Genomic DNA, 70,441 nt, shown 5'->3' on the forward strand with positions numbered 1-70,441 from the left:
AAATCAACCTATGTCTTTGCTTAAGACCTTCAGTAGCTTCCTCTAGCTAAGTCAAGTCCACACTGGAAACGAGTCAAGATTCGTTCTGATCTGGTCTCTGCCCACCTTGCTAGGTTCCCTTCCAACCACTCTCCACCCGAACCCCCGGGCTCTAGCTGCCTCTGACTTCCAAAGACCCTCTTCTTCAGCAGCTTCTCTGACCATGTCTCCTCTGAGGTTGAATCACTTGCTCTGTATTAGGGCTCTGGGGTTCCTTAACACACTTCACATTTCAGAATGATAGAAATTGTGTAATACTTTTTTTGTGTTTGTGCCCACGTGCCTCCCCATTTGCGAGCCTTTGGGGAGCAGGAACCCAGTGTCCCCAGCTCAGGGTCTGGCTCAAGGCTCCATAAACACTTGCTGCACAAATGGAACTGGATCCTAAAGACACCGGCGACGGAACTGGACCAGGGAGCTGCCTCTGCGGGTTCTTCAGGTGCACAGGCCGATCTGCCCTGGTGCTGAATGGCCCCACATGGCATCACTACAGCGCCTTCTCTCTCCCTGCCCTTCTCGATGTATCGCTTTCAGCTCTCCTCCTCCCTCTCCCATTTGATACTCCAAAGCTTCACAGAAGGACTGTAGGTTTCTTGAGCGAACAATCTCCATGACTGCTAAATAAATAAGCTAGATTCACAGACAATTCAGGAAAACCAGGTTGGGTGAGCGTGACTGCATTCTTAGCAGGAGGCTGATGGCTGCACACAAGTCCTTTGGAAGGCAAAACAAAGCACACTTTTTATTGTAAGATACTTTCAGACCTATAAAAAATATTGCAAAAATGGAGTTCCTGTGCATCCTTCATCCAGCTTCCCCTAATGATAACAACTTCCAAAACCATAGTCCAGGGATCAAAACCAGGAAATGAACAGTGGTACGATACGATTGTTGTACTTTAGGTGAATTTCACCAGTTTTCCTCAAATGTTCTTCTGTTTCAGGATCTGCTCCAGAATCCCACATTGCTCATGGTGGTTGTGTGTCCTCAGACTCTTCCAGTCTGTAAGAATTTCTCCTTCTTTCCTTACTTACATGACCTTGACATTTCTGATGAGTACTGATCAGTTACAGGGAAGCTTTCTATTTGCCTCTGGTTCCCGGTTGGTTTCCAGATGATTGAAGTTCCTGGAGGTCTGCCTTTAGGATGAGTTCTGGATAAGTGCTGATTCTTCTTCCACCCCTCTTCTTCTCCTTGGTTCCCTTGGGATCCTCTGGAGCAAAGGTCAGAGGAGGGAAAGCATTATGTGGAGGTGATTAGCGTTTCTTGACCTTGGGTGTTCACTGTCATATTCCAAGTTCCCGATCACATCTGCGTCAATTACACAATTAGCCATGCATGTTGACTTTGGAATGGATGCAGATTCCCTCTTGCTCCTCCTTTTCTGCAAATCTTTCTCCATTCCTCCCCTCTGCCATTTGTCACCTGTTAGTGACAGATTAGAGGAGGCTCCAGGGCTGACCTGGCGCACACACTTCCCTGGAGTCATGCTCTGGGACACCTCTGCCAGCTCGCTGCGGGGGTTGGGGAGGCCGGATGTCAGTGGTGGATTGGGAAGTGGGACGGTGTGGTGATCCTTATAGTGTCCTGCACTCACTGATGGGGTCATGTGGCCCATGAGGTTGGGGACAGGAGCAGGGCCCTGGGAGAGCAGTCAGCTGGGGTAACAAAGCATCAGCCAGCTCAGCCCCCATCACATTTGGAGAGTTCTCCTCTAGTGATGAGCCTGGGCTTTCTGAGGGACAATGGAAGAACATTCTAGAACCCATTCAGATTAATTCATTCATTCACTCAATGTTCATTCATCTGTTTATCTAACCAGAGCATACCCTGGTTGGTTATCTTTATTATTGTCTTGTTGTTGCTGTCATTGTGATTAAGTCTTAGGTATGGGGACATAAGGATGAATCAGACTCGGGGCCTGCCCTCGCAATGCTCACAGAGTCAGAGAGACCATAGACGATCTCAGTGCCATGTGGTAAGGGCTCTGTTGAAGGGATGTATTAAGTTTGTGGGAACAGGGGAGAGTAAATGACTTAACTGTGACAGGGATATATAGTGGATGGGACAGGTGACCCTAAAAGATTTAGAAGGGTTAGGCTAGCAAATGGGGAAGGGACTGATTTTCCGGAGGAACAGCATGAGCAAAGGCCTGAAATGGGGAAAGCCTGTGATTACCTGAAGGAATTGAAAGCTCCCTATTCCTTTACTCCTTTATTCATTCATCTACCCATTTGCTCTGGACCATGGGTGCTGGGCACAGGGCCAGCAAGGGGAGGTGGATCTGGCCTTGCCTAAGGGTGTTATAGTCAGGGCAAGAAGACAGGAGTTTATTATGAGACCAGAAATATACACTGATTTCTTAGGGAGGAGAGAGTGATGGGCAGGGAAGGCTTCTTGGAGGAGGATATCTTTGAGGTTTGACTTGAGGAGGATTTGGGCAAGTGAAGAAGCAGAGATGGTCCCTCTTTACTGAGAGAACAACGTGTGCAAAGGCCTAGGGGTCATGTGTTCATTCATTCACTGACTATATCCGTTCGTTCAGGAAATATGTACTGAGTACCAGCCATGTGTCTGTACTATGCATAGGGGTTACAGAGTGAACAGTTATGGAGCTTATGTTCTAATGGAGAGTTTCAGTCAGGTTCGGCTAAGCTCTGCTGTGGTAGCACGCAGCCGCCCAAATCTCAGTGGCTTGCAAAAATGAAGGTTTATTTTTCACTCATGTTATATGTTCAGTGCTGGTGGCAGAGAGACTAGAGATGGTGGAACCGTGAGCTGGTTCTTAAACTTTCTGCTGCAAAGTGGCAAGTGTCTCTTTCACGCACATTCAACAAATTGAATCACTTGGCCAAGCTTGACATCAATGGGTTAGGGATGTGTAACTCTCCCACAGAGAAGGGCAGTGCATATTTTGACCAATAAGACAACCTACCATTTGTCTGAGGAAAGGCTAACAGCTTAATATGACAGTGTTTGGCACAAAGGCAGACATGTCAATACAGAGATTAAAATGTTAAGGAGAAGCCAGATTATGCAGGGCCTTGGGTAGTAGGCTGAAGAGTCTGGGCTCTGTCATCTGACAGTGGAGAGCCATGGGAAGTTTGAAAAATTCTGTTGAGTTTATGGGAGTGCAAAATCTTATTTGCACTTTAGACAGATAATTTCAGTGACAGCAGGAGAATGGCTGGTGGGGGTTGAGGCTAGAGGTAGAAAGAGCAATTGGGGAATTTGGGGAATAACAGTACAGAAGGAAGAGGGCCCCAATTAAGGCTGGCACAGTTTAGAGGAGAGGGCTTCAGGAGACATCAGGAGTAAAATCAAGGGAATTTGTTCATTAGCACATTGTTCAACAGATATTTTAGAGACGGAATAAACACGTAAGTGCATATACTTGGGTCTTGTGTGCCAATGATGTGACCAATAACCAATCACTTTTAAAATGAAATAGGGGCACCTGGGTGGCTCAGTCAGTTAAGCGTCTGACTCTTGATTTCGGCTCAGGTCATGATCTCACAGTTGTGAGATTGACCCCAGCATTGGGTCTTGCACTGGGCATGGGGCCTGCTTAAGAGTCTCCCTCTGCCCCTCCCCCCCTTGTTCATGCACACACACTCTCTCTCTCTAAAAAAAATAATAAAATAGAGACCCTGATGAAATCTCTCTCCATTAAAAAAAGTCAATTAAAAAATTTACTCTATATTTACATATAGTAATATTCACTTTTGAGGGGAGTACAGTTCTTTGATTTTGACAAATAGACTTGTTTACTGCCACGGATAAGATACTGAATGGTCCTGTCACCCCAAAAATCTCCCTTGTGCACCTTCTCTTTTTTAGTCAAATCTTCCTTCCTTGCCAACTCCTGGGAATCCTGATCTGTTCTCTTTTGCTCTAGGTTTGCCTTTTTCAGGTGTTGAATGAATGGAATCATAAAATATATAGTCTCTGGAGTCTACCCTCTTTTATTTAGCATAATGCAACTGAGATCCATTCCAGTTGTTGTATGTATCAATTTGTCCTTCCTTTTTGTTGTTCAGTAGTGTTTCGTTCTATGTCTGTATCAGAATTGGTGTGAAAGAAAGAAAGAAAGAAAAAGAAGCCCCAGATCACTTTTCACTCTTTGTGCTGTGCAAAATGTTAGCTGCTTTAGGTGGTGCCCCAGGTAGGGCTTTTCTTTCTCCTGCTGAGCACGCTCTGCCTGAAGGTCTCCTTCTGCTTAGCCAGCAAAACCGTTGAACTCAAAGGTAGAGCTTTGTTTTTTCCCTTTGATGAGAAGACTCACTTCCTGCTCAAAGTCCCATCAAAACCCAAAACTTCCTTGCACAGCTTCCTGTGTAACATCATTAACCATCCCTCCAGCAACCATTTTTCAGGAGTGTAATAAGTTAATTGTGCTTTTAACACCCCAAGCCAGGAAAGCACATTGCAAAGTCCTGTGAAATTCTTGAGCGTTAGACATCCCCAGATGGCCTCTGGATGGGCTGTGGAAAATTGGTCCCAGCTCTTTCTCATATCTTTGAGAAAGAGTAATGTAGGCTATTTCTATGCATTGAGAATCATATGAGGATCACCTGTCTGGAAAACCAGGTTTTTCTTATTCCATGGACTTTAATTGCACTGATGCAGAAAGTTGCTGGGAATTTGGAGTTAAAGAACTCCAAATGCTAAGAGGTGCAGGTCCCACATGGCCAAGTTTAGATAAATGCTTTCAAAAATTAAAAACAAAACAAAACAATAAAATTAACAAACCTTCCAACAATAGTTTTGCCTGGTTCAAAAGCAATGGTTTTAAAAGCAGTTTGGTTAATTTAAAAAACAAAAAGTGTTGCTTTAATAAATCATAGACTTAAAAAACAAAAACTCAATTTAAAAAATGGTATTTGGGCATAAACTTTGCTTATCATATTCAGTTTTCAATTAGAAGAAAGTGATTACCTATTAACATAAGATATAACATAAAATAACATCCTTTCTGATTATAAACATACTGCATGCTGATATAGAAAATTTGGAAAACACAGAATTAAGAAGAAAAGAAAAATTACATAATTCCAAAATCTGGAGATGAATATCTACTAGTAAAAAAAAAATTGGGATCCGACTATAAATAATGCATTGGATTCTGCCTTTTTGCTTGACTTTGAGTTCAGCTCAAGATCACCATGTAACAGCATGACTTTTAATGGCTGTCCGGTATTTTTTTTTAATGGATCTTCCATAATTTACCTAACTAACTTCTTGTTGGATATTTCCATTGTTTCCAATTTTTTGCCTTGTACATAACTAGAAATTAACACTGTGGCAGATGTACCCTATGTGTGCCTCTTAGGCTAATATTTGGAAGGGGGATTCATGGGTGGACTAAGGTTTTGGTTGTGAGGATCAGAGACTCGATCCATCACCTTGAGGACAGTAGGATTTATTGTGTGTATCCTTGACCTGGGAGGTGCCTGGAACCAGGGCATGCAGGGATGGACAGTTTCTGGCCCAGAGTCCATCCTCCAGGATTGATTTAGTGAAGAGCAGGAGGGCTGGACATGGACCCTGAGGCAGGGGTTGGTACTGGGAGGGATTGTGCAGTGGACTGTGACCCTTACAAGCCAAAGGCTCCTGCAGCCAGGGTCAGCCGATCCCTATGAGTTGAGGTTCTCAGTGCCAACAGGATAGCTGGAGGCTGTAGGTGTCCTGTTTCCTCGGGAAGGTGGAGAACTAGATCCTTGACTCTCCCACATCAGAGCCTGGCTGGAGGGGAGGGACAGAGCCAGAGCCTAAGGTGGGTTGTGGGGTTGGACTTTGTGGCTGCCTCTCTGATCCAGGTTCTTGGTCAAGGCCCAGAACCCTCAGAGCCTGTGGTCGACATCAGAATATCTGGGTGCGCTGCACGGGGGTTGCTGCTGAGCATTTGCTTATGTCGTGCGCCCCCAAGTGGTAATTTTTCCCACGACCAGCTCAATAGAGATGGATAGCACTTCCTGGTCCAGCCTTCAGCTCCCAGGTCTGGGAAAGTCACCTGCAGATCCACATTTTTGGGGGGGACCAGGAGGGGGGATTCTAGCACTAGTCTCTAACTTGCTGTGTGGCTTTGGTCATGTTGCAACCCTTTCTGGGCCTCACTTCGGTCTTCTATGAAGAGGAATTTCATGTCAGCCTCAGAGATTTGACTTGGGGTAAGGGGAAGGGCTCTGAGCCTCTGCTGCTCCTGCCCACTTTTGCCAGTTGCAGGGCCCAGGATTCACTGGAGCAGTATAGTTAGCAAAATCCAGGGAGCACTGGGTTTGTGCCCTACTGTGGTGTCTACCAGAGGCTGCAGATTCAGAGGCAAGCCTCCTGCCTTCACTCCTCCAACCTCAGGGTAAACAGGAACCAAAGAAAGGAGGTTGCTAGAGTGGCTGGGAGCTCAGAGCCAGACCCTACTAGAGGGTTGGAGGGATAGGAGGTGATGTGAAGCCTAAGAGGCTTCTTGGAGGAAAAGGTAGTGGACAGATCTCATGAGATCCAGGGGTTGGGCAACTCTGAGTTCAGATGGCAAGCCTCTGAATTTGGACATTAGATAGGCAGGAAAACTGAGCTCAAAAACCAGCCTAGGTGGTGGTGGTGGGGTTGACATCCACAGGAATGGCAGAATAAGGAAATCCTGTTTTCCATAAAAACAATGAGAACACTGGAAAAAATTGTCAAAATCAACTTTTTCAGAACTCTGGGAATTAACCAAAGTCTTTCAACAATTCTGTGAGTGTTTATTCACAAGAAGAGGCTAAATCTTGGTAAGAACCATGATCTTTGTGGTCTTTTAACTTACCCTAGTTACTTCAGCCCTGTAGTAGCCTTGAAACCCAATAGCCCCACAATCAGTGAAAATCAGCAGCCTACCAATGACTGGAAGGGGAAGAGTGGTGTTGGAGCTCCTCCAAAGCCCAGTTCCCAAGTAACTGTCATTATTTGACCTGTCTGTTGGTCCTTAGAAGACCTCGTTTTATTTATTTTTTTAAAGATTTTATTTATTTGACTGAGAGAGAGAACACAAGCAGGGGGAGTGGGGAGAGGGATAAGCAGGCTTCCCGCAGAGCAAGGAGCCAGACTTGGGGCTCTATCGCAGGACACTGGGATAATGACCTGAGCCGAAGGCAGACGCATAACGACTGAGCCACCCAGGCACCCCTAGAAGACCTCATTTTAAAGCTTGCTTTTATTTCACCTGACTTGAGATTTGCTTAATGCAAACAGCTTTTTTTCCTGAAGGCATTTGCTGAAAACAATCAGTGGCAATCCTTTCACATCTCAGCTGCCTGAGGTAGTGATAACAGCTCAGGCAAACAAGAAGCTGACCAAAAATCTTAAGAGTTGGGAATGAGCTGTCCACTCACTTGAAAAACTCTGGCATATTCCTGGGAATCTAAAAGGCCACTCACATGTGTAGGGCTAAGCACATGTCCAGGGAGACACCAGAGGAAACCCCAAGCTCTCAATTCGGGTGGACTTTGAGGCTCTGTGCAATCAGAAAGGGAAGGCTAAGGCTGAGTTGTAAACTGCCTGCCTGAGCTTTGAAGAAGTTTTCCAACATACACACAGAGCCTTTTAGCAAGCGCTGAGAGATTTATTCGTTTTAGGCATTTAAGGGGGAATCTGACCACTCATTGGCTGACTACCACCAAGCAGAGACTTCAGTGGCCACACACAACAAGGAGTACAAATTTTACAGCATTAGTTTAGGAAAGCCACTAAACAAACTGCAGCAGCAACAAAAACCAAAACAACAAACCTTGGGGAGCAAGGGTATGGTTTCCACAGTTGCCATGTTATAGTACTTAAAATATCCAACTTTCTACAAAAACTATGAGACATACAAAGAAACCAGAAAGTATAGCCCATTTGTAGGGGAAAAAAAAGCAACTGATAGAAACTATCCCTAAAGAAACCCAGATGTTGGACTTACTAGCCAAAGAGTTTAACCTAGTTATTTAAAATACATCCAAAGAACTAAAGGAAACCATGTCTAAAGAACTAAAGAAAAATGTGAGGATTATGTCTCACCAAAGAGAATATCAGTAAAGAGATAGAAATTATTAAAAAAAAACCAACAAATGGAAACTCCGGAGTTGAAAATATAATAAATGAAATGAAAAATTCACAAGAGCTCAAGAACAGATGTGAATTAGCTGAAGAAAGATCAGTAAACTTGAGGATAGATCAATTGAGATTATCTTGTCAGAGGAACAGCAACAACAAAAAAATGAAGAAAATGAATAGAGCCTTAGATAGCTATTGGACATCATCAGACATACTCATATATGCATAATGGGTGTCCCAGAGTAAAAAGAGAAAGAGGCAGAAAGAATATCTGAAAAGATAATGGCCCCAAACTTTCAAATTTGATAAAAATATTAATCTACATATCCAATAAGTTCAATGAACTCCAATAAGATAAACTGTTAAGATTTATCCCAGACACATCATAATGAAACTGTTGAAGATCAAAGACAGAGGGAATATTAAAAGCAATAACAGAGAAATTATGTATCACATACAAAGTTTCCTCAATAAGAGTAATAGCTAATTTCTCATCAGAAGCTAGGGAGGCCAGAAGGCAGTGGAATAACATTCATAGTGCTGAAAGAAAAAGGCTATCAGTCAAGAATTCTGTATTTTGGAAAAATAAAGGAAAATTAATGCCCAGATAAACAAAATGGAGAGAATTTCTCACTACCAGACTTTCCCTACAAAAATTACTAAGGAGAGTCATTCAGGTTGAAATGAAAAGACACAGACAGTAACTTGAATCCATATGAAGAAATAAAGATCAGCAGTAAAGGTAACTGTATAAGTAGATATGAAAATTTAAAGAGGTATATTTTTGTGTGTAACTTTCCCCCTCCTATCTGATTTAAAAGACAAGTGTATAAAGCAAAAACTATAAATTTATGTTGATGGTCATACAATGTATGAAAATATAATATGTACAACAATGGATAGTGCAAAGGAGGCGAGAGGGAGTAGAGCTATAAAGCAGCAAAGTTTTGCATAGTATTTAAATTACATTAGTAAAAATTCTAACTGGATTGTTATAAGATTTTAAATATAACCTCATGGGAACCACTAAGGAAATTAAAAAAAAAAAGTAAAGACATGACAAGAGAATTAAAATGGTACACTAGAAAATACCTATTTAACATAAAAGAAGGCAGTAATGGAGTAATAGAGGAACAAAAAAGGTATAAGATGTAGAAAAAAATAGGAAAATAGCAGACATATATCTCACCTTATAGTAATTACATTAAATGTAAAAGGATTAAACATGCCAGTCAAAAATCAGAGATTGGTAGGATGGATAAATTGCCAAGATCCAATTATATTTTGTCCACAGAAGACACACTTTCTATTAAAAATGCAAATTGGTTGAAAGTAAAAGGATGGAAAAAGATATATTATGCAAGCTAACTGAAAGAGAGCTGGAGTGACTATACTAATATTAGATGAAACAGACTGATAAAAATTGTTACCAGATACAAAAGTACATTTTATAATGCCAAAGGGTCAATCCTTCAGGATAACAATTATAAACCTATATGCCCCTAACAACAGAGACTCAAAATACATGAAACAAAAACTGACAGAATTGAAAGGAGAAATAGACAATTCAACTATAATAGTTGGAGATTTCAGCATCCCACTTTCAATAATGGATAGACAATAACTAGACAGATAAGTGAGAGAATAAAAGAGTTGAACAACACTACAAACTGGCTATATCTAACAGACAGCTATAAAATACTCCACTACTAACAGCAGAATACACATTCCTCTCAAATGCACACAGAATATTCTCCAGGATAAAACATATGTTAAGGGATAAAACAAGTTGGAAATAAATTTATAAGGATTGAAATTATAAAAATTATGTTCTCCAACCATAAGGGAAAGAAAGTAGAAATCAGTAACAGCAGGAAATTTGAAAAATTCACAAATATGTGAAAATTAAATAATGCGTTCCAAATAACCGATGGATCAAAAAGGAAATCACAAAGGAAGTTAGAGCAAAATTGGAATTAAGACAAACTGACCCCTGAGATCTTTACAAAATATCATCCTTGGAGGACACAGTCCCCAGGAAACCCTGATGGTAGGGGTCAAGGAGCAGGGGCCTTGTTGAAGTGAACTTCAACCCGTACCTCCCCAATTCAAGACCTGAGTCTGACAAGGAAGTTTCCTCTTCTCATTTTGATTGTGAGGTTTTCCAGACAGGACTCCAATGTTGGGTCCACACACCCCAATACAGTGCTAGCTGCTCCCTCCTGTCAACCAGCTCATTAGAAATTGATTTCCTCCCTCACTGCTGATGAATCTCACCCGCCCTGGTCCATTTGCCAAATACAAATGGTGTGTCAGCCCCAGCTTCCAGAGGCCCTGCCTGTTGTGTAGGGTGGAGGTGGGATTGGGAGGCATGTACAGAGGCTGAGTGAAGGCATTGAGCACTGGGAAGAAAGAGGGCTGGACTAGGTGTCCAGTTTATTCTGTGCTGCAATGCAGAGTGAGTGTCTCTGAAACCCTAATTGCAAATGTCCCCTTGTGTCCAGGGTTCCTTTGATGATGATGGTGGTGGTGGTGATGTGTATGTGTCTCATATGAGCTTTCTCAGCTCTAGAAAGAAAAGAATTTCAAGATTTTTCTTTATTTAGGTATAAAAAAAATACAGTACGTCCCATGCACCACTGTGGCCTATATATAGTCATTATCACTAGAGTAATTACTACAATGATAGGAAAAAGGTTACAGGAATTTGTTCATCCAACTAAAACCCTGAATTAAAGTTGTTAACCTAAATAGCAACCCGCTTATTATGCAAAAACCCTTATTCTATATGTTTGTGAGAGCTAGAAATGTGTAAGTATTATTAGTAAACAAAAAAATTACAAAAACTAGGTATTAGCTAAAAAAAAAAGTCAGTGTTATCTACAATCTCCTGAAGTGTGAGGGCCCTTGTTCAGAGGGGAACCTCAGTCCATGACCAAGGGTGAGTTGGAGAGTTTCCCTCCTGTCCTGCCCCCTCCTGTTGAGTGATGCCACTTCCCCAGGACATGTTTGCAATGTAATGTTCCATATTTGGCTGAAAGTGGGAGATGCACAGATAACCAGAGGGCGTGGACAGGGCAGGGGGGCCTTGCTTTTTGCAGGGTGTGGGGGCCCTGCAGGGGTTTCCTGAGATGTGGCAACAACGAGGTGCCTAAAGGCAAACGGCGCAGTTCTGTAGTGCAGTCATGTTTGGGTTTGGACTTTGGCCAGAGTTGTTGAGGGTCAGATTTTGAGGGCCTTCAAGTCAAGAGATAAGGAGTAGATGGAAAGAGGGAAAGAGAGAGCATGAAGGAGTGACTAGGCAAGGCATATAGGGGAGAGGTCTTCTGTTCTGGGAACATCTCCACTTCCCAGGCAAAACTGGAGGGGTTGTCGATGAGTCTCAAAATGGGGTCACAGCTACTCCAGGCTCTCTCCAAAGGGTGTGGGTGTGGAGGTTGCCCTCACCACATGATCTGTCATACTTGGTCTCCACTGTCCCTCCAGGATGGATTCACAGTTGCTTCAAAATTCAACAAGCCATTTTCCTGACTTTGGTTGAATTTTCAGTGCTTAGTACAGCAGTTATGGGCGTGGCAGGCCAGCAAGGTCATTTCAGGACCCACCTTCTATAGCTGTCAAGGGGCCCCCTCCTCCTTCTTGACAGGCCTGGGGAGAGGCTGGGAGTGGTAGGGGACTTGGGAGAGTGGAGGAAGTTGAAGCAGGGTAGGCTGATGGACAGTTCCAGTCTCCTGTGGGACTGGGCTGCAGAGAGTTTTGCCCCACAGGCCATGCCATCCAGCCCTTTGCCTCCAGGCAGACAGGCACCAGGACCTCCCCGACCTCACCAATCTCACCAGGGGGTTCAGGGATTTCAAGGGAATATCTCCCCCTGGAGAAATTGAACATAAGCTGCTTTGAGGAGCCACAGAAAGGCTTTGAGTTGGACCCGTGGTCCCAGGCGACGGGGTTATGGGTGTCCGAGCCCAGACAGAACCCCAGCCTGGATCTTCCAGCATTTGGGGGGTAGCTGTCACTGAAATATGTTCCTGGACCTTTCAGGGACCTGGAGTTTGCTACCCAAGGTGGTGAAGTCTCTGGGACCCACGAGGAAGGGCTGCTGGGCTGGGGTGTCAGTGCTATAGTTTGCGGTGCTTGGTGTCTGACTGGCCCGAGCTGCAGTTGTTTGGGTCCCCAGACGAGAGGCCCAAGGCCCCCTAGTACACCAACTCCTCCTGGGGGTCTGAGCGGTATAGCTCGGCCAGCATCTTGAACCTGGGCCCCCAGTCGTTGAGGAAGTCGTAATCGATGTCCGAGTCGGATGAATCGGTGCCCAGGGAGCTGAGGGACTCGGCGATGGACTCGGCGCCCTCGTAGCCGTAGATGTGAAGCGTGTCGTAGGGCGGGCCGCCGCCGTCGTGGTCCGCCTCGTCCTTCTTCACCTCGATCATGGCGGCCATCTCCCCGGGCCCGCCCTGCGCTGCGGGCGCGTGCCGGGGCGGCTTCTGCAGCTGCGCGTAGACGGACGGCCGCGCGTCCAGCGCGGGTCGCGGGGGCTTGGCGCCGCCGTGCCGCACGGAGTTGAGCACCGACACGTCGTAGCTGGTGGTGTCCATCTCGCCGCCACCCTCCTCGTCGTAGGTGACTAGCTGCTCATGGATCTCGGGCACGCTCTTGCCGTGGGCGCGGGCCTGTTTCCGGAGCCGCCGCCGCAGGAAGATGAGGAGGGTGATCACTGCAGCGGGTCAGAGCCAGTCAGACCCGGCCCCTGCGACTCACCTGCGTCCTCCCCTCCTCCCGGGAAATGGGCGAGCCAGCCCAGCCTCTCAGCCGACGCAGAGGTTGGTTCAGGCCAGACGCTTAGTGGGTACCCGCGCCCCCTCCTCCACCTTCCATGGGTCAGAGCCAACCCCCCTCCCCCCACCTCCATGGGACAGACCCATGGTGACTTCTCTGCTTTGTTTATATTTGGTAAGGTAGTTGGGAGGTTAAGTGCAATTCTTTGTGTGGTGGTGATGTCATTATCATTGTTATCACTATTATTAAAAGGGGGTCTGAGTCTCAACTTTCCGCCAGAGAAGCGCCAGGATGGTGGCACACCCAGAGGGGGCACTGGCAGGAAAAGCCTGGAGCAGATAATGCGGGTGCCCCCACAGTATCCCCGGGGCCTTTCATTTTGGTGCACAGGGCGATCTCTAGCCTTCCTCTAAGAGGACCGGCCCCTGCCCCATTTCAGGGCTGGTGAAGTCCAGGAGAATTTATTCCCTTGGGAGAAGCCCTCAACCACAGCAGAGGGGAGCTGGTGGAGAAACACCTGCTGTGAGTGCCCCACTGCTTCCCCATCCCAGATGGCAGGAAGCTCCCGGGACCCACACCATTAACTTGTATTGACAACTCTCCCTTCATCAGCTGCTTCCCTTCCCTGTTTCACTCCCCACTCTTCCTTCTAGGGCTTCCTGGGAGCATTTCTAAAATAAATCACTTGTACCCCAATCCTTGTCCCAGGGTCTGCTTCCTGGGTAACCCCAAACAAAGCAAGGCCTAAAATGCTCCTAAAATTTCTGAGGCCCAAATAAGGAAAAAAAAAAAAAAGAAATCAAGGCTGTAGGAATCCTAAAAAAGGAAAGAAAGCCTCTGGAGGGGTGAGCAAAGCTAGAATTTTTAAATTTTCCATTTTTTTTCCCCAGAAGTATTTTTTTCAAAATTGGGTTCATGTAAATAAATTCCTAGAATGGTGCCTGGAATGTAGTAAGTGCTCAAAATGTATAAATTGAACGAATGAATGTAATATATGTAAACTATTTTAAAGTGTGGGAAGGGCCTTGAACTCTCCCTTTCCCCACTTCTACCCCCACTCTTAGGATGCAGGCATCCAGGGAGGTAGAGCTTCTATCCCTGTGTCCTACTATGGAACCCTGAGGCCCAGGGTGGGTATGGGCCGGAGGCAGGGTTGCCCCTTGGATCCCTGGTCTCTTCCTCCTCCTCTGAAGCCCCCCAGTGTCCCCTCCCCACCCTCCTGGGCACTGACCTGTGATGGTGAGGATGCAGAGGAAGATGGCTACCAGCACCTGGATGCTGACGCCTGCCTGGCCTGCCATCTCCTCACAGTAGGTGAACTCTCCATGCTCGTTGCACTTGCAAATGGTCACGACCAGCGTGCTGGTGCCTGTGAGGCTCGGCCTCCCATTGTCTGAGATGAGCACAGGCAGGTGGTGGACCTTGGCACGCTCCCGGTCAAACTGTCCATACTTGACTGTGATGTTGGCTGTGTTATCTGGAAACACCAGGGCTGCAGAGTCAGGCTCTGCTATCCAGAGTGCCTGTCTACTCATCCACACTGACAGTGTGGCCTGCCTCCTCCAGGGAGGCCTCCATGACTGTGCCAGCCCACATGCAGCCTGGGCTGCTTCTCCGCCCTTTGCATCCCCTGCCTCAGTGCGGGTCTGTTCCTCCAGAGAGGGCATATTTTGGGCAGCTGCTTTGACCTAGCCTCTAAGAATGGCTTGGCCCAAATGTAAAATCCTCACTTTCTGTTTCTTTGAGCAACCCATATGTCTGACCCCCACCTCCTCTTCCCTAACCCCGCTCCAATAACAGGTGGTTCTCTTTTGGCTCAATTAATGCGTTATCCCAAGCTTTGACAATGGGGAAAAAGAAAGTGTTTAAAAGTCTTTTAGCACTGGGCTAATTTCGAAGGCTGTTTCTGCTATTCCTGAATATCCACTAGAAAGTGAAAACAAAGCACTTGTTCCCTGGGGCACGGAGGGAGTGATGACATGGGTAACTGAGGATTTCCTGGGCAGGCTGGATGGAGCCGGGAATGTGCTCTGGCCCAAATATTGGCTCTCCTTCCCAGCTCCAATCAGTGGTTCCGCATACAGAAGAATCCCCTGGAGAGCTTTTTAAGCATGCTGATTTTCAGAACCCTGCTCTCCCTTCCCCTCCATATCCCTCCCCTCAGCCCCCCTTCCCCCTCTCACATTTCAGATTCAGTGGCTCTGGGCAGGCAGAGGCCCGATAGTTTGCCTTTTGCAGGCTCCTGGGAAGTTATAATGCCAGCGGTCAGAGGATTTAGGGATTCCCTGCTCCAGGATTTATCTAGCCCTGCTGGATCAGCTCACTCGGGAAGCTGGTCAAAAGCAAAGGAGGCCATCATTTATATTTCAAATGAAAGCTAATTACATTTTGTTATTAAGTAACTATGTCTATTATAATTGAAAATAATAGCTATACGGCCACTGATACTTTATGAGAGAAATGAGAGTTTTCTCACGATACTCATTTACTATCATAATAGGACATTCATGTTGTAAGTGAATCTGGCACCAATAGGCTTGCCTCCTGGTTGTACATAGGGTGCCTCTGGGGTGGCACTTAAGCTTCTATCCCAATGCAGACCCTCTCTGAAGTAGGATTGAGGTGAACATGGGGGGATGGGGTGACAGGTATTTTTGCCACATCGTTTACTGCTAAAGACAGCTGAGCATTTGAATGGTCTGTCATTGACTGCCAACACGTCACGGCCGCCTTTCCCGTCCCACAGGAGGCTCCTTAAGGATGGGTCTGTGGCTGATCCCCTGGGTCTGCCTCATACTCTCAGGGGCCCTGACCTTCCTCACAGGTGATGGTGGCTGTTCGATACAGGGATCCTCATTGGCAAAACCTCAGTTTTGCCAATCAGAGATAGGCAGGAATTCCACCTCGCGGTGGGTGAAGGATGGCTCTATTGAGACCCAAGAGGGATTTTTCTCTGTTTTTCTCAGGAAGCTGCTGAAGCCATGGAAGCCTGTCTACTTTTGGCTAGAGTTCAACCAACTCAGCATCATCATTCTTGTAAGCACATGCTCATCAGAAGCTCTGAAGGGCCATTACTGACATCCCAGCCTCTGGGCTGTGAGGAGTGGACCAGATGCTGTCCTGGGGCCACCTGGTGGTAAGTAGTCATCGTAGCTGATATTAAGACAACATTCACTGTATTCTTGGCATTTGGGATTTCACATTTCCAATTTAGACTCTCTGGTAGTGACCTCAAAGTTCATAGAGAATTTGCAGTTGTGCTGAGCATAGAGATCCGGTGTGGAAAGGAATCCCTTGGCTCGTTAGTGAACCGAGCAAGTGTCTGCACCCTATATCTATCTATATTCCTTGCTGACCTGAGCATCTTCTGAGGAGTGTGGACTTGGCAGTTTAGCCAGGGCAGCTCTGACCATGGCACAGACCAGTAAGGAGTTGTACAAAATATCCCATAACTTGAAGACCTCAGTCAGGACCTGCCCCCTCCCCCCCACAACTCCATTTGTTGGCTTGGTCTTTGATATTGGTGCTTCCAGACTCCAATAACCCTGCCCCTGCCAGAAGCCAGGATGACTACTTTGATGCATACCGTGATTATCTGTGAGGGTGAAGTTGCTGTCCTCAGTGCTCAGGGAGAATTTGAACTTCACATCTTGTGGCGTTATGTCCTTGTCTATTGCCGAGATTTGCACGACCAGCTGGAGTATGGAAGATGGGGGACAGTCAGCGGTGGTGTTGGGGTGGCTGGGGGATTAGTGGTGGTGACTTTGGGTTCAGACCTGACCATGACTGCATTTCACCTGCAACACTAACCTAAATGGTCTCCACAGAGCCACTCTTTGGACCACCCTCCTCACATATCCCCTCTGGGCCTCAGTTTCTCGTGGGGATATCAATGCCTTTCCTCAAGGCTGTCATGCAGGTTACATTAAGCTCAGTGAAACGCTGGCTGGCTGTGGGTGGGAGGTGCTGCCTCTCAGCCTGTCCTCAGTGGGTGTGCCCCCCCTCCCCCTGAACCTGAGCCAGACTCACCTTGCCCTGGGCAGCATTCTCACACACTCTGGGCTCATAGGGCTGGGCGAACTCTGGAGGGTTGTCATTCTCATCCATAATTTCGATGTGGACTTGCACAATGGATTCTTTGCCTGTGGGGTACCCTGCAGGGGGGAAAGAGCTCATGATGCCAGCCCCAGAGATAGAAGGTATGTGGATGGGGAATCCTGGAGGGGTGCCCTTTTTGCAGGAAGAGGGGATAGGGACCTCTGGAAGAGAGACCAGGGATGGCATTCTGGATGAAAGGAGTGGAAGAGGAGAGAGGGGGGCATTAAGCTTCATGCACAGGGATGTTTACTAAACAGTTACTTGTAAGAATCAAAAAGTTAGATAATGCAAGCCAATTAAAGAAAGTTTTAATTAAATTAACAATCAAATTGATCCAATAGTTTAATTAAGTAATTACTTTAAATAAAAGTAATGTATTTAAATCAATAAAATTAATTAATCACAAAATAATTAAAAGGTAAACAACCTAAATGAGATGGGGTTAACAAATTAAACCACTTTAAAAGAATGGAATGTGTGGCCATTTACAATGCCCATGGAAATTACATTTAAAAATTGTAATAGAAAAAGGTATTTTAGTACCATGAGAAAATGGTTCTGGAATAAGATTAAGTAAAAATGCAGGATATGATATTTATATAAATATGATGATCTCAGTTATATAAAAATATGTATAGAAAAATAAAAGACTGCAGAAAGTATACTAAAGTGCTAACAGTAATTATCTCCGTGTGGTGGGATTATGAGGGGATGATTTTCTTCTCTTTTTCTGTATTTTCTCTCATATCTTAAAATGAACAACAAACTATTACTTTTAAAGTTTAAAAATTGTGTGAATGAGATTAGATGGGGAAGAAAGGGCAAAGACTGATCTGGAAAACACACGGGAGCCCATCGCAGTTGGGGCTTGACTGCCATGCGGGGAGATGATAAGTCTCAGAAGTGCATAGGAGGCAGGGGCCCTCTAGGGTAGCGCCAGTAGGGCCTTGGTCAAGTCACCCGCCCCTCTCGACCCTGGTGGTCTCCTGGGTAAGGCAGGCATATTAATCTGTCTCCTGGAGGGCAGCTGTGATTTTTCTCATGTTAAATTTTATAAGGATGCAAAACTCTAATACTTGCCTTTCCCTCTGGCAAAAGTTACACTAAGCTGGAGAACCTAATAATCTTGAAGTTGGAGGGTACTTCAGATTTTGAATTCAACCCACTGACCAGCATATGAATCATCTCCCTCCCTTCCCAGAGAACAGTCTTTTCCAAACATCCATGATAATAAGAATCATGTGTTACTTGTTTGATGTACACTCCTTGGCCCCATTTCTGGATCACTGGACCAGAACCTCCAGAGAAGGCTCTGTGTTTAAGAGGTGTCTTAGGTGATTCTCATCACAGGGACGTCTAGCAGGCTGTTTTATGACTATGCTGCTTCTTAAACTGGAATGTGCATGAGATTCCGATTCAGTCTGGGGGGGTGGCCCAAGATTCTACTCTCCCATCAAAGTCTCAGGTGATGTGGATGCTGCTGGTCCATGAACAACTTGGGGATGGAGGCTCTATAGTTATTCCAGCCAAGTGGTGCTTCAGTAGGAGCTTGTAATACCTCTAGAGATCGAGATGACAGATTGTGCCTATTTTGAAGGAATGAGGGAGAGGAGAAAAGCCCAGGTCCCCTGGCACATGGGGCCACTCACCACTAGAATCCAGTTCTTTGGCCTCCACTGTCAGGTTATACCAGGGGTAGATTTCTCTGTCCAATTCTTTCTCATTGTAAATGTTCCCTTGCTTGGTTATTCGGAAGAACTGGCCCTTGTCACTGGTCTTGCGGATGGAATATCTGCCAGGGGAGAGAAATTCATGGTTTTCCATTGTTCTTTGCTGAGCACAAACTTCTCAGCGTGACTGATGAGGCCCTTCAGGATCTATCCCTTGCAGCCCCTCCATCCTCCTCTCACTGCTCATTGTGTTCTACCACCTAGCTGGACTCAGAATGGTGGGATAATCCCTTCTATTTTAGCAATGCTACCCGGGCTGAGCTGAGGGTGGTGCCTTAAGACTCCCTCGGTAGCACTTTGAAAGCTGAGGCAGGAGTTGCTATAATCCAGTACACCAGAGCTGGGGTTGGTTTTTGTGATTAATGAAAAGATAGCACTGGGTGTTATATGCAACTAATGAAGCATTGAACACTACATCAAAAACTAATGATGTATTGTATGTTGGCTAATTGAACATAATAAAAAAAAGAAAAGAGAAGATAGCTGGACTGGAGCCAGGAAGAAATAAAAAAGGAGCTGGAATAGATAGGAAATCATTGAAAATAAATTAAGTTTATGAAGTAAAAATTTGAAAAGTTCTTCCAGAAATCAAGAAAAAGGTGTGAAGAAATGAGAGATGAGTGTACATGAGATAAATAACACGTAATATATAACATATATATTTGCTAATGATGAAAATTCCAGAACCAATAGAACAGAAGAAATAACAAAAGATACACTAAAAGAAAACTTCCTGATCTTAAGAAAGGCTCAAGTCTACAGATTAAAAGAAGTCATTAATATCAGGCATAATTTTCCAAAAGGGATCAATGTTTACCTATATCGTGTTGACACTTTTGAATTTCAAGACTATGTGAGGGAACTGAACAGAGTCCAGAGAGAAAAATATGTTCTTGTGAAGAAAATCATATTCACCTGAGATGTCCCCACAAAATTAAACGCTAGAAACATTGATAATATTTTTGAAGTGAAGTTTCTATACTCTGAGGATTATAGGAGCACATCTGGTGTTATTAACATAAGAAGGCAAAGGAACTAAGGTATTTGTAAACATACCAGAACTCAGGAAGTATGTCACCCATAGAGGTGGGTCCTGAAAATTTTTTATGAAAACTTAACTTCATCCAACTAAGAAATATAAAGAAATATAAAGAAAAAGCCTTCTTTGGGAGCAATTAAAATGAAATGATTTATTTCTTTATCATACTTAGGAAAGCATTTGTGTGTGTGTGTGTGTGTGTGTGTGTGTGTGTATGTGTGTGATATTTTAAAGTAGAAAATGTCCAGGAAAACATTTTTAATTTTACAGGTAGAAGTAAGTCTCATTGGTAGAAGTAAAAATGAATGTATTCCATTCAAACATCCAGGAGAAAAAAAATGAAAACAAAATAGATTCTATAGCAAATATGGGAGAAAAGAAAAAAACCAGAAAGTTTGAGAAATGAGAAATGTGTAACAAGATAAAAAAAAGTAAGATCAAGCATATCATTTATGATACAAATGTAAATAGGGTAAACCCAAAGCATCTCAGTTTAGATTAAAAAGCAAAACCAACTACCTTCCATTTTCGAGAGACAACTTAATGCCAAGTAAAAAGCAGAAGCTAGAAAAGTTGAAAGTACAGGCTGGAAAACTTCTATCAGGCAAAGACAAATAATAAGAAAACAGGACCGGCTAACGACATCAGGCAGTGTGGAGCTAAAGGTAAAATATTTAGCAGAACAAATTGGGTAACTTCATAGGGATAAAAGTTACAATTCATAATGAAGGTAAAATAGTTATGAACCCTTGTGAATAGAAAAATTAAAACATATAAAGCAAAATCTTAGGTATTCTTGAAAAAATGAATGCAAACACAGTTGTATCCCAGAACAAGTTAGAGCAAAAACAAAAAATACCCTACTACTGGTAAATGGAAAGAAAAATATCAAATCAATCTTTTAAATAAATTCTTGAATCAATAAAGAAATAAAAATTATCATTACAGTCTATTTATAATAGAACGGCCATGAAAACTGTAGTAGTCTCAGAGCTTGTGCGATGTGGCCCAAATCTCCATTTTTGGGGACATGTTTTTTGACCTTAATAAGAACAGCTAATATCATAGAAATACTAATTCTCCCTGAATTGGTATAACGCAATTCTCATTAGAATTCTAATTTTTTTTAAACAGATAAAAGAATTTTATAGTTCGTATGAAAGAGTGTTTGAGAATGCATAAAAGCTGTAGAAAGTAAAAAAACAGTGAGGGAGGGACTTGGCTTACACCTACTGAGTTTTAGTATAAAGCTGTTGCAATAAAACAGAATGGCTTTGCCGCAGAACAGTGGACAGAATAGAGGATTCAGAAATAGATTTGGGCATATTATACAACAAAGGTGGGAAAATGAGGACTTATTTAATAAATGGTGTGAGCACAATTGGCTACCCCTCTGGAATAAAATGAGATTGGATTAAAATAAACTGTTACATGGCTCTAGAATGTATGTATGGGTTAGATCTATATTTTTGGTCCCAGAGGGTAGGGGCGAGGAGTCTAGTGGAGATAGAACAGGTGGTGATGAAATGGGTGTGGTGTGATCCCAAACATTTTGAAAGCAATCAAAACCCCCAAACAGACGGACAGACAGACAACAAATCTACCATGAATGTACACAGATGTTTGTGTAGTCATGAAGAAAAGGTGTGACAGGACCACCTCAAACCATGAACATGAGTGGGGTTTACTGAGGTTTTCTTTTTAGATCTTTGTGTTGTTTCACTGTGAAATGAACACTTTTTCCTTTTGTGGTTTTGGGAAGGCAAATTTAGTAAAACATATTTAGTGGAGGGGTTTCTCGTGTGTCCTCAGTTGGTTACCCTCTTCGCCATCCGATCTCCCTAGATGGACCTGTGGGAGCCACTGTAAGGTAGAGCAGCCCTGGACAGTTCTCATGGCCAGGACCATGCTGGGTGGGGTGCCTGGGCAAGACAGGATCCCACCTGGCCACTCGGGTCAGTGGAAGAGCTTGGGCTTCTAGTCCTGCCTCTGCCATGTCCCATGTATGTGCCAGGAGAAGCCATTTTCCCCATTTGAGTCCTGGTGTCAGTCCAGCAAGTGTTAAGAACCTCAGTGCCAGGATCATCATGGTCATCACCACCCTTACGCCCTCTACCCGCTTACCCAATGCTCCGCCGAGCTGCGTCAGGGTCTGTGGCCAGCACTGAGCCAATCAGAGGTTTCTTCTGGTTCTCCCGCAGCTGGAAGTGGTAGAAGGACTGCTTGAAGTTGGGGGGCTCGTCCACATCTGTGACGTTGATGATGACACGGGCAGTTTTTCGGATGGAGACGCTGCTCAGGTAGTGGAGGTTGATGGTAGGGTCTGTGGCCTCTATGGTGAAGATGTATTGCTGAATGTATTCATAGTCCAGGGGCTGTGGAAGGGACAAGTATGGTGAGTACCTGCTCTGAGCCAAGCACATGACATGTGATCTTCACAGCAACCCCACAAGTTTTACAGATGGGAGGGGGGCTGTGGCCCGGAGAAGCAATGTTTCCAGGGTCATCAAGAGGAGGGAAGGGGGGAGCGGCTGGGGCTGGCTGGCTGTCTTCGGCTGCCCTCCCTCCCCCCTGCATCTCAGCAGCCTCAGGGCTGCCTCCCAACCCTAGCTCTGTGACTGGCCCTGTTCTAAGTATTGAGGACACACAGTGGGTGAGCCACTGTCCTGCTCTCTAGGGGATCACAGCTAGTAGTTCTAGCCACAGCTCCTTAAGAATGTGCCTTTTCCTTATGTCTTTGCTCAAGATGCTTCTCCTGCCTTTGCCCACTTAGCACACTCCTACTCACCCCTCAAGAAGACAGATCCAAAGGTAATCACATCTTCTCAGAACCTGTCCTGCCCCCCTGACACAGGCAGTTGCTCCCTGCATGGGTAGCTGCAACACTTATGTGTGGCTACCCTGTTGGTCTATGCGTGTCTTCCCCATTCGCTGGGAGCTTGGTGCTGTGGAGGTTGTACAAGTCCCCTGGGTGTCTCCAGTCCCCAGTGCAGGGCTGGAGCAGGGACAGCCTCAGGAGAGTGCTCCTGGGGGAGTGGCCCTGCTTGGGCAGAGGGGTTCTAGAATGTCCCCTTTGAGATGGGTCATCCCTGGCCCAGGTGGCCCCAGTCCTCAGCATGGCCATTCTAGAGGCATTTTGTGTCCCTTCCCTCCTCTTTCAGATTTAGTTGGTCTGACTGCTTTGTCTGCAGTAGCCACTGCCAGTGGCCACCCCACCCCCACAGCACTCACTGCTTCCTTCCCTGCTGTGGCTCTCTGCTGCAAGTGCCTGTGACACTACTGGGGCTTTCCGTGACGCGGGTGCCCAGGGCAGGGTCAGAAAGTGCAAGAGTGAAAGCCCCCTGGAGCCCTCAACCAACCCCGCAGCTCCCTCCCGCTCAGCTCCTGCAACTCTGAGCCCTATTCCACACCGTTCCTCAGATGTCCACAGTGGGACTGTGCCCCCCTTGCCCGCAGTGATAACCTGATAGTTAGGGAGCCTGTTCTTCCTTTTATGTGGCACTGGTCCTGGGGCATCACTACCCAAGAAAATGATTTACACCCAAATCCTTGCCTTAAGGTCTGCCTCTGGGGTAACCCAGCCTAAGGCACTGACCCTTCTCTCCTGGCTCCCCTTTCCCAGCTCCGGGGTCACAAACTCAAAGAGCACAAGACCAGCTCTGAGCTGACCCAGAATGGACACCTTTGATGGCCTCTGACCTTGCGGTAGCCCCTGGATGAGTCCTGGGAATGCAGGGAGCCCCAAACCCCACATCTGAGGTCATTGCTGCATGCCTACAAACCTTCATGGGCTTGATGATGCCCTCGTTGTGGTTGGGGTCTGTCTCGATGGTGAAGGTGTCCCTGTATTCACCCTGCACGATGCTGTACTTGGTCATCCGGTTCTGGGGCTCGTCTGGGTCCTCAACGAACAGAGAGCCCAAGGAGCTGCCCACACGGATGTCTTCAGGCACGGCAAATGTGTACTTGGCTGATGCAAATAGGGTGCCCCCAAGGGCATTGGGTTAATGAGATAGACCCTTGTATTATCCTAATACATTTTTCTACAGGAAATGGGCACAATAAAATAATAATAGTAATACAACCTCCGGAATTTGGGGTCCCAGGGCAAAGACTTTCTGCTCTATCTGTCCTTCTATCCGTCCATCCATTTAACAAATAGTGATTGAGACCTACTGTATGCTAGGTACTCTGCTAGGGGACCTATCATTTGACAAGAGAGACAAGTCTTACCTTTAGTGAGCTTCTGTCATGTACTACAGTGAGGCCACTTCAGGCTATCCTTGGGATGGCTGAGCCTCTGAATTACACCTCAGCACTGGAGGGTATAAATGATGGACCGTCTGACTTTCCTTCCCAGCCCTAACCAGGGCATGGGAAAAGCTCTTGTCAGACACTTTTTGTGGAGAGAGAATCAGTCTGTGGGTGGGCTCAGGGCCCAGCCTCAGCTCTGGATATGGAACTTTGCCATACCCCTGTTCACCAGCTCACAGGGATTTTCTAGCTAGGGCCTGGATTTTTCTGAGCCCATAGAAACTGGGCGAAACTGTTCCTCTCTGGTAGTGGGATTCAGGACAGAGTAGTGGTACACAGCAGGGAGCGTGATTTCCCTGTGGCCTGTGAGGGCGCTGTGGCAGGTGGCATTTGGACAGCCTTGGGAATGTGTGCAGGGATGGGGAGCAGAGCCTCTGCCTGTGCCAAAATGACTTTACTGGGCCATGGACCCACCCTGGGGTCAAGGGACAGATAGAGGGACTCTGGGCTTCTCCATAAGATCCCCCAGGTCACTGAATCTGGGTTCTCCCAACCCCCGTCCTCCCCAGGGCCCTGGGGGAAGAGCTCACACTGGGTGAAGATGGGAAAATTGTCATTGATGTCCTGCAGAGTGATCAGCACCGTAGCTGTGCCTGACTCCCCACGGAGGCCCTGGGCATCTCGTGCTTCCACCACGATTTCATACTTGGCCTGCACCTCTCGGTCCAAGGTTTTGGTTGTCGTGAAAATGAGTCCTGCAAAAAGTGTGCCAGCAGCAGGTATGTTACTTGAAGGGCTTTTAGAACATACTGGTGCCTGGGCCCTAACCAGAGAGCACTCCCTGACTTAAAAGCTCCCCAGGTGATGGGCTGAGAACTGCTGGCCACCGCCCCACCCCCCCCGCCACTTCACACTCTGCTCTGCTGGACCAAAGCTGCCCAAACAGTTTGGTCCAGTATTGGTCCTAGCTGCGTGGAGCATGGTGTTGAGAAAGAGTGTGAGGCCACGGCTAGGCTTCGCGTGGAAAGCTATGATGGATTAGTGATGGCCTGCCTTGGCACGTCATCGGTTGGGGTGGTCTCTGTGCTTTGTTGTACTTGCCGTCCTTCCGAAAGACAGTGTGCCCCAGGCCTGACCACCTGGACTTCTGTCTTGCTCCCCAAACTCAGTCCTTATGGTTTTTAAAGTTACACTGAGTGGATACTTACTATGGGCCATGTATTCTCTATATTTTATTTCATTTAAGCTTCACAGCTGCCATGCAGAATGGATACACGTTTTCCCATCTTCAGGATGAGGGAACTAAGGCTCGCAGAGGTTACTTGACTTGACTAAGGTCTTTGGAGGGAATGAGTAGCAGGAGTGGGTTTGGAAACTGGATCAGTCCTACTCTACACCCAGAGCTGCTAACCAGCATTCTCTTCTGATTCTTGTGTCACAGCTTGGGTCCTGGTTTATTTCCTGGACTGGAGTCTGTGTTTTGGCAGCTGTCTGCTTCCTTCCTCCCTCACCAGCCACCTTGTCCTAATGGGTAGAAGCAACTGTTTCCATAGGATAGTGTGGTTGGGTGATAGGTGACACCTGTCAGACTAGACTTCGCTCAGCTCCTGCACGTGGAATATTCACCCCTACCCCGCTCCAAGCCAGTGCCTGCCCCGGAGCATTAGTAACACAGACCGGAACCATCAATAGCAAAATATTCTTCTCCCTTCAGGATTTGGTACATGACAGAGGCGTGGTCTGCCACAGTGGGGTCATCTGCATCAACTGCTGTCACACGGATGACGGAGGTCCCTGAGGAAAGAGAATCCGGGGGTTACTGCCTTGGGACTGCTGGCCCCTTGCCCCATTCCAGATGAGGACAGGTGGGGCCCAGGCTATTCCCCTAACCCAACTCCCCCAGGTCCTGGGGGGGAGAAAAGGCTGCGTCGTGTTCTGAGGAGCCTGCATGGGGGCAAAGTGCTGGCACATACCCACGGCCGACATCTCTGGCACAGAGGCGTTGAACAGCCGGTGCGTGAACACAGGCCAGTTGTCATTCACATCATGAACTTTGATGGTGAAGCTGGACGGAGACTCTAGGTTCTTGTTGGTATTCTTGTCTACCACAAGGGCAGTAAGGTGGTACTCAGGGATCTTCTCCCTGTCCAGCCTCTCAAAGGCATACACGTCGCCTGTGTCCTCCCTGACCCGGAAGACCTTGCCCACAGAGTCTCCTTTGAGCACATACTTGGCGTTCTTGCGGTTCACGCTTGATTTGATCTAGGAAAGAAGAGGCGCTGTGAGCTGAGGATGGGCAGAGGTGGCTGTGTGCGTGTGTCATTGTGCACGCACACATGTGAGCGTACAAGTGTATGTAGGTACGTGGTGTGTACGTGCACACCTGTATGTGCGCGTGTGTGGACACGTGTGTGGTGCTGGCCAGGGATCCTAAGTGTGGCAGCTGCATCTTTCACAAGCGTCTCTGACTGGTCATTAGCATGCGTTGTTCTCAGCCAGGTCCCTGCGAACACCACATTTGTGGGACTTGCCCAGCACGCTGCCCTCGTAGGCCTAGAACAGCGCTTGGAATGTCGCAGGTGCTTACAAAAAGATTTTTGAGTGAAAGAGTATACTTGATGCCAATGGAAGGCAAGGGATATTTTGCCCCTTACTTGTCACTTAAGCTCCTAAGCTCTCTGAGTTGCAACTGAGAGAGCTTAGGAGCTTAAGTGACTAGTAAGGGGCAAAGTTGTAAAGTTGTAAAGTTGTAAAGTGGAGATAATATCGCTTCTGATGTTGGGCTGCTCTAATGGGCAGAACAACGGCACTTTTGAAAGTCAGTTCCAGGAAACACTGGTGTCTCTTGTTGTTCCACACGAAAATTCGGTCCCATTGAGCTGGGAGATGGCTTGCACCAGCTAGCCGACTTACATTTTTAGGAACGTTTGTGAACTGCTTGTTAAGCACAGCCATTATTAAAAATTCATTTATATCAACTTATCAATTAAATGAATCCTATTAAAAACAAAGGTAGCCTACTCAAAATTCATTGCTTCCTTGTGATTGTACTACATTTTACTATGTTCTTGAGGTTATGTATATGTGTTGAATGATGGAAATACCACATGGTGTGGTGTTAATATGTATCTTTAAACAACTCTGCCTTCAGTGCCATCAAGTTGGGAGCTTGAAACAGACATGGTAAAAGTATTTCCACATGGAAATGAGCAAATGCTATGAATCAGGACTTTTTCTTCTGGAGAACCAGTTGTCAAACATTTATCAGCACACTACTGGTTCCGGTCAATTTAGTTTTGGAATGGTACATAAAATGTTCTCTTCTTGGAGATTTACAATGCATAGCCCTATAGCAAAAAACTCTAATGAGCTTTAACTCAGGATTTCCCATTGTAATAAGAATACTTTTTCTTTGTAACACGTACTATTAGTGCCCTAAGGAACAAGATTTATTCATTTTTTAAAATCAATTTTAAAAATATTTTATTTATTTATTTGAGAGAGAGTGAGAGAGACAGAGCACGAGATAGGGGAGGGTCAGAGGGAGAAGCAGACTGCCCGCTGAGGACAGAGCCCGCCGCGGGGCTTGATCCCAGGACCCTGAAACCATGACCTGAGCTAAAGGCAGATGCTTAACTGACTGAGCCACCCAGGTGCCCCAGGAACAAGATTTAGAAAAAGATTTGAAAGCTAATGTACGTAAAGCAACTTATACAGGCTTTCAATAAATACCTGTTATTATTCATGGTAGATCCACATGTTAAAAGATATTCGGTTAGAAGTGCTAAACATTTCATTTATAGAATCTTAGAAACAGAGACCCTTAGGAATATAAGAGAATCCTATTTCATGCATGTAAAGTGGTACTCCCATAGATGGTTAGAATGTTCAAAAAATATAGTTCAATTCAATTAAAAGTATATAAATCAGATGCCTGTAAGGTGCCAAGCAGCACACTGGAAGCACAGAGGTAAGCCAGACCCTATTCCTACTCTCAGGGCTGAGACTCTGAGGAAGGGCAATATGTAAGGATCCAGGGAACAAGAGCCTGAGTGAAGGTGTCTGATGAGGAGAACCGAGAAAGAGTGGGTCTCAAGACAGGAGGGGGAGCATCAAGAAGTGTGTGGTCAAATCCCTTGAGTCTGGAAGACATCCCTAGGGTTGAGCAGCAGTGCAGACCCTGGAGCCCTTGGTGAGAGCAGCACTGGGGTGAGGGGTGGTGGGGTGGGAAGCCAGATGACAGAGCTTGGAGAAGACTCTGCAAGGTGAGGAAGTGGGGACCGGAAGTGAGGACCCTCCCCCTCGGGTGGAGCAGGGCCTCGGTGTGCTGGGGCCAGGCGGGTTCATGAGGGGGTCCCAAGACCCGGGGGCCAGGATATATGACGAACAGTGGGTCAGGAGGCAAGAAGCAAATGCCCCAGCTCTGCAACCTGTGGCTTGGGGGGAACAGTGGGGGTTCAAGGAGAAGGGACAGTCTGGGACTCTGTGTGAGTTGCTTAGGGTTAACTGGTAGTTCCAAACTTGGTTCTGGGGGGCAGTGTGTGTTAGGACCCACATGGGTAGGGATAGTGATGGCGACTGACTGAGCTTTGACCTATTTTATTGGAATTCTGCCCAAGATTCCATTTGAGTGTAAGCTCCTTCCCTCGTGCTCACTTCGGCAGCACATATACTAAAAAGCTCCTTCCCTCCAACATTTAATTTTTTAGGATAGTTTTAGATTTATAGAAAAACTGAGAAGATAGTACAGAGTTGTCATGCATCCTGCTCCCAATTTCCATGATTATCAACATTTTATGTTGATATTATGTTAGTATGGTACCTTTGTTATCATTAGTGGGCCAGTACTGATACATTTGTAGTAACTAGGGTCCATTGTTCATACAGATGCCCTCAGTTTTTGCTTCATGTCTTCTCTCTGCTCTAGGAGCCCATCTAGGACACCCCATTACATCTAGTCATGACTTTTCTTTGGGCTCCTCATGACTATGACATTTTCTCAGACTTTCAGTATTTTTGATGACTTTGACAGTTTTGAGGAGTACTGATCAGGTATTTTGTAGGATGCTTCTCTACTGGAATTTATCTGATATTTTTCTCGTAATCAGACTGAGATTATGGGTTTCTGGGAGCCCCCCCTTTTTAAAATTATCACTATATTTGGATATAACATCTTAATGCCAAAAGCCATGCTGACCCATATTTGTGGATTCAGAAGGCTGCTCAAAGCTCACTTCCATTGTCCAACCAGTCTGTAAACAAAGGCTCCAGACAGTGGCCTTGATAAACAGAGATTTCCTTCCCTCAGATCACGTCTTTAGGAGCCAGGAGGCGATCCTTGGAGCCTCATCCTTGCCTCTCCCAAGCACCCTGTTCTTTCCCAGGGTGGGGACTGCATGTGGCTTCTATGTCCCCTGGCCCCATGCCAGGTGCCAAGTGAATGCTCTTAGCAGATGATGGCGGGCCTGATGCTCTTCCTGCTGCTCGAAGACCCTTGGGAGAGGAAAGCCCTCTGAAGGTTTTCGTGTCAGGGCTGCGCATGATGGAGGTGGCTTCCGCTTTCTGGTGGCTCTTCCTTACTCACCCCGCAGATTTTCCTTCGGGCTGGCCATTCTCATCAGTGGCTGATTCATGGCACAGTTATCCCATTGGGAAAGATGTAGGTGGGTTGACGACATTTTCCTCTATGACGCAGAGTTCACATTTGTGTTGGAAGTCGGGAACCCTGTGCTTTCCTAGGGCTAGGTTTTCCTCAGGCTCTATCCGGGTCTCACCGTGTGACCCTGGTCAAGCAGCTTTCTCTCTGAGTGGCCATCCTGAGGCATTGAAATTTCCCAACCATTCTAGGGAGCCCGAGGAGCCCATGGGCACAGTCAGCTAGCTGGTTGTGGGCGGGCTGCGAGCGGACATTCCCCGGCCGGCCCCACCCCCAGCTGCTGTGGCGTCAGCTTCCCTCTACTGTCCCCATCACCGCCTTTCCCTTCAGCGTCATGACCACTTCTACCAGCTCTATCCGCTCTACCACCATTACCTTCACAGCCATCGGCCCCACCCTGACAGCCAGGACAGAATGTGTCACCAGTGGTCCCACCACCACCATCACTGTGCCTGCCCACTGCTGCCGCCACACCTGCTCCAGGGCCTGAGCCTTACCTTGCCCACATAATGGGGCAGCGAGGTGTTTTTCTCTTCATCGATGTGCATCTGGTTCCAAATCCAGTCTCTCTTCTGGCGCCGGTGGGTGGGCAGCAGGCTGGGGGGGTCTGGTCGGGCAGGGCTGGTGTCTGCCGCAGTTGCCACCAGCAGGCCCAGACAGGTGCCCGCTGAGGCGAGCAGCAGCATGAGCACCTGCATCTTCTGAGAGGCACCGATCTGGGGAGAGAGAGGAGACCCCACCAAGGCGTAGCTGTCACTACTCTGGCTCGTGAGCAGACTCCCTGCTGACGCCGGAAGTTCCCTCATGTGTTCACTCTGTTGTTCTTTCCTCTCTGCTGATGCCAGCAGAACCAGATGCCGTTCCTGCCCCCAAATCGCTCCCGGTCTGGGAGAGGGAGGCAGACACAGAAACACCTCCTCTTCAAGTGTCACATGTGCTGGTGTGGAAGTGAGCGCAGGCGACCGTGGAACCTCCAGGAGGGCTGGAGGGAAGGTTTCCTGGAGGAGAGGGTGATGCTGATGCTGACGGTAGCTCCCAAAGCCCAGTGCCATGGGCACCCCTGTAACCCTCCTTTTACACACGAGAGGTTAAGTCCACACTGGAGCGGGTGGTGGGGCTGGGAATAGAGCCTTGGTGTCTGAGGACACCAGGTAGACTAATGGGGTGAGTGGTGGGGAGAGCACAGTGATAGCCAAAGTACTTATTACAAGCCTGACACTGTTCCCAGCACTTTACGTGTGTCATCTCATTTAATTTTCCTAGTTACTCTCAAAGTGGATGTAATTATAACCCTCACGTGACCAATAAGCCGAAGAACAGAGGAGTTTAGTTAGCATTCCCCAGGTCTCCTAGACAGTGAGCCCCAAAGCCAGACTTGAACCAAGTCTGCCTGGCCTCGAAGTTCTTGTTTTTTCCCCCTGCCCGCTCTTGTCCTAGCAGCTGCTGCGGGGTGGGGCTTCAAGACTCCTCTGAACAAACATGCCCCCCGCCGGCACGAGAGCCCCTGTGGCCGTGTGGCTTTGATGCTGTCTTCAGAAAGCTCTTAGGAAACCCCAGTGTCTTAGCCCAGAGGGTCAGACCCTCACCAGGCCCAGAGCTCACAGCTGGTGATCAGTTTAGAAACTATTGCAAGAGCAGGAGTGGGGGAAGGTGGGGGATTGAGGGGCTGGGCTCACAGGACTGGCTTCATGAAGTTGTGGGGCCCAGTGCAAAATGGAAGCGTGGGACCCTTTGTTCAAGTGTTAAGAATTTCAAGATGGAGACATTAGAATGTGAAAGCAGGCATCAAGCGCAGGGCCCAGTGTGCTTGCAGACCCTAAAAGGCAGCCCCTGGGACAGGGAATTGGCTTGGACCAGAATCGTGGGTCACCCAGAAATCAGAGCCTGGCTTCATCCTGAATTCTAGGGGGAAGGGAGATTTTTCCCCACTGCCCTGTGGTGGGTGAAGGCTGTGACTTTGGCTACCACTGTGCTCTCCCACCACTCACCCCATTAGTCTACTCATGCTGGGCCCCTATGTCACCGTTCTGTGGCTCCTGGGTAAGTTCAGGGGCAGAGGGCAGGTTGGTGGGAGTGGGAACCAGGGCTCCTGCTTGGAAGGACCACTCACTGGATGCTGGATGGGAGGCCGCCACCCAGGTTGTCCCCCAACTTGGCCCAAGGGAAAGCCTGGATTCTGAACATTACAGGACGTTTGTAAACTCTAGTAACATTTCCTCTGAGACACTGGCGCCATGCTGTCCTCAGTGAGGGCCCAGGATGTCTGTGCTGGGCTAGCCTGGCCTCTGGGTCTGCTGATCTTAGCATCTGAGGCCCCTACCCTGTAGTCCCTGCTGCTGGCCCAGGAGGAAGCAGGCTCCCAGGGTTGGGTGGGACAGAGCACTGGAGCATGCCCCAGAACGCACGTGCTGTGTGCCTGGGGAGAGGTTCTGGGTCTCAGTTTCCTCATTTGTGAGGTGGTGGAACTGGTGGAGGCTTGGTGTCCATTGAGGTAGGACATGGAGAGGGTAGCCATTCTAGGAGGGAGGAAGGCTGTGAACAAAGACTTGGGAAGGTTGGGCGTGCTGGCCAGGAAGCTGGTTCTGACTCAGGGGAGGTGGCCGGCATGCCCCTGCCCCAGCATTGCCGGGCCCAGGCCTTGTGGGTCATTTCCTTTTTTGCCTACAAAGGAACTTTGAGTCTTGGTTCTTTCTTCCTCTCAAGTGAGAAGTGACTCAAAAATGAAAAAGTAGAACAAACAGAAGTGAAACTGAGAAACAAGGAGAGAGAGTCCTCAGGCCTTTAGACAGGATGGAGTGAGAACCCATGCACTGAGCCAAATGGGTATTGAGTGCCTACTATATGTGGGTTCTGTAATGGGCACTGGGGTACAACAGTGAGCAAGGCACATGGGACCTGTCCTCAGGGACTGCACGCTATAGTGGGAACACCAGGATAATAAGCAAATATGGAAAACACCAGCTAGTGATACATTGGGGGGTGCAACAGAGAGAGGGGGTGGCTGAGTAAGACTCTGAGTCAGGGGAGGCCTCTCAGAGAGATGACACTTCAGCCAGCATCTGAGTGTTAGTCTTAGGAATACCAGGGGAAGGGCATTCCAGGCAGAAGGATCAGCACATGCAAAGGCCCTGAGGTAGAAAACTGGTTGGTGTGCTTGAAGAAACAAAAGAAGCCCCCAGGTCAGGTAGAAATGAGCAACGAGGGGTGAGAGACAGGAAGAGGTGATCAGGTCAGTGTGGTGGGCTGAGTGACAGCCCCCCCCCCAAAGATGTCCATGTCTGAAGCCCTGGAACCTATGAATATGTTACTCTCTATAGCAAAAGAACTTTGAGCAGATATGATGAAGTTAAGGATCTTGATATAGGGAGGTGGTCCTCGATTATGTGCACCATGTTATGCATAATGTAATTACAGTGTCCTTAAAAGATGAAGGCAGGAGGGTCAGAATCAGGTAAAAGGAGATGTGACAGTGGAGACAGAAATTGGTGTGATGTGTGGCCACGGGCCAAAGAATGTGGGTGGCCTCTTGAAGCCAGGAAAGGCTAGGAAATAGATTCTCCCCTAGATCTCCAGAGGAACACAGCCCTGATTTTTAGCCCACTGAAACCCCTGTCAGACCTCAGCCCTCCAGAACTGTAAGATGAAAAGGAAATAAATCGTGTTGTTTTGAGTCACTGTGTTTGGGGTAGTTTGTTGGCTCAGCCATTGGAAATGGGTACCATCAGGTTGCATGGGGCCTTGTAGGGCAGCTTGGGGAGAGAGCTCTTCCTTAAGAGGGTGGGAGAGCGATGTGGTCTGATTTGCAGAGGTTGCAGCTGCACTGAGGAGACAGGCCGGGAGAGGGGAGACCCGGGGGTGGTGGTCACTGTCACCCAGATCAGGGTTCGGAGGGGAGGGCCCTGGAGTATGCTTCTGAGGTGGAGTGACCAGGACCTGCTGGGGCAGGGGATAGTGGGGTGAGAGATGAAAAGGAACCCTGGGCTGGCCCTCTCATCCTGGCCTTTCCCAGGGCATTTCCCATTGCAGCACAAGCCTGGGCCTGGTCCCAGGGTTGATGCCCAGGCCCAGCCGCAGGCTCAAATCACAGCACCCTCTCCTTCCTGGAGAACATCATGCCCCATCTGTGTCTTCCCTACTCCCCAAGGCCAGCCACAAGTCACACATAAATCTTTCCTCTTTGGGCTCACGTGGCGTGGGGTGATGGTCGTGGGCTCTGTGGTCTTCCTGTACCTCAGCTGCACTGCTTCGTCACTGCATGACTATGCACAGGACGTTTTACCTCCCGGAGGCTCGGTTTCACCATCTGTGCAATGGGAACACTAGCATCTACCTCTCAGTGTTGTTTTCAGGCCTGAATTCAAAAGTATTTGTGAAAAACAGTAACTAACAATGAAACCAAACATGGACAAATCCTCTCTGACACTGGTTCTGCTTCACTGAGTAGTCAATTTACCATTTTATTCCTTAACACCCAGTCTTCAGGCTGGGGATTTGCGGGTCCCCACCCTGCCAGGTCTGCGCCTCCTGTACCGTCCCTGTGCCTCCTGTACCGTCCCTGTGCTCTGCTCTGTGTCAGGGGATCTGACCCTGGGCCTGACTCCTAGTGTTTGGCTACCAGGGGCTCCAGTAGGAGCTCTGAGGATGGGAGGGCAGAAGTGGAGGATATTTCCTCCCCGTTGCTCTCTGTTCTGGTTTGCATCTCTTGCTGTGGCTGCGTCTGTCCATGCTGACAGCTCCTGTTAGGCAGCACCCCCCGGTTCTGTCCCTTACTGGGTTCTGGAAATACGCCTCCCCTTTGTGCCTTCAGCCCTGGGGTGCTTACAGCTTCCCACTGTTGCTGGTTTCTGTATGCCTCAACAGCCCGTTTGTTCCCTTAACCACGCTCACAGCTCTGTAGTACTTCCTTCATAGAGACCCTGCGTTTGACGCCCCTGCCCCAGGTAACTTCTGTTTTCCCCTGGGACCCTGTCTGATACAGCAAACAGGAGCATGGCTTTCTCTTGGCTGGGGCCTGCGTGGATGGGCTAGTGGTCTCAGGGCCGACAGCTGCCATCATCCAAATGAATAACCAAGCTGGACTTAAGTAAAGCAGAGGCCACCAGTAACAGGCTTTGGCCACATGGCTCACAGGGGACATTAACCCCTTGGTGGGTTTTGGCTGGCTCCACACATACAGTACTCTCTGGACATGCAGAAAAGCCCCTTGGATTCTAGTCTCTGTCCAGTGGAGGCCCTCCTTTGGGCCCTGGAGAGAAATCCCTTGACACACAGGACTGGCCCTGGCTCCCACGGTCACCCCACGTCACTGATGTGTCACCAGTGCAGCAGGGGGAGAGTTGTGTGTGCTCAGCTCCTTGTCAGTGAGCAGTGAGTGAGGGGGCAGGCCTTTGGAGGTGAGGATCATATAATCCCATGTCCACCTGCATGCTTACCCTGGAGTGCCCTCTCAAGCCAGCCCCTTCTTGCCTGGGGCAGTGGAATGGGGTTGACAGCCCCGAGCACCTCCTCGGTGCTGTGTGGTATCTCATTTAAACCTTGCAGACTACAAGGTAGTTGGCAGTAATCCCCTTGTGCGGGTGAGGCTCAGACGGGTGGGATGAGTCATCCCGGGTCATAGGGCGGCAAGAGATGGAGCCAGGATTTGAATTGAGGCTGCCTTTCACCCCAAATGCTGCTCCCCACTGTGTTGCTGTCTCTCCGACTCTTTGGAGATACTCACATGTAATGGTAATAAACAGCTATCCTCCATGCTTAGCTTTCACAGATGCTGTCTCAGTTGGTTTTCATATCCCCAGGCTATAGGAATTACCGCCTCCTCATCCCAGAGGGAGAAACTGAGGCACAAAGACAACTCAGAAGTGGGAGGTCTAGAACTCCTCACCCAGCTCTTTTTCTGAATCCTGGGCTCCTTCCACACCCAAACTCAGAGGGGCCTGAGGGACTTTTCCATCTGAAAAGCCACATTTATTTGGGTCTTTTGCCTTTTGTGTTAGAAATTTGGCCTCCAAAATGGGGGCCAAGAGAAAGGGTTCTGTCAGACAATTGTTTCTCCTCCTGCTGCTGATGGAGAGCACACAGCTGGAAGCAGAATTGCCCTTGGTTGCACCTCTGGAGGTGTGGTCAGAGCCGCAGCTGAGGTCAGGCTTACTTTAGCTCTTTACCCTTCACCAAGTTTTGGGAGCCATCGGAATGCTGCCAGGTGGATTTGAGGTATGACGGACAAGCAGAGGGTCTGAAGAGTGTGGAAGTGATTTCTATGCTCAGAAAGTCCCAGCTGAGCAGCCCCGGGATCTTGCCTGACAACAGCCTTGAGGGGCACGGGGACCTGCTTGGCAGCTCCACGCAGAGGCCAGGTGCCTGCCCATGTCCCTGTCGTGCAGGATTTGTGATGGGGTTCCATCCCTGGAGCCTTGTTAGTGGCCTTTGGGGACAGCTCCAAATGCTCTCCTGGATGAGGGTGGGCTCTCTGTGCCCTCAGTCAGTCTGGGAAGGTCTGGAGGGCCCAGATGGAGAAGACAGAGTGTGTGGTGTAAGGTGAATGGGCGTGGAACCAGGAGAAGGGGCAGAGGAGCCTCAGAGAATCTGGGGGACAGCAGGGCTCACCTCTGCCCGGATGGGAGGTTGGGGCCTTCAAAAGCTCTCAGGTCCAATTCTTCATCCATGGAGGGTGGGACCACTGATGGAGATGGCTGGGCTGAGCCTGAGGACTGAGGGGTGGCTCTGAAGGTGGAGCCAAGTGTGGGGGCCTGTGCCTCTGTCTACTCCCCTCCAGTTACTGTCTGGGTCCCGGGGTGCTTGGTGGGCTTCTGGCAGCAGCCCCAGCCTGCAGGACGTTAACACCCACCAGGCTTGGTCACAGCCTCCTGGCCTCTGCACTTGGCGTTCTCTCTCCTCTGCCTGGATTTAGTCACATGTCCCCACTTCTTGGAAGCCTCCTCTAGAGCCCTGGGCTTATATAACCACTCAGCAAACATTTATTGAGCACCTGCTGTGTGCCAGGCACAGAGCTACATGTGGGGAACAAACACAGGCTGTACCCCCATGTTAGGATACTAACCGTTTGATAAACGGTATCTAGTTTTAAATTGCGAGGTGTGCTGACGGAGGAGAGCAGGAAGCTGGAGGAGGGGCCAGCAGATCCCAGACTGGTCTGAGGGTCCCAGTCCAGGAGCGAGTCTTCCTTCTCTGTGGCCTGCTGTGGGATATCAGGCAAACATCCCTTTGGTCCCTTTCTGTTTGTTGCCCCATCTGTCACTGGGGTTTGGTCTCGAAGGTGCGGTGAATTCTACTCAGCTCTGTGAGTTTAAAGAAGACTCAGGGAACACAGAGGGAGACAAAGGGAGGGGAAGGGAAGAGCTGGAGCTGCTCCTTTTGTAGCTAAATAGACCCTAGGAAGCCTGGACCCAGCTGGGAGCCCCTCAACGGAGTGGCCTGGTGGGTGCCCCTGGGCTGGTCCTGTGCCCAGTACCAGCAGACCCCTGCTCCTTGACCTGACCGGAGCCCTGCTCAAGCCTGAGGTTTCCAGGGGCTGAGTCTGGGCCTGAAGTTGTTATCAGGCAGGTTGGAGGGCCCTTTGGCGTGGGGTAGAAGAAGCTTGCAGGTCAGGGATACACACATGACATCCTCACACCACATGGACACACAACACCATCAGCGGTGTCTACATACGTACACAGTACACACCCCTGTCCCCACTCATCTGCCCTCTCCGCTCCCATGCAGTACACCCCCACCAGCCGGGACAAGATCTGGCAGCTGAACCCAGCCCCAGGCAAAGCCTCAGAGGGTGGACAGGACGACCACTCCCAGCCCAACCTCCCACGGGCTCTGGACTCTAGCCCAGAGGCCCTGGGTCAGGGATTTGGGGCTGGGCTTTGGGAGGAAAAGCCCAGAACATGTGGGAGCTGTGCCTGCGGGAAGGGCAAGTGCTGGAGCCCCCGCTCCCTGTGTGGCCCTGGGTGGCTCTCCTCACTGCTTTCCCACCCCGTTGCCTTGAGCCTCTCAGTCTGGGACAGAGATTGGAGCCAGTGGTCCCCAGACTCTCACATTGTCCACTTGATCCCTAGCATTTACCGCTGGGCCTTGGCAGCTGTGAGACACTGGGAGGATGAAGGGTGAGGCCCTGGGAGCCTTGGCATGGGGTGTGTTGGGGGGCAGGATTGGGCAGCTATAACTGGCCCCTTGGAGCTTTCTCTTGGTTTGTGGCTCAATTCAGGGTGGGGACCTGTTCCGGTGGGTCCCAGACCTAATCTCCTCCCTTTAGGGTTCTACCAGTAGCTTCCCTATCTTGAGGCCCCTTCATGCTGACCATGCTGCTCCCCTGCTGACCACTCCGCCTTGGCTGTCCACCCCCCGCAGGATGAAGCCTGACCCCGAGCCTGGTTTCAGGGCCCAGGATGGCATGGCCCCTGCCCATCCCGCTGGCTTTCCTCTCCCCTCTCTCCCTGCCCCTTCCAGCCATGAGGAGAGCTAGACATTTCTGGAGTGCACATTGCTCTTCCTCTCTCCAGCAGGCTCTTTGCACAGGCTGTTGCCTCTGTGTGGAATGCCCTTTCTTGCTGTGTCCTCTGGGTGAATGCTCTACTTCTTTTCAAGCCCTGGCCTGCCTCCTTAACGAGGTCTTCTGATTGACTCCTGCCCCTAGTGCAGCCTCTGCCTCCTGGCCTGAGTGTCTCCGACCAGGCGGGTTCTGGACCTAGGTCTCCACTTGGTCCCAGCATCCCGCTGCATGAACTTAAGGCCCTGGACCTTGAGGTGTCAGTGTCCCCACTGCTGCCTGTCAGCCTGCCTCAGTCTCCAGTTCTGGTCTTGTCACTGCTTCCCTCCTCACTTGCAGGATTTAAAACACAAATTTGCATATTCACAGATAAGACCTTGGGTGGTCAGAGCAGGTGCAATCCTTGGTATAGCTCAAGAGAATCTCCTCCTTGTCCCCAAGTAGCATCTTGAATGGCCCATCATATCAGACATACCACCAGTAGGATTTTTGATTCTTTGAGGACGACAGGGTTATCCTCTGACAAACACGTGCCTGTCCCTGTGCAAGGAACCTTTTACGTAGGCCTGGCTGGACCGAGCTCACAGGGTGTCACTTACCCCTTTCCATACCCCTGGTAGACCTCACTGGTCACAGTATCACAGTATTTATTCCCATTGAACTTGAACTCCGTCCCTCAATCTTCAGTACAGTCTTACAAGTAGATAGTAACAATTCACCAGGCCTAATTTGTGATTTCACATAATTTTGTGTTGGGTTTCTGGGCTCTAGGATCATCCAGTCTACCCCCTGTTTTCTAATGGGGGCAGCTCCAAGCTTCAGGGAGAAAACACCCTCACCCCCAGCAGGGAGCCTTTTCCAGTCTTCATTGGGCTTCCTGACTTTGACTGAGGCTCTGAGGCAGTCATTGGGAGCAACAGAATGAGCCCCACATACCTGCTTATTTGTACTGGCCCAGCTGCTCAAGAGCTGTGTGGCCTTAGGCCCATCCCTTGCCTCTCTGAACCCCAGCTCCCTCATCTATAATGGAGGCAACAGTAGCTGCCTTGCTGGTCAGGAGGATTAAATGAAATCATCGGTGTGAAACCTGGTATACAGTTGGTGCTTAGTAGGTATGCAGGTGTCTTGACTCTTACATACTCACCCACTCCAGCCTGATGGCTGTGGGCTGGGCTGGCCAACTCACACCTGACTTCATTTCCTGGTTCTGCCCTGGGCCCACCTCTTAATGCCCCTCTGTTCCTCTCCAGAAGGAAATCTCATTCGCTGCCTGCCTGGCCCTGGGGTCCCTGCTTCCCTTCTTCCCAGTATCTGTGCCTGCCCGGATCTGACTTGTTACTGTGTCCCAAGACAGACAAACTGGAGGTCCTTGAATGTGTTTAGGGACCAGTTGGTCGATCCCCTGCCCTAGAGAGATTAGAGGACTGAAGGTCAGAGAGCAGACCTAAGACCTCTCAGTGTTCCTCCTCCAGGAAACCTTCCTGGATTTTTCCACCCAGCATCTGCTTGGACTTGGGTTAGGATGGACTTTTTAGTATCTCTAGCCAGAAGCCAAGCTCCTCAGGGCAGGACCTGTCTCTTAGAACATTCCTTCCAGGATCATTTGGCTCCTCATGCCCGCTTCTGTGGCTTAATCTGTCAGGTTCAACCCTCCCTGACTTTTCCCCTCTCCGAGCTTCACTGTGGAGTGTGGTGGGGCTGTAGGGTCTGAAAGGGCTGGCCTCACTCCCTATTTTGCTTCCATCTCATGCTCACTGTGTAACCTGGGACTGGCTGCTTGGTCTCTCTCGGCACCTGGCATCCGCGGTCCCCTCTGTCAAATGGGAATTCTTTTAGTAGCTTCGGGGATGCTGAGGGGGTGGGGAGAGGTGCGGAAGTAACTGGGATGGGTCCCCATAGGTGAGAAGCCCAAGATTTTTCTAGAGCGAGTGGCCTCTGTGTTCACCTTGTGTCCCCGAGGCAGCAGCAGAGCTGTGAGTCAGCCAACTTGGGCAGAAAATACGTGTGGCCCCTCTGGTTTCCTGCCCCCATGTCCGGCTCTTGTTTGCAGCACAATTGGTCAGGTTGAAACTGCAGGGTGGGCAGCTTAACCCCTGCGAGGCCAGTGCATGCCTCCTCTACTGCCTTACAATGGTAAGCAGGAATTGGCAGCGCTTCCTGGGGCCCTAGCAGCACCTGGGCCCCTTGGAGATCACCTGCTGCCCCCCAGACTGGGGGGCCCAAAGAGGGCTGGTCTCCGTTGCTCCCCACCACCTGAAGGGGGGCCAGAGCCCCTGGTCCTGGCAACTGTGGCCTTCAGTGTCGCTAGCCCTCCTGGCACTTCCTGCTCTCAAAATCCCTGTGGCCACGGCAGCCTCCCTAAGTCCTCTGAGCTGCCCGGGCTTCCTGCCTCCCCCAGAGTGCCCTTCATCTCTTGGGGGATCCTGTCTGTCCCCTTCACACAGCAGCATTGTCCGCGGGGTAGGGAACAAGCCTGGCCTGGAATGCTTGCCAGAGGAAGAGCTGAGTCCACATCCTTTCCCTTGCACCCCCCTGCCCCCCCCCCCCCCCCCACCTGCAGGGGACTGACTGACCTCAGGGGTCAAAAACCTTATGACATTCACAGCTCTGGGGTAGTGGCGACATTGAGCTGTGATTTCTTGAAGGTCCCCCTCCCGTGAGCCATTCCTGGTGCCAGTACTGGGTGTGCACACCATCTCCTTTAACTGACTCATGAAAAGACTGCTTTCCTCTGGCTCACAGATGAGAAAGCTGAGACATGGAGGAACTCCTTGGCACTGGCAAGAGTCTGGGCTTTGGGGTGCCGATCCTGGTTCAAATCCCCACTCCCGCTCTTACTTCACCCAGTGTCAGTTGCCTCCCCTGAGGAACAGAGAAAGGATGCATCTAAACTCATGGATTCATTGGCAGTAGTAGAATCATGAGCTCCATCAGACGGAACCTTTTACTCTATCACCTCCAGTTCCTGTAACCACTTGCACAACGAGTCCCTGTCTCCACTGTTCAGACGAGAGCATGGAGGTTTAGAGGTGCTGAGTAATTTTCCCAAAGCAACATGGGAAGGATTGGGAGATCTGGGGATCTCACCTTAAACTGCCTGCCTTCAACACTTTTGGGGGGACTTCCCTAAAATATGAAGGCTGTGGGGTCCCAACCTTGGGGCATCACTCTAGCTCCCATGGCTCAAACCTGGCCCCCACAGTGTCCAAGGCAGGGTGGGGAAGGATCCATAGGCAGGGCCTCAGGTGCTCAGAGATAAGCCTCAGCTTGCCTAGTCTAAAAATGGCACTGGCTGACAGAGAGGGCCTGGGGCTCAGAGCTCCCCTTCCAGGGCTCCTCTCCCAATACCAGCACAGAACTTGGGCAGGAGGGACGATGTCAGGCCTTGGGACCACGCAAGGGGAGACTAGGCCTGGTGCCGGTCCTCTACCTCTGCTGTGCTGGCAACTCGGACAGACTCGTTCTCTCTCTGATCATGGCACTGATGGAAGCCAAGGGGCCTTCAAGCCACACAGAGTTGGAGAGTCTCCATGTGGGAGAGCCTAGTCCTTCCCCCCCAATCCTGAGAATGCCCATTTGTGCCCATGGCACCACCACTAGGCGCACTCTCCTGGCCCTGCTCTGAGCCAGGAGGAGACCTGGTCTGCCCCCAAGGAATGGCTCTTCCCTGGGACCCCGACAACAACCGTTCTACACCCAGGGAAGCTGAGCACCCTCGCAGCGTGGTATGGGGTGGAGTGGGGCGCAGAGATTTGTCACTTACCGTGCTCGTGGGCTGAGAGGTGTCTTCGTTCTGTCAGACTGTCCGTCTGGAGCTGAGTTGCTGTGGAGTTTGTGGAGCTCTGTCGATAGCCTCTCGAGGAGAGCCACACCCGGCCGACTAGGGAGGCCTGGCTGCCGCCCCTTTAGGTTTTCCAGCTGGCCCTGGCCCACTTCCCCCTGGGATGGCTTCCTGTTATTGTTCCTTTGTGAGGGCCGGGCTGGCTGCAGATAGGCAGGCTCTGTGGTGGGCGGCTGCCTCGGCCTGGCCAGGCTACCCCCACAGAGGGCTAGGCTTAGATCTGGCCCGGGATGCTCAACTCACACCCTGACCGCAGGCCTCAGCTCTGGGGTCTTGGGCCCAGCACCTGCCAGGGTCCTTAGTTCATCCTCCTTGTAACCCTCAGGGTAGGTGTCATCACTCCCATTTTATAGCTCAGGGCAGTGAGACTCTAAGTTTAAGGTGCTTATTTACCCAGCTGGGGTGTACAGAGCCAGAGATCCAGCCTGTGTCAGCCTGGCCCTGGAGCCAGATCTTCCCAGGTGACCCATGACATGCTGAGAGAGGGGAGACTTTGCAGGTGATGGGGAGGCTTCAGGAGCTTTGGGGGTGGGCTGGATGGGAGATAGGAAACAGGCAGCAGCTCTTGGCTCTGGAAGGCCAGATTGGCTTCTCCCTGGTAGGGGCGGGCATGGGTTCTAGCTCTAAGGTAGCAGCTGGGGTTTGTGGGGGGCATTTGAGTGTGGGAATATCTAGTGGAGTCAAGTGCCCTAGCTCTGCTTCTGATATGACTGTGGAGCCAGTCATGTCGCCTGATACTGAATTTCCTCATCTGTAGATGGGGATAATCAGAGCCTCAACCTCACATGGCTGTTGAGATAAACAAGAGTCAAAATGAAGCTGAAGGTGGGATCAGTCCATCTGAACCAAACACCTGGGGGCAGGAGGGGCTCAGATTCTGTGAACCTTAAGAGTCATAGGAGGAGTTTTTGTAACCTGCAGACACCGGGGCCCTACTCCAGCTCAGCTGATTTGGAATCTCCCAGGGTGAGCAATAGGAATCTGTCCTCTGAATGGTTGCCTCTGTTTTCCCATGGGTGAGTGGTTGGGAAGTCCCAAACTTGTTCCTTTATAGGACTGGGCAAACAGAGACCTGAGAGAGGGAGCCTCTTGCCCAGACGCGCTCTGGACAGTTTGCGGAAATGAGTATGGAGATGGGGAACGGGGTGGAAGGATATTTTCTGGGAAGGGGAGGTGGAGATGTCTCTGTTTTGGGCACGTTGAGTTAGAGATGGCTTTTAGATTTCCAGGTGGTGGTGCCAAGTTGGCAGATGGAGAGGGGTGGGTACAGGTGGGTTAGAGGTGAGGTTCAGAAGCCTTGAACTTACTTATGGCTTATTTACCTGAGATCCTGGAAGTGGATGGACTTAGCTGGAGGGAGACCCCAGCCTCCTAGATTTGTAGATCTTCTAGGAGAGCCAGGCTGGTAAGGGGGAAAGCTGGGAGAGAGCAGGGCTGTGGGCAGCCGGCAAGGGTGAGGACCGGGTCAGCTGGGTCAGCCTGGGTGAGGGGGGCCGGATTTGGAAGCTGGCAGTCATGGGCCATTGTGGGCAGAGCAGGTTAAATGGAACAGAGTAGACAAGGCAGATTAGAGGGGCCAGCGAAGGGGGATGGAAGGGGGAGATGTGTGTGATCATAGCTCCTTCCCCAGACTTAGAGTGAACAGGAGCAAGAAATGGAAGGGGTGTGTGTGTGTGTGTGTGTGTGTGTGTGTGTGTGTGTGTGTGTGTGTGTGTGTGTGTGTGTGTGTGTGTGTGTGTTTAAAGCTATGTTTGTGCTGAGGGCTCTTAGGGGTGTGTGTGTGTGTGTGTGTGTGTGTGTGTGTGTGTGTGTGTGTGTGTGTGTGTGTGTTTAAAGCTATGTTTGTGCTGAGGGCTCTTCCAGCAGATGGGGAGGCCAGACGATGCTAGAGGGGGAAGAGTGACCTGTGGAAGGAGGACGGTCCTGAGGCGGGCCTCTGCACAGGATCCAGCACATTCCATCACTTTTGGCGGAATGAACAAACAAAGGCGCAGCGTTTTCTTGTTTTCTTCTGCAGCAGGCTTAACTCTGCCTTCCCCTGCCGGAGGGTGAGGGAGGCCCCAGAGGAGCCAGGACAGGCCGGCGCTCCGTCTCTGGTCCCTCAGCCCGATTCTCCTGGCCCCGCACCCCCTTAGCCTATGCCGACTGCCTGCTGTGTGGTCTACGTGCCCACGGGGCCAGGCTGGGCCTGGCCTTACTTCCTGCTGGGTCTCAGACTTGGCGCTGGTGGCAGATGGGGACAGGGTCTGTCTTGGCACCATCTGCCGATTCCCTTTGTACTGCCAGTCCACGGGGAAGTCGACTCTGCCTTGAAGCCTGCAGTTCCTGTCATCTGTAAGCAAGGGGATGGCCATCCAGGCATGTGCCCCTGGGGCAGGGATGTGGTCTCTGTGCAGAGGTAGTCCAGGCCACAGAAGGAGGGCTAGTGCCCCTTGGGGCCCCTGGGGATCTCATGCCCCATATCTGCCACCACCCAGCCCCTGCTCCAAACCCTCTGCCGGCAGAGGAGGTGCTGGGAGGGCACAAGGCCAGGAAGTGCCATCGGGAGCAAAGGAGGCAGCCGGGGGGTGGGGGGGCGGCAGGAAACGGGATGGTCTGTGAGACCTGATTAGCAGTGGAGGAGGAAGCGACCGTGGGGGCGGTGGGGTGGGCTGGGGAGTGTAGCAGGGGGGCCTTGGGATACCTACCTAGCCTCTGCCAGGACCACAGCTGCCTGGGGGCTCAGCCCTGTGATGCTCTCCTTGGAGAGCTACAGATCTGGTTCAGATCCTACCCTTGCCTCTCATTGCTGAGTGACCTGGAGCAGCCAATGTACCTCTCTGAGCCTTTCCTTACCTGTGAAATAGGTTACTCGTCCACACTCTGCAGGGCTGTCCAGAGGATCAAAGAAGACGACACACTTGCACGACCTCAGCAAGAGGCATTTATTGAACAGGTGTTTCTTAAAGTGTGGCCTTCAGGCCTCCTGCCTCCAGATGGATCAGTGGGGGAGGGTTTGTTGAAAATACAGATTCCTGGGCCCCAGCCCAGGCGGAGGGAGGCAGGATGGCTGGCAGTGGCTCCCTGAGGCCTAGGACACGCGCGCGCTCACGTCCAGGGAGCACAGCCTGTGTGCACGGGCAGTGGGTGGAGCTCTTTCTCAGGAGCGCCTGTTGCAGTCCTCAGAGCACCCTGGGGGACAGGACTGTCATCATCCCCACTGTGCCGAGACGGGGAAACAGAGGCTGCACGTTACGTGCTTTCCCACATCAGAGCTTGTCAGGGGTGGAGTGGCACTTCCGAGCCAGGCCTGTTTCCAGTGGCCATGTCCTCGCCCCCCAAGCTCTCCTGCCCCCCTGTGGCTGGCACACAGTAGGGGCTCATCAACAGGCGTGCTGTGCCTTCTTTCCCACGGTGCTGGAGGCCCAAGTGCTGGGCAAGGAAGCCAGGCAGCCTCTCACCTCCGGGTCTTTGCTCATGCTTTCCCACCTCTGGGGTTGCCTTCTCTCTGCCCTCTGGCCTGCTTGCAGAACCTCTGTCATCGCCCTGTCCGCCCAGAACACCCCCCTCCTCTGCCCTCTCTGCCACTCCGCTCTCTCCCTGGGCTCCTGAAGCATCCTACGAGACCCCCTTCATGGCCCACCACCTTCCTCACGTACTCATCTGGCCTCCCTCCACCCAGGATCAGGATCGTGTCCCCTTTGTGTGTCTGTCCGTGGTGACTTCCTGGCCCAGGGCGAGTGCTCCATATACATGGACTTGACACTGTGGCTTGCTAGCAACCGTAGTCAGCCTGCTGTAGGCCAGATCTGTGGCTTCCGCAGGGATTGCATGGGTGCACAGGGCTCTTCACCCCTGCACTGAGTGGCATGGGGCTGTGTGCAAAGCTCTTGCAGGATGCTGTGAGCATGCACATACTGTCACAGAACACGTAGGCGGGGGATACAGTGAGGATTCTCCTGTGAGGAAGCTCCTGGGTTGTACTCCATGGATGCTGTCAGCAGCTTGCTCTGATTGCTGAAGTATTTCTCATTTCCTTCCTCTCTTCTCCAGATAATGGGTCCAGACACCATAGCTGTTGAGGAGTGTGGGTACCTGAGGGTCAGACTTTCCCTGGGTGGAGGTTGGGTGGGGACAGAGGGGATGGTTGAGCATGTTGGGCTCACCAGGCTGCTGCTGGGCTCCTGCCCGCAGCGGGGAGAGGGCAACATGGCCCATGAGTTATGCACACAGAGGGCTTTTTGGGCCAGCCTGCGTAGTTACACGTAAAGGAAGAACCCTTTTGCCCACCAGGGATTTAGGGGAGGCTCCCTGGCTGTGGTGGGGGTGAGGGTGGACCCAACCTTCAGGGGAAATAGAATGGCGGTCTGTGTGGGGTAGGCTCCGGGAGCTCACGAGGGGAGAGGAGCAGGAAGGAGGAGCAGGGGAGGGGTCTTTCCCTCAGCTGGGTGCCACAAGGAACAGGGAGAGCTCCTCGGGCAGGGACAGGGCTGAGTTCAAGGTCGGGTACCCAGGGTGGGAACAGAGCAAGGCTCACTGAAGAAAGATTGCATGAGTGAGTGACTAAATGGGTTGATAACCACTGGCATATGGAGGCAGACCCACGGCATGGGGCCAGGTGTGCCCCGGTGTTCTGTGGTGTATTCCAGTGCACAGTGGTCCTTTTCTCGAAGGCTTCAAGGATGCACTGAATCAATCAATCCGTCCATCTCTCAGCCCTGCTGGGTGCCCATTTCTGTGCCAGGCTTAGGGTGGGTGCCCAGGGAAGTGAAAGAGATCAACCCTTGATAAACTCTGAGTCTGGGGTGGAGGTCCGGCAGTCACCAACAGTGCCATGAACTCAGTACCAGCTGTGTGCCGTCTCTGCCCTGGGCCCTGTACTTTCTTGTCAGTGTTCACAGTGACCCTGTGAGGGGTTGTGGCTCTGCCCAGCTTACAGCGTTAAGTAAGAAGCCCAGTGTGGTGCTGCCCAGCTCAAACCAGGACTCCTGTGTGTGGTGAGCCTTGCTGAACACCCTAGATCCAATCCTCCTGCTCCAGCTTCTGCCTCCGTGGATGCTATTTGCTTCCTACCTCTGCCAGCCCAAACCCTCCCAGCCCTTCGGTGCCCAGCTCAGATGCACCCCACCCTCCATCCAGTCTTCCCAGGTTCCCATTCTGGGAAGCGTCATGCCCTCTGGGAAGCTTCCACTCCACCTACACCCCACTTGTCCAGTTTCAAAGCCTCGTGGGCCCCTCCCCTATTTTCTTGTGTAATGATTCCTCCCTACAGCCCTGAGAATTGTCAGTGCTATTCATATTTCCTTTTTTCCTGTGAGGGAGCCAAGGCTCAGAGAGGCTGAATAACCTGCCCAAGCTCACACAGCTCCCGAGTAGCACAGCCAGGGTTCCAGTCCTTGTCTTCTGGTTCCTGGTTTAGTGCTCATTTTACATCATCCTATTCCCGAAACCTGTCCTTGTGTCATAATGTTTTATGCCCTTTTATTATTAAAATATACTGTTAACGGTGCCTAGGCTTTGCCTAGCTTTGTGCTGGGTATGGGGGATGCAGAGGTGGCCCAGGCTGGGTCCTTGCCCTTGATGTGTCAGATTAGTGGTGGCTACACTAGGTGGGGTCAGGTTGGTGACAGAGGTATGTGCCTTGTGGTGGGGGTACTTGGAGGTGGCCTTGGGGAGTTGCCAGAGGGTGGGGTCCCCAAGATGTTGAAAGGGTAGACAGGAGTTCCCCAAGCATGGAGCAGGAGGAAGGACTGGCCAGGCAGAGGGAACGACAAAGTGAAAGGCACAGCGTCCTACTTGGGAAAGAGAAGCCATCCCATGTGGGGCAGCACCAAGCTTCTGCCAGAGGGCATTGCAGACTGGCTGGATGGGGCGGGTGGTGGAGAGCTGCTCAGGCAGGGCACACCTGGGGCCTCACGCTGGGCAGGGACCCCAGGAGCCCTGAGCTTTAGGGGTATTGCCTGGTCCAGGCTCACGGCCGGTGGTCAGGCCAAGGAGAGGATGCAGGCTGGGGCACCTCACGCCTTGCTGCCCCGCAGGTGCAGTCGCTGGAGCTGGGCTAAGGCCTCTCCTTCGCCAGGAAAGGACTGGCTGAGCAGGAATTGAATTCCCGACAGTGAGAACAATACCTTATCTGCTGAGCACTTTCGCAGATGTTTCTCACTTTTCTCCCACAATATCCGGGGAAGGTTGGTAGGAAACGGTGCTCCTGTGCTGTGGGACTGAGGGGACCAGGGAGCGGCCAGTAAGGGTTCTCAAGGGAGCCTTGTTCTGTCCTGGGCATGCCTGCCACTTACAGTTCCACTGATCCTGGGCAAGCCTGGTGTCTCAGTTTCCCCTTCTGTAAAACAAGAGTGATTGCATGCTTTCCTCAGGGAGTTGTTGGAAGGAGTGATTGAAAAGGCTTCAAGTGCATGGAGCAGTCACTGGCATATAGTAAGTGCTCAATAAACGTTAGTTAAGAGAATGATGTCTGCCGAAGTGGATGGTGGGGCACACGTGAGTGTGTGCGGAGGGCACCTGTGTCCACGTGAGGGTGTGTCTGCTGGGCAGCTGTGTGGCTATATGTGTATGTGCCAGAGCACCCGTAGAGCATGGCAGGTGCCCACATGGACTGACCGTGCGTGTTTATGGGTATGTTATGGACTGAGGGGTCCAGGTCCAGCCTGAAGGAAGGGCCGGGCCTTGGGGCAGCACCTTCCTCCTCCATCACCTGGAATCGTCAGCCCCGCTTACCGCACTGACCAAGCCTTCTGTACCCTCATCTCCTGCAGAGGCCCAGAGACGTCAAAGCCTTGTTCTAGGGTGGCCTGGTGAGCTGGAGCAGGATGAGACTAAAGCCCCTGCCTCCCTGTCTGGAGGGCAGGCCTGAGTCTGGCAGAGAACTCAGCTCTTGGAAGCCAGGACTTCCTGTCTCCAGGCCCCACATTCCTTGTGTCCTTCCGTCAAAGTGTCTTGGAGAACAATGGGTCGGAGCCTTTGCCATTTGCAGGGCAGGAAGGTGGGTCAGGGGCAGGTCAGTCCTGCCTCCTGATGGGGCAAACAGACAGGGCTCCGGCCCCAGCCCTAGACATGGCATTGTGGCAGCAGGGCCAGAACCTGGCAAGCCTGGGGCCCCTGTTTCCTGCCTGGGCTGGTCCATCCCTTCTTCAGGCCATCTCCAGATCCCTCAGCACACTCTGTTCCCTGTTTTCCTATGGCCTGAGTCAGGTCTTCTGGGCATTGTCAAGCTGGGGGAGGGGAGTCGGAGCTGGTCCTGGGGAAGGAAGCTGCCAGGGAGAACTCAAGGCAGATTGGATGGGACTAGTCACTCAGGCTGGCAGAGATATTGGGGATCCCCCACTTCACCCACCTGTCATGCCACTGAGAACCAGGAGGGAGATGAGAGATTCTAACCAGTAAAAAGAAATTTCCCCAGTCCTGGGCTGCAGCTCATGCTGAGCTCTTCTGTACCCTCGTCTCCTGCAGAGGCCCAGAGACGTCAAAGCCTTGTTCCAGGGGTGTCTCTGAGCCTGTTACCTCTCAGTTCGAGTACAGTTCTAATAAGCCTGGGGGCAGGAAAGGGGCAGGGTGGCGCTGGGGCACTCGTGAGCTGGGCCTGTCTTCAGTGGGAGGGGAGCCAGACCAGTGGAGAGGGGAAACCTGGGGCTCTTTTGTCTGTGTGGGCAGCTCTTCAGAGCCTCGGGCTGGTTTTGCACCTCTGTGGGTCTGCGAATCTGGCTGCCATCTGCCTCTGTCTTGGGCTGAGGGACCATCCTGAGAACAGCTCAGGACTGTTTGTGCTTCTGGGAAAGTTTCCTTCCAACTCTGAGTCCTGGCTGGGGCCACTTAACCGGAAACATACGGTGGTCCTTTGCTGGGGTGAGGGAGGACTGGGGTCAGGGCAGTGGGGTTTGTGGTGTGGGGGGTGGGCAGTGTCTGGAGTCAGCCCTGGGGACTAAGAAGGCTTGATGGGGGATGGGTTGCCCCTCCTCCTGTCCCATAGGCCAGCCCTGCAGCACCTCCATATCTGGGACCCCTCACTATGGCCCTCCCCCACCCTGTCTCACCCCCACCCACCTCTGTTCCCATCAGTCTGCTGTTTGTGCCAGATCCTGCATGATGGCCACCGTCTTTTTACTCTTTGGGACAAAGTCCAGGCTCCTCAGCCTGGCGTTCAACACCCTGATGCCCCTTGCTGCTCTACTCCCCACCCTCGGTCCCAGCCGTGTGAGGGGAGGATCGAGTTCCCTGCAAGCACAGTGCTCTGTTAGGCCACAGGGCCTTTACATGGGTCACCTCCACTGCCTGGATTCCACCTCCCCAAGAATCTCTAGCCCCTCCAACTCCCTGAAATTCAATCGAAAAGTCATTTTGTCCATGACACACAGTAACAGTAAAGAATATAGGTACTTGCCTTTTAAAAATAAGAGCTTTATCAAAATATAATTAAATATCATAAAGCTCACCTTTTAAGGCATACAACTGAATGTTTTTTTGCTTCATTTTTGTATATTCACAAGGTCGTACTTTAGTCACCACTATCTAATTCTAGAACGTTTGCATCACTCCAGAAGAAGCCCGGTACGCGTTAGCAGTGGCTGCCCATTCCCCTCAGCCCCTGGCAACCACTAATCTACTCTTCTGTCTCTATGGAGTCACCTATTCTGGACATTTCGTACAGACGGGATCGTACACCATGTGACCTTTTGTGGCTGGCTGCTCTTACTCAGCGGTGTTTTCAAGGTCCATCCATCCATGTCGTAATACGTGTTAGGACTTCATTTCTTTTTATGGCTGAATACTGTTCTCATGTATAGATGTACCACGTGTGTTTATCCATTCAGCAGTTGGTGGGCATCTCGGTTGTTGCCACTTTTTTCGCTGTTGTGAATGAGACTGCTGTGAACACTTGGGTACAGGTTTTTGTGTGAGGATATTTTGAATTCTCTTGTAGTGTCTAGTTCGGAGTGGAATTGCTGGATCATATGGTAACTCGAAATTCAATCTTTGAGGTATTGTTAAATTGTTTTCCCAAGCAGCTGCACCATTTTATATTTGCATCAACAATGTGTAGTGGCTCCGATTTCTCCACATTCTCACCAACACCTGTTAATATCTGTCTTTTTGATGGTAGCCGTCCTGGTGGGTGTGAAGTGGTACCTCCTTGTGCATTTGATTTGCATTTCCCAAATGCCTAATGCTGTTAAGCACCTTTTCATGCTTATTGCTGTTTGTGTATCTTCTTTGGGAAAATGTCTGTTCAGATCACTTGCCCATTTTTAATTGGGTTATTTGTCTTTTTGCTGTTGTGTTGGAAGTTTTTTTTTATATGTCCTGGATCTAAGTTCCTCAGCAAATATACGGTTTGCAAATGTTTCCTCCCATTCTCTGGGTTGTCACTGCTTTCTTGATTGTGTCCTTCAAAATACAAAAGCTTCTAGTTTTAACAAAGTCCAGTTTATGTCTGTTTTTCCTTTTGTCTGTTGTACCTTTGGTATCAAAGGTAAGAAACCGTTCCCTCATCCAAGGTCAGGAAGGTTAGCTACCACTTCTTTTTTTTTTAATAATTTTTTATTGTTATGTTAATCACCATACATTACATCATTAGTTTTTGATGTGTTCCATGATTCATTGTTTGTGCATAACACCCAGTGCTCCACGCAGAATGTGCCCTCTTTAATACTCATCACCAGGCTAACCCATCCCCCCACCCCCTTCCCCTCTAGAACCCTCTGTTTTTCAGAGTCCATCGTCTCTCATGGTTCGTCTCCCCCTCTGACTTACTCCCCTTCATTCTTTCCCTCCTGCTATCTTCTTTTTTTTTTCTTAACATATATTGCATTATTTGTTTCAGAAGTACAGATCCGTGATTCATCAGTGTTGTACAATTCACAGTGCTCACCATAGCACCTACCCTCCCCAATGTCTATCACCCAGCCACCCAATCCCTCCCACCCCCCACCACTCCAGCAACCCTCAGTTTGTTTCCTGAGATTAAGAATTCCTCATATCAGTGAGGTCATAGGATACATGTCTTTCTCTGATTGACTTATTTCACTCAGCATATCACCCTCCAGTTCCATCCACGTCGTTGCAGATGGCAAGATCTCATTCCTTTTGATGGCTGCATAATATTCCATTGTGTATATATACCACATCTTCTTTATCCATTCATCTCTCGATGGACATCTTGGCTCTTTCCATAGTTTGGCTATTGTGGACATTTTAGCTACCACTTCTTAAAAGCTACCCTGTGTCAGGTCCCGTACATAGATCATCTCACATCACATCCTGGCAAGATAATTTGCACTCCCATTTTACAGATGTGAAGTTGAGGCTCGAAGATTAATCCCTGTGTATATAGCTAGTAGATGGCAGGGTGTCTGGCCTCAGAGCTGGGCTCAGGAAGATGCCAGTGTGACCCACGTATAGCCTGGAAGCATGGCAGTGGGTTAAGGAAAAGAGTAAGGAATATTCATTGGAGGGCGCCTGGGTGGCTCAGCTGGTTAAGTGACTCAGGTCAGGTCATGATCCCGGGGTCCTGGGATCGAGACCCACATCGGGCTGCCTGCTCTGCGGGGAGTCTGCTTCTCCCTCTGCCTCTGTCTGTCACTCCCCCTGCTTGTGCGCACTCTCTCTCTCTCTCTCTCTCTGTCAAATAAATAAATAAAATCTTAAAAAATAAAAAAAGGAATATTCATTGGAGGGCTTCCTTTGGCCAGAGGCAGTGCTCAGAGCTTGGTGTGCATTGGCTCACTTTCCTCCTCCGTGGCAGTGGCTCTCAGCACGTGGCCCTGACCAGCAGCATCGGCCAGTTCTTGGGCCTTGCCCTAGACCTGCTAAATCAGAAACTCGGTGGGGCTCAGCAGTCTGTGTTATTTAAGAGCTGCAAATGATTTTGGTGTGCTCAAGCTTAGAGAACTGCCCTGAAGTGCTGTCCCTCCCCTCATGCCCCAACTGCAGTTACCCAGGGAGCTTTTATGGTTTGTTTGTTTTCTGTTTTCCAAGTACCACGTGAGGGAAAGGTGCACCTAGAGATTCTGATTTAAATGGTCTCAGTAGGAGTTGAACTTCACAGTTTTGAAAAGCTCCCTGGTAGGTCCTAATATACACCCAGGGCTTTAATCACTGCCTTGGGAGTAGGTCCCTCCCACAAGCTCCATTGTATAGGTGCAGAAGCTCTGGGAAGTTTAAGGACATGTCCAAGGTTGTATAGTCACGTAGAAGGAGGAGGGGCTGGAATCCAAAGTCCCTGTTTTCCACTTCCCCTCCTTCCTCCCATTCATTCCTTTTTTGTGGCTGCATTTAGAACCTCTGTGTTGGTTCTCCTCGCTGAGCTCTTTGGAAAATTTTAACTGATGCAGGATGTCACCATCTAGTGGCCATTAGTGGGAACTAATGAGCATCTCCAGGACTTCCAATGACACTGTTCTCAGGGGACACGTAAAGGAAGAGGAAAGGCCACCATTTACAGTAACTTAAGACAGATGTTTTCGGGAGAGTTGGGCTGCCCATTTGTCCAGAAGGCGTCTTTTGAAAAAGGAGAGTGGAATGATGGCGGGTTTCATGTTTAAGCACTGTTGGTGAGAGTCCATTTGCAAACTCTGAGAGAGGCTGGGGAAGAAGACACTCTTCTTGATCAAGCTTTGGGCAGGTTCCATAACTTTCACCAAGGCCTAGTCTGTGCACTTCTTCATAAAATCTAGTTTTAGCAAGAACCCTGGTAAGTCAGCTTATCCAGAGGCCCCCATCCCCAGGTAACATCTCATTTCCCTGGCCTGCCTTGAGCAAGAATCCTGTTAGGTCAGTTTAGGCAGAATTCCTCTTATGCCTTATGTTTCTCTTACTAAATTTCCATTCCACTGCTCCCACTCACCTTGCTCCTTGGCTGTAAGTTCCCTCTTGCCCATGCATGTTTGGAGTTGAGCCCTCTCTCTTCCCCCAAACTCCACTGCAGTGGTCCCTGTAGCTATTGTGATGGTCCTGAATAGAGTCTGCCTTACCATCTTTAGCAACTGTCAGAAATATATGTATAACCCTGGGGAGGCTGGGTCCCAGGCAGGACTGGAGGGGGAGGCAGAGAAGAATCTGAAATGACAGACATTCACTGGGGAAAGAGAGCTGAGCCCATCCTTGGGGCTGTCTGACCTCTGTTTGGGCATTGGTTCATTTGACAGATGGCCACTGTGGGTCAGGTGTGAGAGGGGTGCTGGTCTCAGACGTCAGGGGGAGAAGCATGGAATATTTGGGGTGCTCCATTTCTTGTGGTACAAGTGGTTCTGTTCTCGGCCCTGGGAGGGGCTCTGGCAGAGGCAAGTGGGGGGGTGGGGTGGGGTGGTGCCCCCAGTTGGGGGACCTGAAGTGGCTGTGGTGGGGGGCAGCCTCTTGAAGCTGGTGCCCAGGGTCTGAAGATGAGCCCACAGAGATGAGTCAAAATTGATGGCTGCTGCCTGCCCTGCTGGCTCCTGTGGGACCAAACAAGGGCCCCCAGGAAGTGTCTGAAACCTCTCAGGGGTTGGAGCGGCTGGGTGTTCCACCAGGGGCAGGGGCATTGAGAGAAAAAAAGCATCTGAGAAAGGTGGGAGTGACTGGCTTCAGGCAGGGCACCCATAGGATGTACACACGACAGAAGATTGGCCATCTGAACCATTTGTACGTGTGTAGTTCAGTGGCATTAAGTACATTCACATTGCTGGGCAACCATCAGCACCGTCCATCTCCAGGACTCTTTCCATCGCAAAATGGAAAGTCTATACCAATTAAACACTAACTTCCCTTTCTCCCTTCCCCCCAGCCCCTGGCAACCACCATTCTGCTCTCTGTCTCTATGAATTTGCCTACTCTAGGTACCTTATAGAAATGGAATCATACAGTGTTTGTGTGACTATCATGTCCTCGGGGTTCATTCATATTGTAGCATGAGTCAGAATTTCCTACCTTTTGAAGGCTGAAAAATATTCCATTGTATTTATACACCACACTTTGCTTGTCCATTCATCTGTCCTTGGACACTTGGGTTGCTTCTACCTTTTGGCTGTTGTGAATAATACTGCTACAAATATAGGGGTACACATAACCGTTTGAGTCTCTACTCTCAGTTCTTTTGGGTGTATACTCAGAAGTGGAATTGCTTGATCACATGGTAATCATATTTTTACTTTTTTAAGGGACCATCATACTATTTTCCATTTTCTATCCCCGCCCACAGTGCATGTGGCTTCTCATTTTTCCAAGTCTTCACCGGCATTTGTTATTGTCTGTGTTTTTTTTTAACTTGAATTTAAATTTTTTAATAGCGGGGATCCCACTGGGTGAGAGGGATTTCCTTGTGGTTTTGATTTACATATCTGTAATGATTAGAGATGTTGAGCATCTTTTCTTTTCTTTTTTTTTTTAAAGATTTTATTTATTTATTTGACAGAGAGAGAGCGAGCACAAGCAGGGGGAGCGGCAGAGGGAGAAGCAGTCTCCCCGCTGAGCAGGGAGTCCCATAACGGGGGCTCGATCCCAAGCTGAAGGCAGACGCCCAATCGAGCTACCCAGGCACCCTGAGCATCTTTTCTTGTAGCTTGAAATTCTTATATAAAATTAAATCTCAGTGGACGGGGGCATCTGGGTGGCTCAGTCAGCTGAACATCTGCCTTCGGCTCAGGTCATGATCTCGGGGTCCTAGGATCGAGCTCCGTCCCCATTCAGTGGGGAGTCTGCTTCTCCTTCTCCCTCTGCCCCCCCCTTGTGCGCATACACGCTCTCTCTCTCTCTCAAATAGATAAATAAAATATTAAAAAAAAACTTAGTGGACAAAACAGATCTAAGCATTCGTGCTGTTGTAAGGGAAGCCATCTAGCCTGGAAGCTTACCAGCAGATGTTGTGTCTTTGTTTTTTTTATGCAAGTGTTGTTTTAGCATCTGTTGTGTGTTAACCTCATCTGATCACAGGCTCTCAAAAACATATTTGTATCTCATGGAAAGTAAAGGTTCTATGGAACGCAGTTTGGGAAACACTGATGCAGAGGCAGATCTTCAGTGGAAAGCCAGAGGGTTCCATCCCAGGCCCATCTAGATCAGCGTTTTTCATCATTGACTTAGAGGAAAACATTGATTGTCTGCTAATCCACACAGTGAGCTGTTCAGGCTCCAGTGGATTGGGGAATGCACTGGGCATCAGGGTCAGGATGTCTTGACAAGACAGAGAAATTATTCAAAATAACCGTATGTGTCATTACAAGGGTGAATTGAAGGCCTTGCACTGACACTTAAACAACAAATCAGGAAACACTGCCTAAAGATAGGGAGTCATGTATGAAAGAAATTGAGGATGCTTGGTCAGTGGTTGGGATAATAATAATATTAACAATAATGATAGCTAACATGCATGACTTTTCTGGGCCCTTACAATAATATGTGATATAGATACTGCTATCAATGCCCATTCAGCAGATGGAGAAATTGAGGCTCATGCAGGTGAAGTAACTTACCTAGGGTCACATAGCTAGCTAGTTGGTGACAGATCTTGAATCAATGACAGGACCTCCCCTGAGGCCTGCTGGCTCCACGCCGGCCAGACCCCGATGGGAATGCTGTGTTCATTCCTTTCAAGCTCCTGTTGGATGCATGGGGAACGGCCACAGGGAAGTTTGGCCTAAAGTAGACCAGGAGGCCATGTTGCTAGTGAGCTCCCCATGCCTGGGATGTGTAGGCAGAGGCCGGAAGACCCTGGCAGTGCCATTGTGGTGAGGATCCCAGCATCAGATGGAGACTAGGGTAAATTCAATTTAAGGTCTCTCCTTCCTCTGCAATTCTATAATTCTGCCATAGCAACTTACTACTTGAAAGCCAAGTGTGTGATATGGGAGAACTCTATTTTTTACGCACTGCATGTGTGCGTTATTTATAATACTTTGGGGTTTCTCCTGTGACAAACGTGTACACTGTATGTATTCCCAGGTTTTAGGACTTGTGACAGATTTTACATGACCATTTAGGTTTTACATTTCAGCTGATTATTGAGACAGTTATAGTTATTGTACACTTATATTTATGATACAGGGTTCGTCGTATTTATGATGTACTGGATGCCCAGTCATTGATCAGAAACCCAAGCTGAATATCTTACGTTGTTCCTGTGGGAAAACATGTCCTGCTTTATTCATTTTATGATGTGGCTTCAGAAACTCAGAGAATTTACTTGGGGGGAAGTTCCCTCAGTCGCCAGGTTCAAAAAAATTCCCGTATATTTAGACGTAACGCTAGGTGGCTGGGATGAGTTTCTCAAAGTTTCTGTGCCTCAGCTTCCTCATTTAGGGCTGAGGGGGAGACTTGCCCTTCCCAGCGTGCTGAGGCCATGCGTGTGAGTACCTTACTCAGTGGTGCATCTTCCCCCACTTTTTCTCCTCTGTGGTGTTGATGGCACTGCCTTGGGAACCACTAGCCTTGAAGGCTGGCAGCTTGCTGGGGGTGCTCCAGCTTTTGGGGTTCTTCCCAGGAATCCTCTTGCCAAGCAGCTTCTTTTCAGCAAACTTAGGATTTTGCTCGGGGCCTCTAAACTAAACTAGTTTCACCTTAAATAAAAGAAATCAATCTTTGCAGCTGAGCTGTTGCTATGACATTGATTTGGCATAAATTTTCGGACAGCTTGGCTAATAAACATCAGGGAAAATGATCTGCGAGGGGTTCAGGGCAGGCAACCAGGGAGGAGGGACATTCTGGCCTCCCTCCCCTGCCTCCCTTCTGCTCCTAGCCCGAGCCCCTTGTCAGTGGGAGGGCGGCAGCAACCTCAAGACCCAGGCTAGGCCGACCTGATGTGTGTGATGGATTTGGAGAAGTGGGGAGGCTGTGGGGCCTTCTTGAGACTCTTGGGTGCTCAGACCAGCTGGGCAGAGCAAGGAGAGGCCTGCCTCTCTTGTCCTGATGCCCACCCCCTTAAGTATGAATCTCAGCCCCTGAGCTTGTGAGCATGGGAAGGTGAATTAATCTCTCTGCGTCTTGGTTTTCTCACCTGGGAAACTGGGGATACTTCTGGCAGGCATCGTGTGAGATACAGGGACAGTACCACCCCCAGTCAGCGTACCAGTACCTGTCAGCTACGGAGACCACAGTGGGGGGGTTCAAAGGAGCTGTCCGCCAGGTACCCAGAACTGTCAGCTACGGTGACCACACTGGGGGGTTCAAAGGAGCTGTCCGCCAGGTACCCAGAACTGTCAGCTACGGCGACCACAGTGGGGGGGTTCAAAGGAGCTGTCCGCCAGGTACCCAGAACTGTCAGCTACGGCGACCACAGTGGGGGGGTTCAAAGGAGCTGTCCGCCAGGTACCCAGAACTGTCAGCTACGGCGACCACAGTGGGGGGGGTTCAAAGGAGCTGTCCGCCAGGTACCCAGAACTGTCAGCTACGGCGACCACAGTGGGGGGGTTCAAAGGAGCTGTCCGCCAGGTACCCAGAACTGTCAGCTACGGCGACCACAGTGGGGGGGTTCAAAGGAGCTGTCCGCCGGGTACCCAGAACTGTCAGCTACGGCGACCACACTGGGGGGGTTCAAAGGAGCTGTCCGCCGGGTACCCAGAACTGTCAGCTACGGCGACCACACTGGGGGGTTCAAAGGAGCTGTCCGCCAGGTACCCAGAACTGTCAGCTACGGCGACCACACTAGGGGGGGGTTCAAAGGAGCTGTCCGCCAGGTACCCAGAACTGTCAGCTACGGCGACCACACTGGGGGGTTCAAAGGAGCTGTCCGCCAGGTACCCAGAACTGTCAGCTATGGCGACCACAGTGGGGGGTTCAAAGGAGCTGTCCGCCAGGTACCCAGAACTGTCAGCTACGGCGACCACAGTGGGGGGGTTCAAAGGAGCTGTCCGCCAGGTACCCAGAACTGTCAGCTACGGCGACCACAGTGGGGGGTTCAAAGGAGCTGTCCGCCAGGTACCCAGAACTGTCAGCTACGGCGACCACAGTGGGGGGGTTCAAAGGAGCTGTCCGCCAGGTACCCAGAACTGTCAGCTACGGCGACCACAGTGGGGGGTTCAAAGGAGCTGTCCGCCAGGTACCCAGAACACAGTAGGTGCTCTGTGAACAGGTGTTACTATTCTGGGGTGCGCACTAATGAGCTTTTGGGCCCGCACCCTCAAGTCCTGGACCCTTCATCTTCTTCATGCTTGTGTCCTGCTTCCGGCCCCACCGCGGCTCCAGGATGACCCATCGTCCCTTCCCCGGTGTCCCTTAAATTCGCCAGTTCCCGGTCTCAGAGTTCAGGGTCCTTGACTTCTGCTGCGCAACCCCTTACCTGCTGCTGGCCTCTCTGGGCTCACTGGGTCACCGTCCCCAGGTTGCAGGGGTGTGGCAGGGTCTCCACCCAGTTCTACCGCCTGACTTGTCTGCCCTGAAGAGGATGCTCTCACATGCATAACTGCATTTTTCATAGTGTGTTAGCAACGAAATTACTGGTTAATAGGAACCTCAAATAAATAACTCTTACCCACATCTGCTTACTGGTAGGTGATGAGGAAGAAACAAATGTGTTTTTGAAAAGTAAGACATTTCCCCCAACATGATTTCTGTCTCTGGTCATAAATGTCAGAGATAAATGAATCTGTTTTATTAAGAATCAGCACACTGGTACAGGGAGGCATCTGCTGGGCCGTGAATCATGGAGCCCCTGGCACCCCTGCCCCCTATACTGTCAGTGCCTGCAAGCATCGCCTTCCTGCTTGAGTACTGGGAGCTTTGAAGAGCTAGGTCAGCCTTCACATCCCCACTGAAGCCAGGTCCTTCCAGCTGCTGTTGGTGCAGATGGCTTTCGTGCCCCAGCATGACCTTCCCCCAGATCTTGACCCCAGCTGTGCACCCCATTCTCAAACCCAGAGGCAGGCAAGGCTGAGCTGGCACCTCAGCTCTATGCTGTGTGACTGCTAGGGAATTGCTTGCACTCTCTGAGCTTCCATTTTCTCAGCTATAGAGTGGGAACAATGCTCAAGGCTGATTTTCCCATTAGGCTTGGCAGGGACAGTGCAGGGCCCAAGGTACTTAAGTACGGGCTGTGGTAGGCAGAATAATGGCCTTCCAAAGATGCTCATTCTTCATCCCTGGAAACCGAATATGTTATACTGTGTGGCAAAGGGAAATTAAGGTTGCAGAGGCATTAGGGTTGCTGGTTAGCTGACCTTTAAGTAGAGAGATTACTCTGGATTATCCTGGGGCGGGTGTCCAGTGTCATCCCAAGGGTCCTTAGATGGGCAGGAGAGTAGGTGGGCTTTGAAGATAGAGGTAGGGCCACAGCCAGGAATGTGGGTGCTTCCAGAGGCTGGGAAAGGCAGGGGAGGGTACTCTCCCCTGGAGCCCTCTGGAAAGGATTGCAGCCCTGCCACACCTTGGTTTAAGCCCGTGGAGACCCATTTCGGACTTCTGACCTCCAGAACTGTAAAATAATACATTTGTGTTGTTTGAAGCCACTAAATTTATGGTAGCTGGTTATAGCAGCAATAGCAAATGGCTACCGGGGCCCACAGAACTGTTCTAATTTCTTTTTAAATCAGAAGAAAAGTAAATGTAATCCAGACCGGATTATATTCATCTTTATACCAACGCAGTTGTAAGATACAATTTTTAACCGCTTGGTTTCTGGAGGAAGGTGCCCACAAAGGCAGAAGTACTGAGGGCCCGTGAAAGTCAGAAAGCAATTCTGACACTTGTTGCCTCATAGCCTGCAAGGGGCTTAAATCGGGGGACGTTGGCAAGGCACCTCCTAGAGTTTGCAGCTCCCACGGGTGGGGGAGGTGGAGGCAGTCAGAAATGCTGGGAGCAGTTTTTCCGGTTGTGGTCTCTTTCCTGTTCTAGTATCTGGGATCCCCACTGGGGGGCTTCACTGTCCTGAAGCTTTGTACCCCACCGCTGGAACCCTTCATCTCCTGTCTGGCACCTCACGGACCTACGAGGCCTGGGGGGCCCCAGCCCTGGCTTGCTGTATAGTTAACTGGAGGCCCTTCCTCTTGGTCCATTGCTGGGTCTCCAGTAATAATACAGTTGACTGAGCACCTGCTCTGTGCTTGGACTTGAGGTTAGGGGTCCGAAAGTTCATTACCACACGCCCCAGAATAGTAACATCTTTGAGTCCTTGAAACCACCAAATAAGAAAGGTACAGTAATCCCAGTCCAGCATCCCACCAGGAGCCTGATGACTCTGTCCTGCCCAGCAGAGTTCCCCCGATGTCTCCGATGTGGGAGTCACCAGGGAACTTGTGAAAAACACAGTGCCCCAGCCCCAGTGAGCCCCAACCTCCTGGGAGGGCCTCGAGGCCGCTGTATGGTTAATAAGGACGCAGGTGATTCTGTCCTCAGTCTGGGAGACCCTGCCACACTGGTCAGTTTGCAAGGGAAGGGGGCGGACCGAAGGGGACAGACATTGGACTTGGGCATGTTCTGTGTGCCAGGTGCCAGGCTAAGCATGGCCACACTGTGTCCTCACAGCCATTTGTCAAGGGGGTAACAGCCCCATTTTAGAGATGGGAAAAGCTGAGGCCACAAGAGGCAGCAGCAGAACTGAAGCCATGGAGGCTGAGGCAGGGGCAGGTAGAGTACAGGGTCCTGGAGCTGAGAGCTGCACCAGAAAGTGGGGCCACACCACAGGGGTCCTGCCTTGAGGTGGATGTGGAGGCAGAGAGGCTGGGTTTCTCTTCCTGACCCTGATGCACTGAAGCTCAATGTGACTGAGCCCATCCCCTCCCTCCTCAAGACTGCACGTGCCTGTATGGGCCCGATGCAGGCCCTGCAGTTCAGCCCCAGCCAGGTTGTGGGTGCGTGCGCATGTGGCACAAGCACCTGAGAGCCCCCTTTGGGCTGGGGTGGGGTCCATCCTCACTTGGAATGGTTCCTACAAGATCCCTTTCGTAAATTCCGCTGGGGCCCAGGTTCACTTGCCCACAGGGACACGGGCATGGCAGGACCAAATGGGTGGGAAGAGCGCCCCCTGCAGGGGTCTGGCAGGTGTAACACCAGCCCTCGCTTGCAGGATGCACCCCCCACCCCCCAGCGGTCCTGGGCTCTGACAGACTCACCTGCTCGCCAGCATGTTCCCTCTCCCTTAAAACAATTGTTGAAGTATAACATGTACACTGAAGGCCACACCTCTGAAATGTACAGCTCAGTGAGAAAGGAAAGAACTCCAGCAGCCCAGAAATTCTCTTCGTGACCCTTCTAAGTCTGTGTCTCCCTCCCTCCCCACCCGAGGTCACCATGCTCTGGACTTCTAACAGCACAGGTTAGTGTTGCCGGCTCTAGAATTTTCTGGAAGGGAGTCATGCAGTCTGCTTCCGTCTCTGGCTAGCTTCTCTCCCTCTTTTTGTGTGCCAGGAAGCTTTCGTTCCTGTTGCTGTGTGTGTCCGTACTTGCTTCTTTAATCACGGAGTAATATTCCATTGTATCCCACATGGAATATACCAGTCTATTCTTTGGTTGATGGATATTTTGGGTTCTTTCCTGTTTGAGACTATTATGGAAGGTCAGAGCATTTCTTTGCCCTGGGTGTTTTTGCAAATGTCCATGAGCTTTGGAAACGTCCCGTTTCACACCCAAGCTGGTCGTCTGCCCCTCCGCTTCTCCCCGCGGCACCCGGAGAGGCCTAGAGGTGACTCTGGCATCTGCTTTGTGGCCAGGGCGCTGGACAGGCTGGTGTGTTTGTTTCCCCGGGTCCTGTCATTGCCGTTCCCCACCCAGACCGTCATCTGGGGGTTCCCAGTTAGCGCCTGGGTGTTCCTGCGCCGTCCCTGTCCCCGCACCCTGCGTTTCTGACTTTTAGTCAGTCTTTATGGCCATCTATGTGCTTCTGAACAGCCTTTGTAGATGCTTGTCTCTGGAGTGTGGAGATTCATCCAAGACAAAACTGGAAGGCCATTGCCTGCAGAGAAGCAGCTCTGCTTTAGGTCGGGGTGTACTTTCTTGGCTGTCTTTCTGAAATGCTTCCGGTGTGGACACTGCTATCTATATTAACAAGCTGGTGCAAGCTTGAATGTGCTCATCTGTGTACTTGTGTGAGAGTGTGCCAGCCCGTGTGTGTATGTGTGTGTGTGTGTGTGTGTGTGAGTGCGGGCCAGTGTGTATGTCTGTGTCAGTCAGCATGTATGCATGACTGTGTGGGTGTGCACCGGCTCACATGTGCAGTCCTGTGTGTGAACTTGTGTTCACATGCATGGCCATCAAGGACTGTCTTCCACACTGTTTTCTTGTCTTAAAAGAATCCCTGCTCTGGAGAATCCCTCCTGCCCCTGCTTTGTCAACTCTGGGCTCTTGGCCAATAAAAGCCAGCAGCGAGGGCACATCTCCTTCTGTTGATGGGGAAGAGCCTGGGCCACACATTGGATATTCTGCCTTTGACCTGGTCATGGTCATGGGCAGAAGGGTATCTCTGCCTCCGCCTTGTAGAGGCTGTTGGGACAGGAGCCTGAGGGTGGTCAAGCTGCGCTTGGACGAGCAGGATGAGGGGCTGTTCCTTAATGTTGTGGGAGTAATAGGCACCAGAGAGATGGTGAAGGCTTATGGGCCAGACACGGGTTCAAGTTCAGGCTTCAGCATTTATTAGCTGCACTGATTTTGGGAAGATCACTGTACCTCTCTGAGCCTCAGTTTCTCCTCTGCCAAATGGGGATAATGAGAACTGCCTGAGGAAGAGCAGTGGCCCAGGATAAAGCTGGAGAGGAAGGGACCTGTAGGCCCCCGTGGGAGCAGGAGTTTCATCCCAAGTCCAACAGTGGAGACTGCTGGAGCAGCACTGCCCCACAGAACTTTCTGTGATGGTGGAAACATTCTGTGTCTGAGCTGTCCTATAGAGCACCCCTTCTCTGTGTGCTTTCTGAGCACTTGGAGTGTGGTTAGTTTTGTTTCATTTTAATTACTTTAAATTCAGATAGCCCTGTGCGACTACTGGCTCCTCTATCGGATCGACCACCATAGGGCAGCACTAGAGGATTTCAGGCCGTGGAAGGGGCACAGTCCCATTTCTTACGAACAGTAATGCCAGGGCAGCTCTTCTTCCTCTTCCCCTCATTTTTGAAATTTTCTCTTCTGGCCAATGAACGCCAAGCCTGGGAGCTACTGACCTTCTCCACAAGGACACTAGAGGGCAGCAGTGGGTACGAAATGCCCAGCACTTCCTCAGTGCCCAGCGCAGGGTGGCTCCCGAAATCCCCTCTCCAAGTCCTGCTTGGGGCTAGCGGCCCGCCAGCCTCGGGAGAAGGGCCAGAAGAACCGGCTCTGCTGAGCTTTGTCTTCTTTGCCCCAAGTGGAGGGGAAGAGGGGCACGCGACTGCTCAGTAAGCAAATCCGAGTCCAGGATGAAAAGCCTTGTTTGTTGGTCTCTGCAGGAGCTGGGCTCTGGGTTGTCCAGCTTGCTTTGTTCTAGGACCAAGTTCAGCAGGAAACAGAGGGAGAAAGAACAGCCTTGAATTTGGGGTCAGGAGGCTCAAGTCTGAAGCCCGGCTCAGCTGCCTGCTGCGGTATCTTAGGAAAGCTGCTTGGCAACTCTGGGCCTCAGTTTCTTTGTGACCTGCCGTCACAGCGGTGATGACAAAATGCCACCTCTCCTGTCCTGGCAAGGAGCTTTGTCCGAGTAGCCTCATCTTCTCCCCTCAGCTACCTGATGGGGCCCGGATGACAATACCCCAGTTTGCAGCTGAGACTGTTGAGTCCCTGGCAGATGAGGCGAGTTACCCCGATCAGAGCTGGTGAGCGGCAGGGTCAGGATTCGAACCCAGGTCTTACTCCAAAGTCTGTGCTCTTTCTCCTTAGCATGCCAGCCTGTGTGGGTCCTTTCCCTCTCAGATGGTGGGGATGGAGATGCTGGTGACAGTGAGGAGGAATGCACAGCCTGAGTCTCTTCCAGCTGCAGTGAACGGCTTACTGTCGCTGCCCTGGGTTTCGGTGTCCTCATCTGAGCCGAAGGCAGACACTCAACAACTGAGCCACCCAGGCGCCCCTCAGTGTCCTCATCTGAAAAGTGGGGCTAATGCTATAGTCAGCCTCAGAAACTTATCATGAGGATTAAAACGGGATTTTCAGGGGTGCCTGGGTGGCTCAGTTGGTTAAGCGTCTGACTTGGGCTTAGGTCATGATTTTAGGGTTGTGTCGGCCCCCCCACTCCGCCCCCCACTCAGCAGGGAGTCTGTCCCTCTCCCTCCGCTCCTCCCCTCACCCACGCCACGGGCTCTTTCTGTCTCTCTCTCAAATAAATAAAATCTTAAAAAAAAAAAACCCAACCCCCCAAACCCCAGGATTTTCACTGTATACATGTCTTACAAAGTGGGCAATTGGTCAATATTTAAAAAGCAGCAAGCATTCAGATAAAGGAGGCCTGTGAAGTTGGTAATGCGTCATGGGGTAGGCGGTACTGCAGCCTCTGAAAGCTATGAAAGCCCCTGCGTTGGGGGGCGGGGTAGGTAGCAGAGCGGCCAGTGGAGGGGACCCGGGGGCCGGCGAGCAGTCTGGAGGATGGCAGAGGACCTTTGCCGTGGAAGCTGGGTGGGGCAGCCCATGGGAAGTGCTCAGTAAATATTTTGGTTTATGTTCTCCGGGCCCTGTCTCTTACTGTGGAAGGGAGGGCGGGGCCCAGCATAGTGAAAATTGCAGAGAATGAACATCATTTTTTTCCATCCCCGTTTTGTGGGACACCACCCGCTGATCACACACGCTGCTGGGGTGACTTCTCTGATCCCTTCAGCATCTCCCAGGCTCTGTGTTCGGGTGTGGGGCATCCGTTCCCTCCTCCCGAGTGCGGCACAATGTTTCTGGCCTCTCCGGTCCCTCCATCATGTTGTTCCTTCTGTCCCCTCTTCCTAAGGTCCCCCTTGCTCCTGAGTTGAGCTCCAGGTGGGGTTTCCTGTTGTTCCCCTGCTGGATGGCAGTGGGGGCCCTGGATGGTGAAGGTGGAGGCAGGGCGCCGGGGAGAGAAGCCCTCCGTGTGCGCCTGCTTCAGGGCATAGTATCTGAAAGCCATCAGAGCTGTCACGCCTTGCTGGTGTTTCTCACAAACTGTGTTATGTGCAAGAGGGGCTGCTCCTCCTTCCTCATGACTTCTAGGAAAACGTGTTCTGCCTGCTGGTAAGGGAGGCTTGCGGGTGGAGGGGGAGGGGTGGGCAGCGCCAGGCTGCGGGAAGGGGCATGGAGACAAACTCCTTCCCCTAGCCTTGAAGCTGTCCACGACCTGATGGAGGATGGGCGGAGACCTTGTCTGTCTTCCCGTGGGAAACGGGGTCCTTCCAGGCTTCTAGGAGCCCGTGCCCCCTCTGGGAGAGGCAGCCATATGGCTCGCCGCCCTCTCCTGGGCTTCAAACATCTGGCACTCACAGAGATCCTGCCATCTGCGCAGCCTTGCTGGGAGCTTAGGGGTATTTCCATTCACCCCCTCCTTTGGGGCAGATGGGGCCCAGGGAGTCAGGGACCCACACAGCCAGGGCTCCTGTCTGCTGTCCCTGGACCCACTCCCCTGCCCTGCCATCAGTGCGTTTGTGGGATCTAGTGACTTCTGCCAGGGCACCCTGAGTGCTGCCCCCTGTGCTGAAGTAACTCCCCTGGGGAGCAGGGTGAGCCCAGAGAGGTTGTGCTGACTTGCCCAGGGCCACACAGCCTAGATAGACCGTGTCTGCTCTGGGCTTGGCGTTGGGGTCCTGGGGCAGTGCTCTGCTCCGTCCGCAGTCCCACCCCCAGGTAGCACCTGTTTCCTCCTGGCCGGGGGGACTCCTCCCTGTCCCCGGGTCTCTCCAGTTTCCCACTCCCCTGCTGCTGGAGATTCTAGTTGCCTACACTCTCCCCTTTCTTCCCTCTGTACAGAGAAGAAGTGAATTGTTTAGGGGACATGGAGGCTGGGTTTTATGCCTTTTATCTCTCTCTCTGAATTTGAAGAGGGAACATAGCCACAGAGAGGTTTTTCTTTCCAAGAAATGATATTGTCTTTGCTCTCCTCTTTTTCATGTAGGAGCATGGGAGCTGGGAATTAATTTGTACTCCAAGAAGGTGAGAAAAAGTCTCCGCCATCTGCTTGACCTTGAACTAGGGAACAGAATACCAAAGTTATTGATGGATTGATCGGTTCATTCAAGTATTTATTCAGTGTCACCCATGTACTAGGTGGCCTGAGGGATGTAATGGGGAGCAAAGGGCAGAGTCTCTGACGGGGCATCTTCTGTGTAAAAGCCGGACTCTTTCTTTCTTTCTCTCTCTTTTTCTTTCCTTTCTTTCCTTTCTTTCTTTCTTTCTTTCTTTTTCTTTTTCTTTCTTTCTTTCTTTCTTTCTTTCTTTCTTTCTTTCTTTCTTTCTTTCTTTCTCTTTCTTTCTTTCTTTCTTTCTTTTTTCCTTCTCTTTCTTTCTTTTCCTTCTTTCTTTCTTTCTTTCTTTCTTTCTTTCTTTCTTTCTTTCTTTCTTTCTTTCTTTCTTTCTTTCTTTCTTTCTTTCTTTCTTTCTTTCTTTCTCTTTCTTTCTTTCTCTTTCTTTCAGGATTTTATTTACTTATTTGAGAGAGAGAAAGAAAGAGAGCAAGCACAAGCTGGGGGGAGGGGCAGAGAGAGAAGCGGACTCCGGGCTGAGCAGGTAGTCTGATGAGGGACTTGATCCCAGGACCCCGGGATCATGACCTGAGCTAAAGGCAGATGCTTAACTGACTGAGCCACCTGGGCGCCCCCAGCCTTGTCTTTTTCTATCCACTTTTCACTCAGTTGCCAGAGGGATTGTCCTAAAACACAAATCCAATGACATCATGTGTTTCAACCCTCCAGGGCCTCCCTGTTCACTTAGGTCAGGGGCAATACGAACTCCTCATCAGGGCCCACCACACCCTGTGTGACCCACCCTCTCATCCCCTCTTCATGCCATCTCCTTCCCTCCCCTCCCCCTGCCTCTCCCATCCAGCATGGTCTGCCTCATTCAGCCCAGAGTTACCCATGCTAACAAATTCAGGGAGAGCTCTTCTGTCCAACCCAGGACCAACTGTGCTAGAGAATTCAAGATGTTCTACGCCAGCTCCGTCCAATAGAAATATAATGTGTGCCACAGATTCAAAATTTTCTAGTAGCCACATTCAAAAAGGTAGAAAGAAACAGGTGAAATCAATTTTAATAATATTTATTTAACTGAATAGATAAAAAATATTATCGGGTGCCTGGGTGGCTCAGATGGTTAAGCGTCTGCCTTCGGCTCAGGTCATGATCCCAGAGTCCTGGGATCGAGTCCCACATCGGGCTCCCTGCTCCTTGGGAGCCTGCTTCTCCCTCTCTCTCTCTCTCTCTCTCTTTCTCTGTCTCTCATGAATAAATAAATAAAACCTTTAAAAAATATTATCAACATATAATCAATATAAAATTATCAATGAAATAATCTCACCTTTTTGTATGTTATGTCTTTGAAATTTGCTGTGTATTTCATATTTATAGCACATCTCAATTCAGGTGTTAATATTTCATTGGGAAGACTTGATTAGTATTGAGATTTCATAAAATGTAAATTGAATTAAAGTGAAATGAACATTTCGTTCCTTAGTTTCACTAGTCACATTGCAAATGTTCAAATGTATGTGACTAGTGGCTATTGTTTCGGATTGCATGGTTCCACACTGTTCTACCCAGTGTCCATGCTTTCGTCCAGGATGGTCTGCATGTCTGTTCTGTTTCTCAGCAGTGGCAGTATTGACTTCTTGAATGGGTAATTCTTTGTTGGGTTTGGGGGTGGCTGTTGTATACAATGCAGGATATTTAGCAGCATCCTTGGCCTCTACCCATTATATGCCAGTGTGCTTCTCCCCACCGAGTGGTGACAATGAAAATGTCTCCAGACATTAACAGTGTCCCCTGAAAGGTTAAATCACCACCAGTTGAGAACCACTGGTCTATATTGCCCAACCTAGGACGCTCCATGCTGTCAAATCCAGGGTAGTCTATACTTTCCAGCCCAGCACTACCCCTGTTTTCACATTCACTGGTCTATGCAGATTAATCCAGAACTACACTTGCTGTCAAATCCAGGATAGCTAGCCTGCCTAGTTCACAATTGTCCATATTGGTCACCCCAGTTGTCTATACTGTTCTATATAGGATTCCTCACCCTGCTTGATCTGGGGGGATCTACACCAGAAGTCATGATTTGGTGCCCCAAGAACAAAACTAGATCTACAGATTGGTTTTATGTGGCTTACAAAATGTTTAAGAATATTTGAACTCATTGCCAGCATTTTAAAAATCAGATTTCACATAAAAATCTGGCTTTCTTGCTTATCTGGAAAGCTGCGGCCTCAGTGAGACCCTGTTCCCACTTAGCAACTATTGGTTGGAATGGAGTCCTGATTTTCCCTTACGTGGGGGCACGTGCTCTCTCCACTTTGTGTTTATGATGCCTTCATTCAGCTTGTTTCACATAATAGGGATACCTGCCTATGCCCTCTGGGGGGCTTTTGAGTCTTTGACCCCAGGCTGACATAGGTCTGTACACTGGTCAGTCCAGGCTGGTCTAGGAGAGAGGTCCTGAAGAGGCCTGCATATTGGAATCAACCATGCAGCTTCTGAAATATATGGATTCCCAGGCTCATCCCAGCCTCAGACTTTCTGAAGTAGGAACTGAGTGGGGGCGGCATGTGTGTTTTAAAAAAGTTTTCATTTTAAGAAAGTCTCGTGGTACCCTGATAGGCATGTCATCAATATAAAAATCTTGGTGACATTTGTCTAGCCGGACCACCCCCCGTGTGGATTATTGACAGTGGAATCGTCTGTCTGGAGGCATCTTGGGTGTCTAGCTGGGCTTTGTGGTTGCTCACAGGTTCCTGGCATCACTGCGCAGCAAGGCAGCCCTGGAGCTTGGATGTCACTTTGCTGACCCAGAGGACTGCAGAGGCCATAGTTTGTGGATTGAATTGGGCAGAGGGTCCCCTCCTTTGCATGTGGCTTGTTCCTGAATTGGCTCTAAGTACGTGGTCTATCATTTTGGGGCTTACGGACCAGGAGGCTGACTTGGATTCTCGCTGTGGAGGATGCTGGAGTACTCGGCCCAGCTCCCCACTTCAGGGCTCACACCGCTGTCCCTCAGCTGCTGAGTACCTCATTTCATAGCTGTAGCATTCACTGAGAATTACCCTTGAGTGGTGGCAACTTCCATGTACAACATTATGCTCCTACTCGATAAAAGCCTGTGGCCAGTGAACTTGAGGCCTGGCTCCTTGCCTCAGTCTGGGGCCTTAGCTGCCCCAGAACTCTTGTAGCGTTGGCTGAGGCCTCATTCGCCGCTGCACTGCAGGTGAGCCTCTCCCTCCTCTCAGCCTTGCCTTCCTCCCTTCCTTACCAGGCTGTCTCCCTGAAATACTTCCCGGTAAACCTCCCATATGCAAGTATCCATCCGAGAATTTGTTTCCAGGGAACCCACTCTAAGATACCCATCTCCTTGGCAGTTCTTTGCTAAGACCTGGCATCTTTTCAGCACCAAGAAAATCATCTTAGAACATCTGGGTCTTTTTATGGCTGGAAAT

At 50.2% G+C, this 70,441-nt stretch overlaps 1 protein-coding gene across 2 annotated transcripts; it reads right to left on the bottom strand.

Moving 5' to 3' along the window:
• Window positions 1-760: 760 nt before the first annotated feature.
• On the bottom strand, window positions 761-42,076 carry CDH5 (cadherin 5). Of its 2 annotated transcripts, none has more exons than XM_027618187.1 (12): window positions 41,923-42,076; window positions 30,160-30,378; window positions 25,980-26,268; window positions 25,684-25,800; window positions 24,597-24,761; window positions 23,535-23,722; window positions 21,877-22,127; window positions 18,633-18,775; window positions 16,915-17,039; window positions 16,472-16,580; window positions 14,117-14,362; window positions 761-1,252 (listed from the first exon to the last, which is right to left on the bottom strand). In XM_027618187.1, the coding sequence occupies exons 2-12, from the start codon at window positions 30,358-30,360 to the stop codon at window positions 1,122-1,124; spliced, it is 1,965 nt and encodes a 654-aa protein (XP_027473988.1). In that variant the 5' UTR covers window positions 30,361-30,378; window positions 41,923-42,076; the 3' UTR covers window positions 761-1,121. The 2 variants fall into 2 exon arrangements, with proteins under 2 accessions (XP_027473988.1, XP_027473987.1); XM_027618186.1 differs by lacking the exon at window positions 761-1,252 and adding an exon at window positions 10,693-12,823.
• Window positions 42,077-70,441: the final 28,365 nt, after the last annotated feature.

This window comes from Zalophus californianus, chromosome 17, assembly GCF_009762305.2.
Source record: "Zalophus californianus isolate mZalCal1 chromosome 17, mZalCal1.pri.v2, whole genome shotgun sequence".
NCBI lineage: Eukaryota > Metazoa > Chordata > Mammalia > Carnivora > Otariidae > Zalophus > Zalophus californianus.

What these genes read in the sequence shown, in the direction of transcription:
- CDH5 (XM_027618186.1), bottom strand. Translation starts at nt 30,360, where the DNA reads ATGCAGGTGCTCATGCTGCTGCTCGCCTCAGCGGGCACCTGTCTGGGC. An exon ending in TGCCCCATTATGTGGGCAAG is followed by an intron (nt 26,269 to 30,159) that starts GTAAGGCTCAGG and finishes CTTCTTTCCTAG; the next exon opens with ATCAAATCAAGCGTGAACCG. An exon ending in CTGCATCCTCACCATCACAG is followed by an intron (nt 12,824 to 14,116) that starts GTCAGTGCCCAG and finishes GACCCGCTGCAG; the next exon opens with TGATCACCCTCCTCATCTTC.